The sequence below is a fragment of the Mercenaria mercenaria genome, chromosome 2 (assembly GCF_021730395.1).
Source record: "Mercenaria mercenaria strain notata chromosome 2, MADL_Memer_1, whole genome shotgun sequence".
Classification (NCBI taxonomy): Eukaryota; Metazoa; Mollusca; class Bivalvia; order Venerida; family Veneridae; genus Mercenaria; species Mercenaria mercenaria.
In genome coordinates, this window is record NC_069362.1 from 112,678,370 (window position 1) to 112,750,458 (window position 72,089).

The following is a 72,089-nucleotide window of genomic DNA, read 5'->3' on the forward strand; positions in this document are numbered from 1 at the left end:
TCCAAAAGACGGCAAAACGTACGTAATGAGGACAATTCTTTACGACGTCTGTTTAAATAGTCCCATTTCTTAAAGGTAAATCATTGATCAAAGGCAATTCTTCATACGTATTTTAGCATCATTCTGTGATAGAAATGCATTTACATCTGTTTACCGCAACGTAATGAAAATTCCATGTTGAAACAGGTAGATTACTAGCCCGCTGTTCCTGGCTTAAGTTTGACATTCCGTTCAGCAGTATGCAGAGAATATTTAGAATTTTTGTTATGGTTTATTTTCTAGGAAGATTCCTAACTTTAATTTTTGAAAGTTCGCCCAGTCATAATTGTTGTCCTATTTGCCATTCTATCACAAAAATATGGGAAGAAAACAACACGCAGCAACGTAAGTAAAATTATCCCAATCAAAACAACTGTCGTCCAGTACTGAGTTCAAATTGAAGTTACCAAAGTTTTTTTTTTAGACGTTAAAACAGTAAATGACCAAAAGATTAAAATCAATACCGGAATCATTCATATCGAGATGCAATGAATCAAGGTACCAAGATAGAAGTAGATGCGGTTTTAGATATAACAAGCAAATTCGATGAATTGGTATCCCCCGCCGAAAGGGTTTGTGGTGAGGAATGGCAAAAAGATATATCCGGCAAAAAGTTAAGGATGTTAATAAGAAGCAAATAATTTCATTAGTCAAAATCAATTTAACAGAAAACAAATGTTTAATTAAAGAGTACATAATAAATGTATAATACTTTGATCCTGATTAAAGAATTTATTTTGAATGGGGTATGCTTAGCTTTTAAAATTAAATGCAGTTAATTGAAATATGAGCTTGAAGTTTAACTGGAACGAAATATTGTCTTTGAGTGGTTAATGGCACCAGGTGTTGCTGTTTAACATGTACATTTGAACTTAAAAGAACAGATGTCCTTAAGAGAACACAATCAAGTAAGATATCTTGAACATGGCTGAGGGCAAGGTTTGTGCAGTCACAACTTAACATGTTGAAGGTTTGAACATTTAAAAAAAAAAGAAAAAAGGAATTGAAATATATACATGTATATATATTTATTTTTTTAGGGTGTGGGGGTGTAGGGGAACGGGGGAGGAAACAAAATTTCACATGTTGATTATAAATATTGATGGAAAATTAAAAATGAAAAATAAAGGGTAAAATGGTGAAGTTTAGTGTGGGGGAGGGGGTGGGGTGGGGTGGGGGAGGGCAGAGGATGCATGATCAGTAGTGGGCATGACTGGGTGGAGGAGTGAGGTGGGGGAATGGTACAACTTGTATGTTGATAAATAATCATGGAAGGTTTGAAAAAAATATAAAATAAGAAATGAAAAAAAAAAATATTTATTTTTTTTTGGGGGGGGGGGGAGAGGGTGTGACCAAGGCAAGTGGGCGACCAGGTGTGGGTGCGCAACTTCACATGTTTATAATAAATGTTCACAGAAAAGAATGAAAGAAATTTAAGGAAATTCTGCCAAATGGTAAGTTTGTTATGTACAAATATGTGGATTTTTAGACAATTAAAGGGCAATAACTCTGAAGTTACAAAAGAAATCCACACGAAATTGTATGTGCACAACAACATAATAGTGGTCTAAATTCTGTTAAATTTTCATAGTGGAAGGTCAAATATATCAAAAGTTATGATGCAGAAATTGCCATATCTACAGTACACTATATAGATTACACTAGAAACGTCTAAGGGCCATAACTCTGGTGTTACTTGGGCAATCTGTCTGAAACTTGATGGGCCCCATAACCACATAGTGGTGAACATGAATATGAAGTTTGTTTGAAAAAAATCTAAAATAAGGAATGATTTATTTTTTATTTTTATTTTTTTGAGGGGTAGGGGGTCGGGCGATCGGGACCGTACCATAGCTCTTCGCATACTTTGATTTTTCAAACTAAAGTGATTTTTACAAGTGCACCGGTTACGATAAAAATGTAAACAACGGACTCTGTCTATGAAACTTTGAAATGAATGAATGACAGTCGATATTAGTCATAATACTGATTGACAGTGAATGCTAATGACTCCATGTGTTGCAGAAAGGTATTTAGTTTGTAACTGTAATTTCCTATCAATTGAAATCCTCTCAAAACTGGTAAAATAATTACTTATATTTGGACAAAACTCACCGACTTTGAGGTTCGACGGCTGCAATAAGGGCAAATATAAAAGATTCAGTGTAAGTAATATTTCACTGGTACTACCAGTTAGTAAGTTCATACTCTGAACAACACGTCAGAGAAATTTGGGCAGATTTGACAATTTATGACGTTGGCAGCATTAGATTATATTTTTTCTTTACACACAAATTGCCGTTAGGTAACAAAGCGAATACGCCGATAATCCGGAGTTCACCGATTATTGTTCCAGTTCACGCAATGTAATCCAGCAATTAAACTGCATAGCTATTAGCTACTGCTGTTATAGGGAAGTGGTAGAGTGTCTGCCTTAGGTGTGAGAGGTCCTGGGTTCGAGTCCCAGTTATAGCTTAACTATTTAGATTCTACTAAAGCATAGTTTTGCTGTTAATAGACTGTTCCAGATGTTCTAAATTTTTAGCACACAGTATCATGGATCAGTATTTAGCAATCCAGATAAAAGTTGAATGTTGAAAACTTATTTCTGTTTTTGAGAAATATGTGGACATTTGGCTTTTTAACTTCAAATCTATGATTTGAAAAACTTAGGTACTATCTCTACATATTGAATCAATTACTAATTTATCTTCAATCGTGTAACTATCGCTCTTACTCATCACAGATAAATTCAACTAATTTACATTTGCTCGTAAAAACGAAAGATTTAATCCTATAAAACATCCGGTAACGTCTTATGACCATCATTTGTTAATACCTCGGTTGTTTGCACAAGTGGGCCAAAAACCAATGTTGCAGTATTCATATTTATACAACAAATCGTTAAACGTCTAAAAAAGGATTCTGAAAGTAAAGCCATACAATGAGATAAACTGCACATAGTTCTTTTATGTTGCATATACTTATTTTAGCGCACTCTTGCAGTTGAAACGAGGCTTTGCTAAATACATATTTTCACATCTGTCAATCAAAATATTTGCTGTCGTCTTAACCAGGTGCTTTCAAGGGTAGTTTGTGCCAGACAATTATATAAACTGGACGAAAACATTAATACGTGTACTTTCTCTGCAATTAGTGAGTCTGGAAGTGACTTGTCCACGAATCAAAATAACTAATCAATTCTTCAATGTGCATAGCATCCATTTGCCGAGCTCCGCATTTAAAGTAAGCTATTGATCTGGGCTAGTGTTTGTCTCTTCACAACATGTCTCTATACTCTACACAGGAATACGGTAAAACAGTTACACAGTATCAATTTGTATGTATTTTCTGGTTTGGTGCTAGTGGGTAGCAAGACCTGACTGAGTGCTGAAGAGTTTTATACGGAAAAATGGCACTAGTTGATAAAAAGCTTTAGATAGTAACAAAAAGTTAGTGCGATACAGAATGGGGCAAGATGTTCAAATAGAATATTTGTGCGTGTTAAACGGACTAACGGTACTTAATCCTACAATGTATCAAACGGTACCATATATTTCAGTCATTTACGTTTTTTTTAACGGACACAAAATGTCGAGGGTTGGAATAAAATGTCTCTTTTGGGGATAAGGACTTGTGTATTTCAACATAAAATTATTGGGATTTTTCTACTTGTTCGTAGGGATTTAATTTCAAGCATTGACTCAACCTTAGTAACTAAACACATCAAAAAAGTATGCGACGAACATAGTAACATCCTCTAACTTGAAGATAAAAATAGCATATTTAAAAAATACAGCTGTACTTTTCTCTAAATCTCGGTTAATATATTAACAATTTTCCAAATAATTTTCAATAGAGAAGTCCCGCTACGGAGAAAATGCGTGATATAAGATTAACAGCAGGATGGCATAAAACATCAACTTTCAGAGAATTGTTAACACAGGCAATTAGGAATCTGGCTTCAACCCTAATACTGCTGGTTTGGCCATCACTAAGCTCAGTACGGTTTCTTTAGTAAAGAGACTTCAAGGGTGATTCAGATTAATTCTAAGTCACGTTTTTCGAGCTTTAAAAACTGTAAAATATCTACTTTTTATAGCCGGTATTGATAATATCTATATAATTATTTGTATTACTTTTCATTCGTCATTACAAAACACAGTAACTTGGGATTCACACGATTTAACTCCAACAGACCAAACAAGTGAATGTGATCCTCCATTAGTTCACTTGGTCATATAACATCGTGGTCAAACTCCATTATCACGTATACATTAATGCCATCAAAAACTACCATAACTTTGTTCACTACATGATTATTAATCCCCCGCCGTGGCAGTTCAAGGTCAAGGTCACAGCTATTCTCTTACGTGGCTAAAAGAACAATAGAGAGATCAAAAGAGTAGCCACATAAGTATCCATATGTAGGAACGTCCGTCTGTCCGTCCGTCCGAAGTTCGTGACGCGCCTAGCTCGAAAAGTATTTGATACAAATTGATGAAACCTTGCATGAGTGTTTATCATGATATGAACTTGCGCACCTCCTATTTTTCGTCTGGCTATGCCCCCTATTTTTAGAGTTATGGCCCCTGAAATAGTTAAAAATGCACATTTTCACCTTGTCACACGCCTAGCTAAAAAGTGTTTGATATAGATTCATGAAACCTTGCATGAGTCTTAATCGTGATATGAACTTGCGCACCTCCTAATTTTTATTTGGGACGGCCCTCTATATTCAGAGTTATGGCCCCTGAAATAGTCAAAAATGCACATTTTCACCTTGTGACACGCCTGGCCCAAAAACTATTCGGTATAAATTGATGAAACCTTGCATGAGCCTTAATCATGATATAAACTTGCGCACCTCTTAAATTTCATCTGGCTCCGCCCCCTATTTTTAGAGTTATGGCCCCTGAAATAGTCAAAAATGCACATTTTTACCTTGTGACATGCCTAGCTCAAAAAGTGTTTGATATAGATACATTAAACCTTGCATGAGTCTTTATTATGATATGAACTTGCGCACCTTCTATTTTTCATCTGGCTGTGCCCCCTATTTTTAGAGTTATGGCCCCTGAAATAGTCAAAAATGCACATTTTCACCTTGTGACACGCCTAGCTCAAAAAGTGTTTGATATAGATATATGAAACCTTGCATGAGTCTTTATAATGGTATGAACTTGCGCACCTCCTATTTTTCATATGGCTGTGTCCCCTATTTTTAGAGTTATGGCCCCTGAAATAGTTAAAAAATGCACATTTTCACCTTGTGACACGCCTAGCTCAGAAGAGTTTGATATAGATTCATGAAACCTTGCATGAGTCTTAATCATGATATGAACTTGCGCACCTCCTATTTTACTTTTGGGTCGGCGCCTATTTTCAGTGTTATGGCCCCTGAAATAGTCAAAAATGCACATTTTCACCTTGTGACATGCCTAGCTCAAAACGTATTTGATGTATTTTCATGAAAAACTTGCATGAGTCTTAATTATTGTATGAACTTGCGCACCTCCTATTTTTCATTTGGGTCCGCCCCCTATTTTTAGAGTTATGGCCCCTGAAATAGTCAAAAATACACATGTTCACCTTAGGATGCACCTAGCTCAAAAAGTATTTAATATGAATGGTTGAAAACTTGCATAAGTCTTTATCATGATATAAACTTGCACACCTCTAATTTTTTGGCTGGCTCCACCCCCTGTTTTTAAAGTTATGGCCCCTGAAATAGTAAAAAAAATGCACTTTTTCACCTAATAATGTGCCTAGCTCATTAAGTATCAGATGTAAATTCAGGAAACCTTGCTGGAGTCTTTATCGTGATGTGAACTTGCACACTTGGCATTCCTCTTGAGAATCTTAGCTCTTGTTACAGAGTTATAGCCCGTGAAATAACCAGAATAGTGGATATTTTGTTTGTGATGCTCATAGCTCAAAAAGTAAAGGGCCTAGAATAATGAATCCTTTTCATAAAATGATTGTTGAGGCTATACCACATTAAGACTGCAAACATTTGAATTATTGGCCCTCATTTATGACAAATGTACCAGTGGGGGCACACCCTGTGTCCTACAGACACATTCTAGTTGAAATCTGAATCCTATTGTTAAAGTTTCTATGTTTAAAACGAATGTATATTAATTGGCGGTTAACCAAACTGGCCTCAAAGGGCTGCTCGAGTTTAGCCTATGGTAAAACGTGTAACTGCAAGAAGTTGCAATTATCATGACAATCAATTAACAAAACTGCAATACATTCTTGAAGTTATATTCATTAAAACATCGTTTTATCTTTTCATAATCATTATGTAAACACACCATTCTGAATTTGGAGGGATTCATATTAGGTGAAATGAACTCAAAGCACGTACGTAACTATAACAACAAATTCAGCATACCATAACATGAACAAAGGTGATCATGTAATACTTTGTATTGTATTTAGCCACACACACACGCGCGCGCGCACGCATGCAAACACACACCACACTCACAAGTTAGGTCATACGGCGACTTTTCCGGGTTTTAGTTGTGCAGGAAGACTCCAGGTGCCCCTTCCGGACGGGCATTATTTCATCATGGGCGGGTACCTCGATGAAACAACCGACCTTCCGTAAGCAAGCTGGATTGCTTTAAGTGTTTTACACCCTAGGTGAGGTTTCGAACCCACAATAATGAGGGTCAGGTGCTTCGAAGTCAGCGACTTTAATCACTCAACCAGGGAGGCCCCCAGTCAAATTAATATTTCAGTTTTACAGCTTTGTCTTTTATATGTGTACATTGTACGTATTGTTATCATTTTTCATTGAACAATATGATAACAAACCTACAGAATTGAACATTGATTTGTTAGTTAAACTTTCATTTTCAGATCTTCGATATACCACAGTGAGTGACACTTGATTCGCAGTGTACGACCTTAACCACACAGGCGCCGATGCCACTGATTATGTAATAATTCTTTAGTTGAAGCGTTGTTATGCTACAACACACGTTTAACAAGAAATATCTTTAAAAAAGATAAACGGCGCATTTACATTATTAAATACATTAGTTTGGTATATTAAAAAACACAGTCACTGTGGTACTTATACATGCTTTTCTTGTCCGCCCTGTGCAGACATGCTTAAAACTGTGATATTTACTGTTATCATCTAACCCAGGGTATTTGAGGCCCACTTCTTCAGTTGTATCTTTACAATAAAGCCTTGGTTTTCTATGCAGTTGAATAGTCACAACACAATACTCTGGTGCGCTTTAATGTTATTTTAGCAGACGGGCCTCAAATTGTTAACGTCTCTAATAAAGCCTAATTCGCTACGCTCAAACGTAAATAAATCATTTATCCTATAATCAAAGTAAATCAAGGGAAGAAAGGAAAACAAATACATAAATTCACATTTAGGATTTGTTATCTGCATTGTCATGTACCGACATTGTTAACACGTTTTCTAGCTTTAACACCAACACATCGTGCATGTACTTTAATACATTTCAAAGTAAACGAAAACTGCACATATTTATACTGTAAAGCAAAAAACTGCAAACCATCTTTATAATTATACCCTGTTCAACTCAACTTCAGTCATATAAACTATCGATTTTCTTTAATTCTTACAAGGAAAACATACATATATGAATATACTTTCCCAGTCAGTGTGCTGCGAGGTGGCTACTCAACCCTAACTCCGTCGTGGGAGGGGGGAGTAGAAAGATACCAAGTCTTAAGACCAGCTACCATCTCCTGGTGGCCTGACATCCTCTTCCCCCCAAATTTATTGCCGAAAACGTATTATCCACAGTGAAGATAATATAATCCATAGATATTCATTTGCTAGCCAAAACATGTACATTCATCAAATCTATGTCTTCCAAACATATCATTTTATTAAGCTTACGAATTCATAAAAAAAGTCATTTGAATTTTCACAATGCATTTATATCTTAATGAGACTATGATAAGAACCAGTTTGCACTTATGTTAAAATACTGTCTTCTATCTTAATAGAAAAGGTAACTTTCTATCTCTAAAAGAAATTTAAACGAGGCAAAAACATCGTCCTTGGTACTTCAATTCATTATAGAACAGTTCCCCATATGCATTGATCTAAAAAAGCATATCTATTCCGTAGAAATCTTAGCGACAATGTGTCAAGAAGAACTTTTCAATTGTTGGAGTAATCTGTAAAATATAAACTAACTTGTATTATTATAAACATTGTCTTAAAAACTGTCAACAAGTTAAGTACTAATTATACTTAAATCAGCTCTTGCCAATTAAGCTTAGCAAACATTTGTCCATAAAGTAATTCATAAATTCATATTATCTTCATTTGATAGACAAAATGATATCGATAGAAAAGAATAAAATATACTCTTTTTGTCATAATACAATATTCAAATATTGTGCACCATTACTGCTTGTATAAAGAAACTATTTATCCCGACAGAAACAGTTATCATTTTCATATACGATGTTTACAAACATATTACAAAGAAATCTTTGACTGATGACATCCAGTTATAGGTTTTAATCCTACCATATAATGCATGGAGGAACTTCCCATGTCGTGCTCTAATCAGACGCTAAGTAATTTTGATATTTAGAATAACTCATAATACATTTCGACACTTTTATAAACATAAAACATTTAAAATCTATTGTCAGTTCCGATTTTCTTTCTTTGATAATTGTTTTATTCAATATTTGTACATTTGTCAGAGGTTTTATCATTGATTAATGTACAAATTCAGTTGAAAGTATTATTGAATTTATTAGTTTGATTACTTCCCTTTATGATTATTGTATAATCTTATTTGAAATATTGAAATAAGTGCCACTCCAACCATGTACCAAATGCACAACATGTATATCGACAGCTTTTTCATTTGTTTTAACTTTAAATCCTTTGGGACTTTAAAATCTTACTGAAATTTAAAAATATTGCAATGTTTAGATTTTCAATGGGTGGGCGGGGTGGGATCCAATTTGTATACATGTAAATAGTGTACGTGTTGTGTTAAGTAATGCAGACAACCTTGAATGACTTGATTGACTATTCAACTGAGCTATATACCATTGAAAATAGCACGAAATAATCGTGCTTCCTACACTTCAATAACTTTTCAATACAGTAAAATCTTGATTTCTTTAAACCTAGGATAAATACATTTATTGCTGTGTCATGTTATGACAGGTCACGAGGTTTTCGTGTTACCTAGGCCAAGTAATTTTGTGTTTTTGCTTCTCTGCCCCGCTCTATCGATTCGACAATGTATGTATTTAGATATAGTTTAAACATTATTTTCGCGGATCAGTTAAGGCAGAATTCTAAAAATAAATGAGCAACAACCACCTTTAATCTCCTGTATCAGTTGTAAATGTAAATGTAAATTCAGAACATTAAAAAAAAGAAAAAATAGCTTGCATGTAAACCAAACAATATTTTACATATGAAAATATGAACCTGAAATCCCGGGGAATCCAACGTTTCGACTAATCGGAACAGACATAGCATGTGATTTTTTACTGACTTTCCCGCGCGTTTTTTCCATAGACGATAAGGCGAGTTTGAATTGGTCCAGGGAGACATGCTTAATTTGCATATTCGGTGAACTCAAACGGCGGCGCCGAAAAACATTCAGTTATTTCGGAATGGATAGGCGTCCTTGGGCGCGTCGTTCTTCTTGTTCTTCTGAGTCCGACCCGAGATAGAACCGCCCTAATGACACAAACAAGGCACAAGAACATTGTTCTCGGGTCAAAATTTCACACCACCTCCTAATCGGGAGGACCTCGAACAATGCGAGAACAATATGGCGGAATGAGAAGGTACAACTTCAATGTCAAAGAAACATTGTAGCGAAATAAACATATGATAAATTTTTGACCAAATAAAATATTATTTGAATGAAGAAATTACACTACTTTTGTAGAAATGTTGGTTTAACCCCGTCGATAATGTAAACAAGCGCCGTAAACAAGGCTGTAAAACTCCACTTCCCGATGTTAGAGTGTTTTACTCGGTCTACGTGATCAGACCCGACTCAATTCCATCCGGGGAATAAACGCCCAAGGACGCCCGAGGAGTCGCTGAAAGAGTACCTGGCAGACTGCAATATATGACGTCAACTTCACATACGAAAGCGTCTTGCAATGTAAAAGCAATGTTTAACTTTAGTATAATTGACTATCTTGATCATAGTATGAATCATTTAACGGTGTCACAATTTTTTTTGTATACCAGGTATTCAGAATTTCTTATCAAAAACCGAATTTCTGTATATTCGGGTAAAATTCATCTGAATACAAGTTACACGGGTGGTAGTGACTGAGCAAAGGTCATGCATCAAGAATCGCAAAAAAGAACTATAAATGAATATTGAAATTTTAATTTTCTTGAGTACAGAATATAGTTTTAGCAGCTATAGATAGATAAGTATGAAAACACCTGACATTTGTATGTTTAAAAAATATCGGATGTTCTCATATTCACAGACTTTGTCTGATTTACTCAACTTTCTTTGAACGTGTGAGACTCTGATCTGGTTTCAGAAATATCGAAGTAATGAAATTAAACATTTCATTATGTATAGCTGTAATGCCTACTTCACATTTGGCCTGCACTGCGTTTGCGGAGTTCGTAGACTGCCCGTATTCTCCTTGTCGTGCGGCAGGAGGCGGTAGTGCGATTTTAGTACGGATTCTCGGGCTGCGCAGCCTCTACGATTTTGTTTAGCGAAAAGTTATACAAATTTGAAAAAATCGTAAGCCCGTAGCCCGAAGACATGTCGCAGGTGCATTGCACAATCCCTGCACGGCAACTGAAATAAAATTGCACGATTTCCGTATAATCTCCGCGCAGCGTCCGTATGGATTTCTCCCGGCCTTCCCCCGAGAACCTGTACAAAAAATTGCACGATGCTCGTATATAATGTGGACACACGCCGTAGACCGTAGCCACCCACCTACAATGCCCCAAAAACCGCAAAGAAAATCGTAGACTAATTTATCGCACGGCGCCCGGGTCAAATGTGAATTAGGCATAGGCGGTGGAGAGATTTTCGGTCAAGATACATTCATAATATACCGTAATTTTAGCCAAATTAAAGTAAATGTCAAAATCAACAGGATGTCAACCGATCCATATACTTTCGTTTTTACAATCTGAACCAATCACTGTTTATGTAACAAACAAAGTTAGGCTTCTTATTGCTTCTTAGTTTTAATGTATTGCTTCTTGGTTTTAACGTATTACAAACTCCGTCTTGATTTGTTCATGTTATGGAAACTTGAACGATCTCTGAAACGGAAGGAACGGCTCATGCCAAAGAAAAATAAAAAAGAAATGAAAATACATATTTTTGACAGGAGATAAAACATAGCAGCTGTGTCTTATTAAACCGTTTAGATTGTTTGAATACCAGTGACAGATTTTTCTGTCGGAATCCGACAACTTGTGTCGAAATGCCAAAACAAAAGACAGGAGACACAGCTTTGACAAAGGTCGAATCTGAATCACATTGCAGTGAACTCTTGCAGGCGCCTCAAGATTATACCATCAAATCAATCAAATATCAAACTTAACAACAAAATGAAATAAATACCATAACATAGCATTTAGATTTATGATTCAGGTGATAATTACATCTTTTTTTAAAAATGCGTCATAGTAGTGATTACTGAAAAGAAATTGAACAACTGTTCAGAAAATTACAGATTAAAATTGTAGTCTAAAAATATAACTTTATGATTCCGTATATATCTATTAATTATATCACGCAATCTCTCACTGAATTGACAAATGACACTGTGTTTGGCTGAGCATTACATTATAGGGAATTCCGAGTTATTAATAAAATATGTTCAGCTTAGCAGGTGGTCGATCACATTGCAGAAGAAACAGAATGACCCATCAAATAGAGTACGATCCCTGCTAAAAAAATATGTGCTACTGTTAATTATAAAAAATTGGAATTATTCCCCAACCCCTTTAATATAGAAATAGTCCTTTAATTTTACAATTTGATTTGATAGATTCTGGGCTGTTTTAACCGTCTGAACCAAAAGGCAAGTATTAAAACTGCAGTGTAGCTGCAGAATTGATTTACTTATGGTCTGTCTTGGTTGCGTAAAGGCAACGAGAGGTAATTATAATTTTACAAGCATGTATTGTTATTGAGTTTCGGCTGTATTTGTAACTTAATGTCAACAAACATTTTTGACAAATACAAATACAGTTGTTATTATATTCTCATTCATTCTTATCAAAATTTTTTTAAACACATTTACACTTAATCTGCTAAGTAATAAATAATAATAAAAAGTGATAAAAAGAGGATAGCAAAATCACATTACAAAATACCTACAATGGAATTAAATAAGCATCATGTGCTCGATGAACATAACAAAATATTACGTTTCAAACAATGGCAAAATACTGATTTAATCATCTGTGCGTAGGGGAGACCTTTGTTATCTTTTTATAGAACAGAGACGTATTCAAAGTTGGATCTTATCTGCCCAAAATACTACTCTTTAAACATGTTTAAAGTAAATCATTTAGAACGTTGAAAACTATTTAGGATATTGACTAAGAAGTCGGACATCAGTGATCATTTAAAGTTACAACTTTTTTTCTCCAACATTTGGAGTCACGTGTGTGCATGTGCGTGCCGCGTGCATGCATGTACGGCGAGGAGAGCATATAATTTTACTTAGGTCTGTTCGTCAAAAATTCGTCCAACAATTTTTGTCGGGCATATATTATATAAAAGTATTATGAAAATTTGTCGCACCTGGGTTTTAGGTGGCGCAATAAATTGAATGTAGAGTAATGGTTCTTGAATTTGGTTTTGGTTTTACGCCGTTTTCCAACAGTTGTAATCAGACTTACATTGACAGAAAAAAATATTAAGTGTACTTTACAATCATTTTAAAAGTTTAAAACTTCGCTGTTTACAAATATATCACACTTTTATTTAAGTGTGTCCATTCTTATCAATGGCCGCCATGTATGACGTGAAAATTCTCATACCGGCATATTCTTTAACGTGCCTGGTGTATATATCACCGATACACGCGAAGCTGTCTTTCCAGTGCTGGCCTCTTAGTTAGGTGGGAAACATAACATCAAAGAACATCTCTTACACCCCCTCCCCCCCCCCCCCTTCCCCCCAGCACACATTACCTGCCCATATTAATTTAGTTTTGTTAAAACAGTATTTTAATATAATTTCGCAGACAGTTTATCTACCAAAACTGTTTGTGCAAGCAGCGTAACTTGGGTGAGCGATATAGGGCTATCATGGCCCTTTTGTTTAATGTTAAGGAAAGTTAATAAATGGTTTACTGTTATGTCAAGTTAAAATGTGATAACTGATCACGGAAAAAAATCCTGGCTAATTCACTTTTGTTCATAAAGACATGTCCAGGCATGAGCCGATAAAGATCTTAGAGTAGCTATGTATTAAAGCACACCTTGCATTCGGGATAAAACCAGAACAGTCCAACTGATATTGCAAGACCATGTATGGCTACGTTCTCAAGCCGAGAATTTTGCAAAAATATGTGCATGTATAGACACACTCAAATGATTAATTATAAAATATAAGTAATTAGAACTATGAAGATGATACTAAAACCTAAAGATAATTATCAAATAAATTAAGGTTAACACTTGTTGTCGGTTGTAATTTAAACCGGATGATTGACAAACTTGATCTAAACCATTATCGGGGAATGATTCATATATGCCTGTAAAGGTTCAAACATGCACAAATGCAGTTTTAAGTGACGGCATCATAAAAAGTGGTGTTGAAAATCATAGATACATCATCCACTGACGTTACTAAGTCATGCCAACGTGAAGCACCTCCAGTACCTACTTAACATTTGTCATTTATTACAACAACTCAAAATCTTTAAGAGCGTTCATGACAATTAATGTGCATACAAATTCTCTTGTCAATTTATTTGAAAGAAATTGCAAAAAAAAAACAACAACACTTTTATCCAACGACAGAATGCAGTCAGTAAGAATTAAATAACAAAAGCATGTAAATGATTTACATTTAATGGTTTGTAAACCCATTCTGTGGCCAAGATCTGAAATGAATGTCCTCGTTTTTACCCGTTTAACAAACTTTCTTTCTTTATTCTTGACATTCCCAGCAATAAATGTCTCAATCGCCTGACAAGTGTCGCAGAAAGATTGTTACATTTTGTCCTCTGTTGTACGTTCACTAAAAAGATAGAATATGTTCCGTTTAATGTTTTGCACATGTCATTGTAACTAGTAACTAATTAAAACTGTTCAAAGATGCACGATCCTATAAATTACAAGCTATTCACACACAAACCGAGACGTTCGTTGTAATAGTGCCGATTCACTGTATTGTACTGAAGTTTTGATAGCGTAGACCTTTTTGCACCAGCGTTAAAGTATTGCGAATATAATGCCGATTTTTGTGGAGGATGATTAAAGTTTGTCCAATACTGATTCAAGGAAAGAGCTTCCCTTATCATGCTGGACACGACTGATTCTGCCATTGCAGTCTGATCAGGACCTGCACTGCTATTGCAGTCTGATCAAGATATGCAATGTTCGCCATTCAGTCAGTATCTTCTTGGTACGCACCCCTTTTAACAGTTAAGGACACTGTCCAAGTTAAAAGATGGACAAGTTCATTATAGAAATTTAGCAGGGTAGGGGATAGCTAAAAAAGAAAACATGTATGACTGTATCATTTGTATTATAGTACAATTAAGAAATGAATAAGTAATTATGATATCTCACCACTTATAAATATAATATACACAATTAGGCTGACCTTTATCATAGTTTAATCAAATAGATTAACGATAGTCAAAAGAAGACTGATGTATGTCTGTAAATATAGTGTTATATATGAGAAAAATAGAATAAAACACAAGACATTATTACATTGTATAAATTTTGAAATAAATATACAATCTAATCGAGAATATTATGACCTTTTGAATACCATTTAAAAGCTTAAAAGAACTGTGCAAAACCTGAAACAATGTTGAGAATATTAGAGTTAAACAATTTCTGACCAATTGTGGTACTGATCACCTTTATACCTATGCACAAACTTACCTTAATCACTATGTATCAGATAAGCCTAAATTGTTTAAACCAATTTTGTACCTTATGTTGCTGTAAACGATGTATTTAAACAAATCTTTTGTTTAGTTGACAATTTTAAGTATAATGTATCTCTGACTATCCCTTTCTGTTAACAGAATTGTTTAGTGTCAGCCGATACTTTTCAGATCTTTGTTACATTTTGTTATATATTTGTTATTCGTACTTGACCAATGCTTTTCTTGTATATGTGTTATTATTACTGCATTTGTATATTGTGTAAATATGTTAAAACCCTTATATACCTGAGGGAAATAAAGATTATATGTAGCTATATTGAGTAAGGCAACATATTTTTTATATAGATTATCCTTTTCATCGTGATGCAAGGATGCTTAACCTTTAGCCTGCTGGCAGCAAGTGATTCTGCTCTTGCGACCAGTACAGACCAAGATCAGCCGAAGGTCTGTGCAGGTTGATCGTTGTCTGCACTGTTATTCAGTCAGCGAATTTTCAGTGAACACCCATTCGAATAATACATGGCACTATCTAAATTAAATGATAGACCAGTTCATTTTAGAAATTTAGCAGGGTAAAGGTTACACTGAAAGTAGATGAAAAGGCATGTAAAAAACTTTCTAAATTATGGACATGTTATGTTTGTGTAACACAAACACATTGCTGAAGATCAATCTAAAACAAATTGGGGCATTCATAGGCAGAGAGACATGATGACAGAAACGGGTATTTCACTATTTTATCAAACGATATCAAGTAAATGACAATGACTCTTACTCGGTAGTTTAGTTAATATGATCTGCAATAGACATTGTGTGGATTTCGTTATGTAATTTACAGAAAGGCATTAAGCATAGATGCATGTTCAATAAACATCTTTTTTCAGATTTTTAATTCAGCATTTTATTTTGATTTTCAATGTCAAGAATCAGAATAGATTGAACATGAACACTCGTAGAAAAATGTAACCCAATAAAAATGTGAATGAAAGTGTTTTAAATTCGGACAAACAATGCCTAAAGAGAACGTTTTTAAAGTTTCCATGCTGTATGGCTGCCAAGTTCTTAAATGATTTTAATGCTACCCAATGATCATGTATGTATAATTGGTTTAACATCTAGCCAACAGTTCCTGACAAGATTATTAAAGTTTCCACTGGAAATATGACCATGCTCCATGTTGACCATTTTGGCAAATCAGAATTTTTGTTTTGAACATTCTTGGTAGAAAGTGTCTGTGGATAAAGAGCTGTCCTTTGAAGATTTCTACTCTAGTTAGCTCTTGTGGATATGTTTTAACGAATCTGAAGAATCTGAACAATTTTGAAAGACGGTCACCAAAGGAATATTTGTGTGAAATCATTATGAAATCCAAACAGCAGTGTGACATGAAGTTTCCAATGCATTTATATTGTTAAAAGTGATAATGCCCCCTAGCGGCCCAGTTATTTGTTGGGTTTAACGTCACAACGACACCATTTAGATCATATTGGCGACTTTATAGCTTTTAATGGTTGAACAAAATCCTAGTTGTCTTTCAAGGCATAATTTCATCACGTGGCTTCGTCACCTGATAGAACCACCGACCTTCCGCAAACGAGCTTGGTGGCCGCTTCCTTACATGTAGAATTCTACCCCCAAGCGGGACTTGAACCCACATCGGTGCAGGCGATTTGAAATCAGCGACCTTAACTACTCGGTCACAGTGGTCCCTTGCCAAGTTATTTGAAAAATCAATTTAAGTTAACAGCATTAGTAGAAAGTAGCTAATATATGTTTTTGTAGGAGTATTTCTAACTGAAGCCTCCTGGTTCTGACAAGAAATTGTGCTAATATTCCGTTATATACACATACATGTATAAGGGAGAAACTACCACGTTCACTGGCAAAAATGATTTTAAGAATCGAAATAATTTGAAAAATATTAGGAATAGGACGTTCAAGAAGTAATTTATATTTCTATGAAATCATTCTAAAATCTGGTCAATGATTTCTGGCAAGAAGAGTTTTAAACGTTTTTCCTTCCTTTGCCATAGCAATCAGAGAACTTTTTAGAACTCAATTCTTTTGGTCGGCTCTGAAAAATATTCACACAAAAAATATTCAGATTGACTCATCAACTTTCAAATGACGGTGTCTGAGGTGATTTCGTTCAAAGAAAATGTCAACGAAAACGGATTGATGGCCGACGGACGGTGGGTGATCATAACCATATCAATATAGTAAGTGTTGAATATCTAATATATATTTTGATCATTTGTAAGTCATACCGTGATAAATATTTTTCAGTAGATAGGAGACAAAGCAAGCAGAAGAAGGAATAGACAAAATGACGATAGCCTTGATATAAACAATCTATAGACATCCAAAAATATATTTCAAGCATCAGTTCTATATAATTCATCTTTTTAAATAGCACCATTTTTGACACAATAACTTGTTTTCATATTTTGCCAAACTAATTATGTAATATAAAATTTTCTCATTCTGATAGGCAAAATGTTTTTCAGAACTGATTCTGAAATCATATACAACATTCTTGCAGCAAGTAACCACAGAGCTGTTAACACCTGTAGAATCAGCACCAATGTTAATTAATTATAGCATTAATGTTATTTTCTGCATATTTCCATTGAGATTTTCTAGACAATTGTAATAAAATTTGGATGAGATATTTATTTTACAAATTACTGAATTTACCTCAATAAACACGTCATTAAAATCAATAGCAATATATTTGAAATTTTGTCAAATCCGTTCCAAATCAGCAACTTGATTATATGTTCGAAGCAAGCCTGCATTGTTTCCGAGACAGACTCTTATCTATTTGTCGTAATTCCTTGGAATGTATGCTTCCTAAATTAAATATAGCGGGAACGTTTTACCCGTAATTTGATTACTATTTGGTCTACAAACGATTCAGCTATATCTAGCACAGGTTAATTATAATCAGATCTCATTGTTGATGTATTTTAACTTCTTCTTGATGCTGGGGGTAACTGAAGCAAGCGTAGTCAGAGGGAATCGTGTGAAAAATGATTTTGTTTCAGTTCTAGGATGTACTAAGGTAAAATGTACAGTTTTTAATCAGTACAATCTTATTTCTGTAATACCATAATAATAATAATTCTGACACGGCCTGATGTATTTCCTTATTAGACAAAGAAGACTGAAACTGTGTGTGCATTGTTTATACGTCATGATTAATACGCCATAGCAGAGCTCAGAAAAGGAAAACAACTAAAAAAAAAAGGCAAATATGTTTTGTTTTGCTTGTTTTGGGCTTAACGCCGTTTTTCAACAGTATTTTAGTTTTGTAACGACGGACAGTTAACCCAACCAGTGTTCCTGGATTCTGTACCAGTACAAACCTGTTCTTCGTAAGTAACTGTAAACTTTCCTACATGAATCAGAGAAGGGGGGCGAATGATTTCAGACACAATGTTTCTTATCAAATCGTCACGGAGAACAACGACCCGCCCGAAGATCGAATGCACGAGCCCGCGATCCGTAGATCGGCGCTATCCCTATTGAGCTAGGCGGGGGAAAATATGTAGTGAATATCTTCAAAGATGTAAATAATAATCCTTGATCACGTGTTAGAATCGAAATAATTCATCTCAAACAGTGATTTACACTTGAATAAAATCATTGTTTGTCTTTCCGATGCGTATCAATATAATTTCTTCGCATCCGTACCTTTAAAAATGCTGATTTTAACGGCGAATCACTGTTTGGGATATATTATTTCTTAAATGATATTTTCGTGAAACTTACCAGCATTTGGAAAAATACAGTTTCCTTCTATTAAATATGAAAAGTGCTTTTTCCCTCTTCAAATGAGCAACTACTCCATTGGCCCTATTGCGTGTGGCAATTAATGTTCCATATTTTGAAACCCTTATTTTTCTGGATAACCTGGGGGAAAAACCTGCATATGGAAAAATTTCAACATGGGAGTAAACGGAGAAAACTGACTGTTACTTTCTGTCTAAAGATGAAAAACATTCATCAACGACACTTCAGAAGTTCGTTAATCGCTTGCAAAATCTTTAGTTTTCCAAACGCGCGCGATTGCCTAAATTATTGATATGATTTCACCGTCGGTTATGTCACCGAACCCATGTTTTTGCTGATCTCGGCACTTTTAACTGTAACAAGAGATTCACAATTATGTTACTTTGATTTCAAATAAGTCATTTGTGTCAAATTTACTACGGAACCCGGTAAGTGTAACCCTGAATGTTTTGTATCACGCTCGAAGCGCAACGCACAACACTCCAGGAGACTCACGACATGATATACGACAATACAACGTGCTAGTCGATACGACAGTCGGTATTGTGACGAGACGCATTGCAATTTGATGCGACAAACGACAATTGAACACAGCAAGGTCACGTTGTGTAACTGTTGTTATCCCCCGACGAAAGTCGGAGGGATATAGTTTTGGCGTTGTCCGTCCGTCCGTCCTTCCGTCTTTCCGTCCGTCCGTCCGTCCGGAGCCATATCTAGGAAATGGTTGGGAATATTTATTTAAAACTTCATATACATGTTTACCACAATGAGTTCTTGCGGCCCGTCAAGTTTCAGTCAGATTGCCCAAGTAACATTAGAGTTATGGCCCTTAGAAGTTTCTAGTGTTAACTATATAGGGTTCTATAAATATGGCAATTTCTGCATCATAACTTTTGCTATATTTGACCTAGAACTATGAAACTTAAACAGAATTTAGATCACCATAATGTGGTTGTGTACACACAATTTCATTTGGATTTATTTATAAATTAAGAGTTATTGCCCTTTAATTGTATAAAAATCCACATATTTGTACATAACAAACTTACCATTTGGTAGAATTTCATTAAATTTCTTTCATTCTTTTCCATGAACATTTATTGTAAACATGTGAAGTTGTGTACCCACACCTGGTCACCCCCTTAGCTTGATCATCCCATCCCCCGACCCCCCCCCCCCCCCTTATCCCCCTTCATTCCTTATTTCAGATTTTTTCCAAACAAACTTCATATACATGTTCACCACTATGAGGTTATGGGGCCCATCAAGTTTCAGACAGATTGCCCTAGTAACACCAGAGTTATTGCCCTTAGAAGTTTGTAGTGTTAACTATATAGGGTACTATAGATCTATAGATATGCCAATTTCTGCATCATAACTTTTGATACATTTGACCTAGAACTATGAAACTTTAACAGAATTTAGAGCTCTATAATGTGGTTGTGCACAGACAATTTTGCACGGATTTCTTTTTGTAACTTCAGAGTTATTGCTCTTTAATTGTATAAAAATCCACATGTTTGTACATAACAAACTTACCATTTGGCAGAATTTCATTAAATTTCTTTCATTCTTTTCTTACATTTATTATAAACATGTGAAGTTGCGCACCCACACCTGGTCACCCACTTGCCTTGGTCACACCCCTCCCCCTCCCTAACCCCCTCCCAAAAAAAATTTTTTTTTTCATTTCTTATTTTAGATTTTTTTCAAACCTTCCAAGTTGTACCATTCCCCCACCTCACTTCTCCACCCAGTCATGCCCACCACTGATCATGCATCCTCTGCCTCAACCCCCCCCCCCCCCCCGCTCCCTGCTCCAACTTCACACTTTTACCTTTTTTTTTTTTTTTTCATTTTTAATTTTCAATCAATATTTATAATCAACATGTGAAATTTTGTTTCCTCTCCCGTTCCCCTGCACCCCCACCCCCTAAAAAAATAAATATATACATATATCTATATATAGATATATATATTTCCATTCCTTTTTTTTTTTTTTTTAAATGTTTAAACCTTCAACATGTTAAGTTGTGACTGCACAAACCTTGCCCTCAGCCATGTTCAAGATACCTTACCTGTGTTCTCTTAAGGACATCTGATCTTTTAAGTTCAAATGTACATGTAAAACAGCAACACCTGGTGCCAAACCACTCAAAGACAATATTTCATTCCAGTTAAACTTCAAGCTCATATTTCAATTAACTGCATTTAATTTTAAAAGCCAAGCTTATTACAGTAAGCATATCCCAATCAAAATAAATTCTTTAGTCAGGATCAAAGTATCATACATTTATTATGTACTCTTTAATTAAACGTTTGTTTTCTGTTAAATTGATTTTGACTAATGAAATTATTTGCTTCTTATTAACATCCTTAACTTTTTGCCGGATATATCTTTTTGCCGTTCCTCACCACAAACCCTTTCGGTGGGGGATACCAATTCATCGAATTTGCTTGTTGTATCAGGTTTGTACCTCGAAAAGTCGTGGTGACCATATTGTCTCCTTGCAGTGTCGTGTGTCCGGTCACACTGTCGTGTGCCTTATAGTGTTTCGCGTCGCGTGGTCGTGTTTTATGTTGAGCTTCTCGTTGAAGTCGTTCGTCGCGTTCTAAGAGAGACACACGACACTCAGAACGGCATTCGATACGTCAACGCGACGTAAATTACGTCAGCGCGAGGTGATACATAACGTTTGCCCAAATATTGCGGAATTGTCGTGTATCTTGTTTTAAATAGTTCAGTTATATAACATAGTAAGCACAAGACACTACGTCGCTTTAATTTGTGGAGTTGGCGTGTGTTTGTCGGTTTCTGATTTAATTGATTTCAAACTGAGGTACTGTTTACTGCACCGTCTAAATACGAGCGATTGTGGATTGTACTCTTGTTAACCATTAACTCACAGTGTAATCGAATTCGAAATTATTCTAAATTTCATATTTAACTCCATCGCAGTTTGATTTTACAGTAAGTGGTGCATTTCTTACTGGCCATAGACAATGCTCCATTATTTTGTCGGGTGTAATAAAAACGATTGTTGCAAACGGCTATTTTCTGGATAAACAAGGTACCTGGTTTTTCAATTCAAACATCATAATTATATAATTATTCAGGATATTGTAACAGGGAGTAAAATATTAAACATCATACAAAATCTGCAAGTAGACACAAATTTATTTATCAGAGTTTATCAGAATAAAAGACACGTAAGAAAACAAACAAAATAAATATTCCCAGAGTCAAGATAGTAGAGCCCTATACCGTATGTTATTAAGACAATAAATAATAACACTTAAAGGCACATCTGACAGTTTCTTTCTGGTCTGAAATTTTGTTCATTTGCTGACTTTGATGAATGAATTTCAAATTACTAATAAAAATTAAAGGCTTTGATGTTCGTTTTGAATTTATTGCATGCTCCTTTTTTACAAACGCAAAACTATCAAAATATACAAACAAATCTCTATTTTTCAATCAGTTTTTCGATGTATTCTGAACTTTCTATAAGTTGTCGACAGAACTGATTGCAATCCAAGAATAGGAAGAATTAAGAGGTCAAAATGATTTGCTGAAAATAATGTAGTTCTATTTTGAGTAAAAAAGTGCCCAAGTTTACACGAAAAGATCATGTTTTACAAGCAAAAGGACCATGATTTCCTTAGAACGATCACCTAAATTTCAATATCTTAATATTGTTTCTTAGTATAATGTCATCTTCCCCGATTACATAAACATTTCCACCCAAAAACGATTGGCACAGTTACATTTTTTTTCTAGATTTTGAATGGACAAACATTCTGATCAAGTCGCATGAAGACAAGGTAGAAATTTCGGCCTTTTCAGTGTTAACAGAGCTATAAATTTTTATTTTACGTAGTAACAAAAATTTTGATCTAGACAACTAAGTTCCAAACTTGACCGATTTAACAAAGACACACATTCTGGTGCATATTTATGCTGTTAAAGTACAAAATGTGGACTCGAGTAGTAACATGTTTTTATGATTTGATCTAGAGACTTAGTTTCAGAACTAAGGTTATCCAATTTTTAACTTTGCCAAATTTTCATACAAACAAATGGTTTTTTCTTATGATTTGACCTAGTGACCTAGTTTGTTAATGTCCAAAGTTAACTCACTTTATACTTGGCCAGGATTTCATGGAAACAAATATTCTTACAAAGATGTATGATGATCAAGTAGAAAATGTGGCTTGTAAAGTGTCAACATGGTTTTACTATGATCTGACCTAGTGACTAAGTTAAACCGAAGGCTACCCAATTTTGAACTTGGCTAAGACTTTTGTGACAAAGATGATGATCAAGTAGAAAATGTGGCATCTATAAAGGTAACAAAGTTTTTCTATTATCTGACCTTGTGACCTACATGTAGTTTACAGCCTCGTGTAATCTTAAAGTACGCTTGATGAAGATGAAACGGAAAGTGTTAACAAGGTGTTTCAATGATTTTACCTAGGGATGTAGTTTTTGGTATTACATACTACCCAATTAAAAATTGATCTAGATTTCAAAGACCGTCCCAAGATTCATTAACACTTGGCCAAAAATTGTGTCATCTAGAGTGTTAACAGTAAACTTTGTTGACAACGCACAACGACTGACGACGAACACAGACCGATCGCTAAAGATCGCCTTGAGCACTTTGTGCTTAGGTGAACTAAAATATTTAGATAGATGTTAGTAATTTACACATGCGTTCTTTTAATTCGTAAAAAGACAATTATAGCTTTGAAGGAAAATGACTTCTGATTAGAACTTTGGATAAAATTGTCAGAATTATGGAATATACGGGGTTTTCTACCTTCAAAATTTGACAATAACGGCTTTTTAGTATGCCTTCATGATGTAAATTTTATGATAGTATTCCATCTGAAAACAAATGACATTTTCAAAAAAAAAATGCCGGAAAATAATTGTCAAATGCGCCTTTAATACTGGCCAACAAAGTTATTTTACTGATTAATGACTCAAAATATTAGCGGTTCACAGAACTATTGCATTTCTATGCGATTACATGCAAAAAGTCTATCTGAACTTTTAAAAGCATATGTATTTTATAAAATTTGTAATAGAGAATATCGCAATCAAATATAATTATAGATCAATCGGAGCAAAATTGTAATGTAACAATAAATAAATACATGAAGGATACGTATTTGAGATTCGTAAAAAAAAACTTAAAAAATAAAAACCCGTTTTTAATACTATAAAAAACATTATAAAGAATGCTATGAAGCAATACTCAGTACGTGTTATATCAATATTTTCAGGTTCACAGACAGTGGTTTATACTGAAATATGTAAAAAAAATTCATGTATTATTTGCTCTATAATGGAAAATTAACCAAAGGACAGATTTTGTCCTATGTACAAAAATTACAAGAGAGGTTTTGGCCAGGATGAAAAATAATCTAAAGGAAGATTTTTTTCAGGGAGGGTTTTCTCCCATTGTTAAAAGGTGGTCATTTACGTTGTTAGATTACTATTGGACATTTGGTATTTAGCATACATTCTGTATATGGACAATTATTAGTACATAGAGATTTCCTATCAGGAAAGGTATGTGCAGATTTTTATTTAGTGTTGTAATAACATCTCTGTAAGGAGTTAAGAAAATGAAAGATTTGTGTTATATCGGTTTTAATACAATTACCCGTTGTTCTGTTCCATGCGGCCGCTGTTTGGCCGTTTGGTGATATCAAACTGCAGATGGGGGCGTCTGGCTTCTGATTTAGTTTAAAAAATTCGTTTAATTTCTACTTCTATCAGCTATATTTCCTATTCTGTCTCATAAGAATCACATTTACCCTGACATTTATATACATTATCTTGATTGTTCAGATATATTACGAATGAATGTGTGTATGGTGTGCATGAGAATTCTTTTACATTACTCGTACAAACTCGAAATACAACTGACTTGCCTGTAAATAGATGTTTTTACTATTATCATGTTGTAGTTGACAACATTTAGAGTTGTAGTAATAATACTTAAGTAAAATAACCCTTTATCTAATATTGTTTATGTATTTATTTTTTATACAATAGGATTATTAAGAAATTATTCGAATGCTATTAAAGCAAATGTTTTATATATAAAGATGACTGAATATATACTTGCTAATGTTATACGGAATGTCAGGACATGAAAAATACTCGCTTTTCATTACATTTTTTTGACGATAATTAAATGACCGTTTACTCTTTCCAGTCCAGTTTTGCTTTTAGTAGATTGTTTTCTCTCCCTCAATACACATATGTTCTATATCTTACACACGCGTTCTTTATCAATAGTCATAACAGTCATTTTTATGTAAAGTTTAATAACACATTGATTTTACCAAAAACAGTTCTTACATTATATGTTATGATTTTGCACATGTTTTAATTCTTTATTCTTTGAACATACAAATTGGCAGTCAAAAACGTTTTCATTATCCTATGGCACATAAGCCTCAATTGATTTTATTTCATTAAGATAGTTATGTGCGTTATAGTTTACTCTTTCCGTATGATATAAAATACACATGCCACTGTACTGATACAGATTTATCTGGTGAGCATGCGCACTCGTCATTACTACCGAGAACGGATTCAGCCAATCAATGGTTGCCATTGTTCGCAACGCCGAATTGAAAATTTAAACAATATTTTAGAAAATACTAACTCACAATGAATTAAGACGATACTACATGACTGCCATTACTAAAGATTAATTCCTGTAATCGGATGTTTAGAATTTTACCTCAATAAATAAGAATATTCCTGGTAATTTGTCGTCGGTATTTAAAATGACGCAGTCACGCTTTTCACGGCCGATTTTAATTAGATGTGTCTCAGGCTATTCGTACGGCAACCCCGTACGAAGAGTGAAATAGTCAGAAGGCGGCTATTCGTACGGCAATTTTATATTACATTGTACCGCTTAATTGGTTCGCGAACGTCGCTGATTGGCTGAAACGTTTTACCTATAATATTACCAAACTAAAAATATTGGCGAAATGTGCCATAGGTTCGACTTGGGAACCATGAATATGATAGGGAGTATCAAGATTCTGTTAAATTCTTATTAAACCTGGTATGGTTTATCGTAATATTTCGTAACGAAAATTTGTTACGTAATCGGTACTTAAAACGTAATACTAATTATAAATTATTAGATATCACTTCATTTATCCAGTCTAAATATTTTCTGACTTTAGTGTAAATGCCGAATTTCTTCTTTTCCCCACAACCTTCTCCGTAGCTGGTTACCCCATAGACCATCCATCTCTTCACTCCATCCTTTCCGGTCTTTGGACAGAGTAAAGGCCCTCCACTATCACCAGCGCAAGAATCAACACCTCCATTTTTACTTCCGGCACACACTTGTGTATCGTGAATTGGATAGTTAAATGCTCGTTGGCAAGTCTTTCTGTTTACCAACGGTACCCGTGCCTCCCGTAGGACTGTAGAACCAAATACGTCCGTATTTTTCTCTTTTCCCCAGCCAATAATATAACACATGTGTTTTTCCGGAAGTTTATCCGTCTCTTCCGGTAAACAAGCAAACCCCACGGTTTTAGAAGCTGCTACAGGTTTTTCTAATTTTAAAAGAGCTATATCATTTGTTATAGTATCATAGTCATACTTAGGATGTGGAATATCCTTAAGTAATTTTATAAACATTTCGCCATCGTCCGTTGCGTAAATGTCATGTTCTCCTACTTTAACTTTTATTCTCCGACGTCTTTTCTTTTTGCGAATACAGTGAGCAGCAGTAAGCACCCATTGTGGTGCTATTAATGTTCCCCCACAAAACTGCTCTTTTGCTTTTAATATTGCCACCTGAAAAAGATCAAGTTTAAAATTAGTTTTGCAAAACTTGCAGTTTTATAATTGTTTTGTTCAAGTTTAAAATATTCAATGTTTCGTAAGTGACTTTTAAATATAAAAATGAAAATCTCGGCACGAGTATTTCTATATAGATATAGAAATAGAAAGTTCTGGTTTTCATTGTCCACGTAGAATGAAGTAATTACAGTTCTTTCTGTCAAATATTAAGCAGTATAACTCACATCTTCATTCAGTATACTTAAAGCTTATCCTTTCAACATGTTGAGGAATTCTTATCCCATACGGTTTGATTTCCTGTACTTTATGCGTCGTTTTATAACTTCTGCGATATTAAAATAACAAATTGCCAACAACAGCGACATACAGTGTGTGGTTCCTGCCATTATATCTTAACGAACCATAAAGGTGAGAAATTAACTCAAAATAACCACAAACAATAACAGACTGTACAATATCCTGTTTTACAGACTTTCACAGACTTTTTCTAACGTGAGGTTGTCTAGTACGAAAAGGAGACAAAATTAATTGGCAATACATGTGTAGTTGCATCTCTCTTCAGAATAATGCTTGCAAGAAATTAGCAGTATCTCTCAGTTAAATGACCTGTTATCAACTGTTACCTTGTTCACTTAATTTGAGCCAACTTATTTTATTAGACGTAAAGTTACGTCCATTTTTAAAACAATATATGCGATTCATTTATGAACACGCATCTATAAAATGCATTTAGACTCACAAGTTATTTCATTGTTTTCTTTCATCCGATAAATAATATGCTACATTTGTAATACTACTTAATTAAATGTCAGTCTGGTAAAAACTCCCAATAATTGATTTCACGAACTGTTTCTGAAATTTTTAAAAGAATTAAACGTTCAAATGGAAAACTTATCAAAACTGTAGCAAATAAATATTGAAAATCTAGATAAATCGTATCTTAGTATAGAAGAAAACGACATTTATAAAGAAAATACTTGAGCCAAACTTTTTAGTTAAAAGTTAACAAAAAATGTGAAAGTATAATGTTTAAAAGATATGTTAACTTTCATAAAAAAAAAGAAATAAAAAAGTAAAAAAGCTTTTGACTGCGTTGATATTTGATGGGATGCTAAGCAAATATTGCATTCCGGAGAAAACTATGTGTGCCAAAATGATCACCCCAAAACAAAAGACGTACAGGCTGTCAAGGCTGCCATGACAGTTTGTTACAATGAATGTTCTACTTTAATGTCTCCTATCCGGAACAGCTAGAACAACAGCATGTCATGCATTTACATGACAGACGTAATAACTGATAAAACTAGCAACATTACTATCTTTCTCAATTTTATCTTATAAAAAATGGAAGAGTGTCACATGAAAAACAAAAAAAAAATCTCTGTTCACCATTAGTATTTTTATAATTAGTACCTTTGTAATTATAAATAGTAAAAACGTAAAGGTTGAAAACATCGTGATCAATGTTCCCTGCTTTACTTCTGAAAATGTGTATTAGAGGTACAATGTAAAAACAATACATGTACATTTCTGCATTATAAAGATAATTCCTAAAAATAGCGAACGCGCTGCAACATATAGAATATCCGTTCTGTGAATTTATTTCCTTCTTTCGGAAACAAGTATAAAAGATCACATTAGCAGCTGAATGAGCTGCAACTTTAACTGTAAGTGCTATTTCTTTGTCTCATTTTTGTGTGTACGTGACTGTTCATGGCTAAAAAAAATCTTCTTTTTTTCAAATTAAATGAAGTGTTTGTCAAGCATGTGATATTCTCTCTTTTTCATTATAATTATATATATAATCATTTTTATCTACTTTTATGCTGAACTGTTGCATTTTTTTCTCTTTTTTTCAGAAGGTCACATTGAAACTTAGATCTGTAGTACGTTCTGAAACTGTTACATGTCTTTATAGGTTACCTTCTTTAAACAATGTTAATATTATAATTATTATTTATTATAGCAGTTCTAAAAAAGTCACCGGTAGTCAAAAGTCAAAAAGGAGATTTTAATACCTGCCATGGCCATTCATGTTTGCTAGTTACTTCCCCGCCCACAACGCGATAAGTACCCGTTAAAGCACTATCCGGCTGTTCACCGCAGGACATCGTCAAATTTTTTAATATCGGCGAGTTGGATTTCATTTTCCCGTCACTATCTGAAAAAAGAGAGTTTCTGACTTAATGTTAAATATCATAACCAGTTTAACCAGTTCAACAAGTTTATTTTCATGCATCCATTAGGTCGAAGACCCATGTGGCAATTTTAGTACAAATAATATGACGGACATGTACACATAGCTGTGTGTATTTTCATCAGAATCTGATAAATAAATTCTTTCTATTTTCTGCCCCTCAATTAGATCACATATCCTGATGGAATAAACTGTACGCTTTATACATCAGATTCATTCTATTAAATAAAATGTTACCTTGAAGGGACGGACGGACGTATGGTGTTTAAACTAAAATTGCGGGTATTTCAATTACACAAATTGTCTTTTTGTAATTAACGCGGATAATTTTAGACCGTGTACGCGCTTTCCTCTTACCTTAAGTGTTTATTAAAGTAAACACTCATTTTTCTGTTATATTTTCGGGATGGGTTGTCTATTCCACTTAAAATACTATTCCACCTATAATACTAACCCATCTATAGTACTTTTAGACATAACATATAAGAAGTTTAGTACTGTCCAAAGAAAGATATGTCATCAGTTTAAAATCAGTAAAATATAGAAATGTATACATTAATTTTGTCAGTCCAACATGAATAAGCAGCCAGGCTAATGAGTGCTTTATTGTACTTCAATACTGTTGATTCAAGGTTACCTATGTAAAACTTAGGACCCCCTGGGTGGGACCTCTTTTCAACTCAGAAACATAATCTGAATAATCTTAGTAGATGCAACATACCAATTATCAAAGACCTAGGGCTTGTGGTTTCAGACAAGAATATTTTTAAAGTTTTTTCCCATAGAAGTCTATGTAAAACTTGGGACCACCGGGCGGGGCCTATTTTCACCCTTGGGACACAGTTCTGAACAATCTTCATAGAGGATCGTTAGATAATGCCACAATCCAAATATCAAGGCTCTATACCTTGCAGTTTGGGACAAGAAGATTGTTTAAGTTTTTCCTTTCAGTTGCCATGGCAGCCAAAGTTCTGCATGGATTTCAATTCTTTGGGCAATTTTGAATGGAGGCTCATTTTCTGTGTAGTTTGGTGAAATTCTGCCCAGTGGTTTTTAAAAAGGAGAATTTTTAGAAATTGTTGACACACGACGGACGATGCACGATGGACGGCGGACATTGAGCGGTCACAAAGGCTCACCTTTAGCCTTTGGTTCAGGTGAGCTAAAAAAAAAAAATAAGCTTTAAAAAGTAAAATATAAAATATGATATTTATGGTAATTTTCGTCTGTTTTTCATTGATTACAAAATAATTAAAAGTGCTTTAATTTTTCATGCACTATTCCTTTTACTCGAAACACTTCCAGCATCATCAAACAAATTATAAGCATTAGGAACGCTCCAAGTATCTTGGGTTTTCTCCAAACTTCGGCAAAAACGTATGGAATGAGGACAACTATTTATTTATGAATCTAATCTGATTATATGATAGAGCTATTTTATCAATGAGAAACGCAAATCACTAAGTAAAACAATTCTTTACGAGGGCCTCATTTTTTAAAGGTAACCCTTTCATCGAAAGCAATTTTCTTTACATATTTTAGAATCGTTTACTGATAAAACTACCTTTACATCTGTTTACCGCAGTGTAATGAAAATTCCAGGTTAAAACAGGCTGTTCCTGGCTCGAGTTTTGCATTTTGTTCAGTATTTTGCAAGAGAATATTAGCATTTTTTGGTTATGCCTTACATTCGTTATTGACAGTTCGCCCAGTCATCGCTTCGGGCATTGTAATAGTCGCCTCTCCATTTATTTCTTTAAAAGTCAAAGAAATGCAAATAAACAATTTTAGAAATGTTTCCTATAGGACTAGTTTTGGTGAAACAATTAAACCTTTTCGCTAAACGGATGTTTGGTAAGATCGTTATGGGATAGTTTCATACCGTCAAGAGACAAAAGGTGCGTACGAAAAGTGGAATCCGCAAAAAGTAGCAAATACATCAGCAACTAACCGGCTTAAACATATTTTAGATTGTTTCAAAAATACTTCTCATTTCAACAAAAACGATCATCTGTGCCCTTCTGAATATTGGGTAACATTTATGTAAATGATATAAAATTAAAACTATTTTAATACGTATACGTTACTGTATTTCCATGTAATTATTTCGTCAAATCATTTAATTTATATGAATTAAAAAAAAACAAATATGAACATAATCAGCTTTAAAACTTAATGCAATCATTTGGATGTCAGTCTGCCAGTACTGTATATGAGTGTATACATTTGCGTTTCCTGACAGATCGCTTCAGCAAGCATTCAAAAACAAACAAACTCGTTTGTATGACGTTGATTATGCAAAAAAAAACAACAGTCGTTATAAAGCTTAATTCACCGAATTCCATATACCATACTTCTACCCAGGTGTCACATTCCGTAAACAGTGGATGTCATAATGTATTTGACAAGATCTGGCGGTACATTTGTATGCAAATATATTAACATAACAATGTTTTGCATGAATACGTTAACATCTGACGCGCGTATCTCGTAAAAATAATGTAAAGCTATCAAATATTCGCAAGTACGCAAAGTTTATTCTGTTCTCACCCACTTTTAGCTACTGTAATACGCATTCAGTTTATCGATACTTATCCATAAACCACTGTACATTTTGTTAAATTTAGAGGCTCTGACAAGGTTCCAGAAAACCCGCAGTAATTAATTTCATATGTATAATTGTAGCGGAGACAATTTTTAGGGTCTAGATATAATCGAAAACTGATAAACCGCCACATCCATATTTTCGCTTAAAAACTTTGTTAACATGAGATTTGGAGACATAATTCAAATTTATATCCCATAGTAACAAAACTTTGAAGGGCATGAGTCGTCACCTGAGCTTTTGACTGAGGCCTCGATTCTATCGATAACAGTACAGAGTTATTGCACTTGACTGTTGGGGCCAGTGGAGGTGCTACAGTAACGTTTAACCTTAAACGTGATCCTAGACATTCTACTCTACTTATTAATTTTATTAACTTTCACAAAAGCAGTCTTAAAGTGCCATGTGGCGGCCGTAATATGTCTCCCCGTACTTGAATTCAGTGTATATTTTCTGGTCCTTTGGAGTCATGGAGCCCATTCAATATCTGTGTAGATATAATGGAATTCTGCTTCAGCTGGTGATAGGGGGTGAGTTGATTTAATCAGTCGGAGTAGAGTAGGTAAAACATGGTCTGGTGGAAAACATGAATTTATGGCGGTCATTTTTCGAAAAGTAAATCTGTATGAGTTTATGAGTTATGAACTTTATATGAATATGTGTCAGTATATGTAGCTATGCACCTAGGATTTTGAACGCGAGTTCAATAAATAAGAGTAACGATCCTCTGCTTTGTAAAAAAAGACATGTCTTTTAAAAACTTCAAAATTTGTGACGTGTCATAAAAGAATATCACCTACATTAAGGAACCGTCCAAAATCTAGAAGTTCTCGCATAATATTCAGTGTTGAATTTCGCATACATTGCTTTCTGTTGCACAGATGACCTTTACTAGGCTGAATGACGAGCCTCTTAATGTTTTTCTCATTTATTTAGAAGACAGAACACATCTAAAATCTAATCACAACAATTTGTTGTTTCTCTTTAGATTTCCTGAGAATATTGTTAGGAAAAGAAAACCTGGACGCTGCCTGTCTTCGCTAGGTGTCTGGAATTAAATCTCGTCAAAGGATATTTGAGTCAATAACTGTCGACGGAGATTATTAGAACAGTTCTTTTTCTATCACACGCACAAATGATATTGTTTCCTTTTCTACAGTAGTATAAATAAAATATAAAAAATACTGAACACTTTTAAGATTTACGACGAATTCAAAAATCTAACGGTGGTTATTGTTATTGCCGTGTATTTAATTTACAAATACGGTCAAGATCATTAAACGCGTGAAACAAAGACTAAGCAGTTCAAAAGACAACAAGTTTCATTTCCGATTGCATTATTAAGCTAGCTGGTCGTTTTGAAATTGTTGTGCCGTCACGGTACAAATGTGGCGGTTCGAACATAAACATAGGCGATTTTAAGCATCAGCGTCAAAAAGATTGACACTGCCAAATCTACAAAATTCTTTCATAGACACATCATCAGCTAACATTGCTATTTCATACGAACGTGAAGCAAAACCCTTACCAACTCAAATCTTGTCATTCATCATGGCCGCTTCGCAGCCAATAAAAACGAACATTCATGACAATTAATATTTATAAAAATTGTCCTGTCAGTTTATTTGAAAGAAATTGCAACAAACCCTATGTTTTACCCTACGACAGAATGTAACCACTAAGAGAAAATATCAAAAACACGTTAAGGTTTTGCATTTAATGGCTTGTAAACTTATTCTGTGGCCAAGATCTGAAATGAACAACGTTCTCGTTTTTACCAGTTTAACAAACCTTCATTCATTAACCCGACATTCCAAGCAATAACTGTCGCTATCCTCTGACAAGTAACAAGAAAAGAATGCAACAGCTTGTCCTCTTCTGTTCTGCCATTTAAAATATCGGACATGCCCTCCTTAAAAATTTGTATTCTACAACAAACATCCATCGTGTTCAAAGCTAGATATAAGAGCAGCGTGCTCCTATAATTTATAAGTAATTAATAAATATATATACCTTAAGATGTCCGTACTTATAATGAAGCTATAGATTTCTTTGCCCGTTTATTTTGGGTTCAATATAATTTTTGAAACAGTTCTGTTCAACCAAACGTGTTTATTGAATTTATAGAAGTATATGATATATCATTAGACTTTTTTAAACAATATATATCGAATATATTGTTGAATCTTATAAGAAGAGGGCTTCATTATCGTAATTTTAGATCACTTCCATATTCAAAAATAGAATATAATTGTAACTGATCAAATTTAATTTTTCTTTTTATATTGAACTTACGGCCAGACGGTTAGCACTATTTTCAAATGGAAACCCGTCATATGACTGTGTCCGAAACAATTCTTATTTTTTGCCTGGATACTGGAGACTAATAGTTTGCAAAAGTAATTAAACTGACAACACAACTTATGTGGAAAAGAGAATGACTGAATGTTGTTACATAAAGGAAATACTGTTGAAAAAAAAATTGAGTATAAACACATTAGATAAAAAGATGTAAGACGTCATTGTATCAAGCTTTTACATCATTTAGATTTGTCTATATCTTCAAGTTCAGATAGACGTTAAAGGGAGGTTTGCTAACACATGTCATATTAAAATTACGTTTAATTTTGATATGCTTTTATCTTTTCTTTCTGTCTTCAATTTAGTAATCAGAAGTGAAAAAAGTTTTATAACTGAATTGAACAAAATAATTCAAGACGTAATACAAATGAGAAACCTAGATGTATGCTATAAAGCATTCGTCTTAATTCTTTTTATTTTGTAATATATGTTAAACTGCACCCAATTTGCACAACGCACTTCTCCGCCATCAAAAACAATAAGGCAGAGAGGGTTGAGATCGACAGAAATGAAAATGTATATAAAACACAAAGCAGATAGACTTATTTTCACCCCATCCCACCCCGCCTCGCCTCCTCTCGATATCTTCTTTAACAAAACACGTCTATATAAATGTGTCAATTGTGCAATGAACGCTACGTCTAAACCTACATGCTAAATGTTACTTGTCAGTACAAATATTAATTAACAATAAACTTTATATTACAATTCTTAGATATGATTGGTATTAATCCATCTAAAAACTTACCTTTTGGTCCAAATTTATCACTGGTCGAATTTGAGATGAATGTTTTAGTTATGTTCTGAATTTTCCTCACTTCATCCATGTCATCTGTATCGTCATCCACAGGTACAAACGTTCTTAAAATATACTGCTTTCTACAGACTAAACTTGACCTCTTGCATTGTCTTTCTTCTTGGATGAAACTTGCGCCACACATGGCCGGCTGAATACACTTGCGGTATCGTTGCTTTTTACAGCTACGAGAACAAACTGTCCATGGCGTCCATGCACTATATAAAATTTTATATAAAATTTGTTTTACTAATTTATCACTTTTTCTAAGACCTAATAATTTCACATACTTTCTTTTCGACCGTTTTGAACACTTTCCTTTTGACTTGCATTTTCTTTTTTCTTTTATATAACTTTTTCCACACTGTGAATCCTTTTTGCAGCGTCGTTTCCTCGATTGTTGACACCCCTTTGAGCAGGTACCCCACGATGACCATTCTGTATAAATTTTAGATAAAATACTTGGTGGTTTTTGATCTACCCGCACACTATTTTTAGAGACATCACCTGAGGTAGTATTTGAAATGCTTGAAATATCAACGGCCTTTGAATCCTAAAATAGAGAAAAGAAACAAGATTTTCTTTCATGCCGCATTTTTAATTCTGACATTTTGACAGTCAAAAACTTTAATTTTCTTTTATACCACATTTCTTTAAGCCAAAAAGGCGTCGTCAAGTAATACACGATAGGTCCTGTTTTATTATAAACGATGTAAACTTTCAGTTTATGGTTTATGTATTGAAATGAACCTGCGAAATTTAAGCTATACTCTGAATGCCATTGTTTCCTGTACCCCATATTTCGTTGCCATATAATAAAGGTACTAAATCGGTAGATTTTGGTGATTTGCGTTTGCAATATAGGATTAATATTTTAAAGTGGAACTAGTTTTGCTAAATTTGATACCTAAATACTAGTACTATATCTCCCTATTCAGACAGAATTAAATAAACAAAAGAAGCCTTCGACTGGTTTATTCACTCAAATGTGTAAAAGATGTACAACCTGTATTTCAGTGAAGTACAGAAATACTGTTGAAATATATATTGATATTTCCGAAGTGAAAAAAATCAATTGTGTGTTTCACTAGTAAGAAACTATAAAACTACCGAAAACACTAGATGCTAATAATGCCTTTGTTTAAAATATGGCTGCCATATTTTCCGTTATGAACATAAAATATTCATGTAATACTATACATTTTTGTTAAATCCTGTTTTCTCTAAACATGACAAAGGTTGGAATACTGATGAAAATAGTAGGAAGGTTTATTGAACCTATGTTTTTGATTGCCTCCCTTTATGGCTCTAACTTAAAAGGTCATGCGCAGTTACTGAAAGCCATGAATTATGCATAAATTACGAAAAACATCTATTTGAACAGCTGTTTCGTCCGTTTTAACATAAACTCTTAAGCCATACAAAGAAAATTCGTTTGTGTTATATTCAAGATCAAACATCTTTCATTCTTGAACACTATATTTTAAGTTTTAACCCTTTGCTACACCATTCGTAAAAATATTGCATCTGGTGTTCACTCGGCGAAAGGTATTTCGATCTTACTCTGAAACAAGACGGATATCATTCAATATCATGTTGTTACGAAAGAAACATCTGAAGGTCATATTAACTGTAGCAAGATTGCCAGACATTTTCCTGTATGTTTCCAGATAGTGTAATGGCGCCTGTTGTTTCGTTCTTATGCTTGGAATTTTTTCTTCTTCTTTTTTTTTTTGAAAACAGATGAACACTAACGAAATAGCCTTGAAAAGGACGTTTTGCTTTTATTGATACAAAACATGCTTATTGTGCATTTGATTTTCTGACGTGTATTTCTCTAGCTGTTGATCGAATGTTAATTTATATCAATTTGATAAGGGTTTTGGCCCATGTTAATGATAATACATTTGAAAGAATAGTATGAATATTTTGTTCATTGTTCTGATGTAATAAACGAATGAAGAAATGTTTTTATGGCCCTGGAAAACATTTTTTCAACTTTTTAACAAAAACTTGCAAAACTGTCCTTTTTATTCTTTAAACTAGGTCAGTGATGTTAGAAATTAACTTACTGAAGCCCTAAAGGCATAACCCCCTGTTTGGTATTCAGTTTTTGACAGAAAAATAAATTCCGAAAAGTCTCACTTAATATATTTTTTTTTAGCATGTTACCGGAAACAAAGAATTACTTTAGGTCTATGCAGTGTTGTATTGCCTATGTACAGTGATATTGCAAATGCTGCAATTAAGTGGAAACAGTATGTTTAACTAAAACTGTCTTGGATCATTTCCATACTATCAGTACAAATGTTATGGCTAATAAACCGTCATAAAATAAATTAACCGGTACTGTTGAAGAATGTTTCCCTAATAAATAAATTGTTATAAATAACATTATTTTTATTGCCTCAGATACTGTTTTAAAATGAGGTAAATGATTTCCCCTAAAAAAAACAAATTGCAATTAATTAAATTATTTTTTATTGTCTCAGATACTGTTTTAAAATGAGGTAAATGAATTCCCCTAAAACAAATTGCAATTAATTAAATTCTTTTTATTTTCTCAGATACCGAAATAAAATGCTACCTGACAGTGTTTGAGAACTTTTGCGTACTAATAAATCACATTTAGCCGCGACATGAGAAAACGATCATAGTGGCTTTGCGACCAGCATGGATCCAGACCAACCTACGCATCCGCGCAGTCTGGTCAGGATTCATGCTGTTCGCTGACGGTTTCTCTAATTTCAATAGGCTTTGAAAGCGAACAGCATGGATCCTGACCTGACTGCGCGGATGCGCAGGTTGGTCTGGATCCATGCTGGTCGCAAAGCCCCTATGTTGATTGTCTTATGGCGTTGCTCATTTGTGTATGTTAATTTTCATTGTCTAAGACGCCGTAATAAGATTAGTCAACAGACGTTGACTTAAGCTAGCATGTATTAACCAGATGTTTATGGTTATAGAAAATAGACTTTTCAAATCGGTAAAAAGCACTAGAAAACATGCAAATGCTTGCAATGAATCTCAGAACGTCTGCAAGAATTGTTCAAACTTTTGCCAGAAATATTTAGAATCTTTAGTTTTGGAATATGGGTGACCCGCAAGCTTTAAACAAACCGTCAGGTGCTGATAGCTAATTGATTTGGCACCATGGTAGGGGGTATTGATTTGAAGTCAACCACAAATTGCATTCCCTTTGATCATGAATTTTAATTTTGATAATTATTGAAAAATAACAGGTTGTTGTAATTATTTTTACTGCTTGAAGCTCAAACAAAATAAACAGATGTGGTAAAATGTTTGTTTCAATAAAAGCAAAATCATTTGATTTTTTTTTACCAAAATAATACTGAAGAAGCAATTCTCCTGAAACATACAGCTCTTATTCAATATTTTAACTCCTGTTTAAACACTATCAAAGGCGATAAAATGATTCTCTAGTTAAATTCATCACAGTTGATTTAAATGAAGTTTAGTACAACCCTATTGCAGAAGCTCAAGGTTTGTCGGTTAGTAGGAAAGAATTTAAACTGATATAATAACTTTGCCGGCAATATCAATATCCTTTTTTACCAACAAGTCACGCAGAAAACAATGTACATGAAAAAGATTCAGTTAAGTTAAACTAATAGTTGAAGTGGGAACTTTACAGAGTAAAGCAAAACGAATGGACCTGCCAATTACAAGTTATTATTTACATATAGTTATTTCTCATTCGAACCTTGATGTATGGCAATCGGAGCTTTTCGTTCACTGCTCCCAAGCTGTAGAACACTCATCTCGTCAAGATTAGGGAAGCTGACATGCTGGATGCTTTCAAAAGCCTGCTAAAACCCATTTCTTTGTGCAACACTTTGCAAACAGACAGATACGTTTTTTTTTCTTTTCACGTCACCGCGTATAACAGTATTTTATCCTAGTGTCACTTACTTCTTAATATGTATATAATGTTTGTCTTGCTTTGTTTTATCTATATTTTTACATGCATATTTTTGTTAAAATAGAAAGGCAATTTTTGTTTGCGTTGAATTAGTAATTGTCCTTTTGCAATGTATTCTGTAAAACACTTTTGAACGTGTATACGAGCATGAAAATAGTGCTATATAAACGTTTGTTTGCTTGTTTGTTTGTTTGGGGTTTAACGCTGTTTTTCAACAGTATTTCAGTTATGTAACGGCGGGCATTTAACCTTACCAGTGTTCCCGGATTCTACCAGTACAAGCCTGTTCTTCGCAAGTTATTGCAAACTTCCCCACATGAATCAGAGGTGGAGGACGAATAATTTCAGACACAATGTATTCTATCAAATCGTCACGGTGAACATTCGTCTCGCCTGGGGATCGAACTCTTGACCCCGCGACCCGTAGATCCGCGCTCTCCCTACTGCGCTAAGCGGGCGGGCTTCGCTATATAAATGTGGTATAATGGTAATGATAATAATGATAATATAAAACAGTTTGAATTCTATGAAGTTAAATGTGCAACAGTGGGTATATACAAGAGATTATATTCTCTGATATTCGAGGCAGTAAATTAAGCTAAACAAACGAATCAGAACTTACTTTGAAACTAGTAAGGGTTTGATGAATGGAAAGTAGTCGTGATATCCGAATCCGTATAAAACCAATTTCAATTTAGGTCAATGAATCAATTGACTTTTTACAATGGTCTTTAATTTAATAGCAATAAAAACTGTGCTCAAAAGAGATTAAATTTCATTTAGTTTAAAGGTACACGTGGAGTGAAATACTTACAGTATCACATATTTTTCAGTGCAATATTTAACTATAAGTGTCAAGTACTTCCACAGTATTAATTTTATCTTTCACATTTAAGGTCATTCTGCACGTTCGGATCTTTTTATTTTGCTACATTAAGCCCTGATTTTTCAAGATTTCATAACACACTTTCATCATTAAGGGTATGTGCTTGATTTTTCGATAGACTGATTTGAAAAATTAGGGTCCTCACACAAGTTTTCCTAATGGGCGTCTATGGGAAAATCACTATTTTGATGGCATTTTTTCGAACATTTTTTTCTACAATGTAAATTTTCAAGATACTTCTCACAGTAATTAATGAACATACTATGGCCTATAATAATATACTGAAATGAAATGGATAGGTCAGTATGCTTGTTTTTGGGATATGTGTCATCCGTGCATAACACGCTGATTTTAAGACGTTATTTGAAATTATTTGAAGTGTCAAATTTCATCTTTAGAAAGATAGTAATTGTTTTAATTAATGTTCGAACGGGGTGCCATTTAAAAAATAGTAAAAACTATTTTTCATTTCCGTGTACCAGGCTTTATTCCATGTTATTCGAATAAAAGACTTTATGCCATTACTTCCGGTTTATCAAACATACAGAAATAACTTAAGCAACTGTGATATGGGTAAAATGACGTTAATAAATGATGTTATTTGCTTCCAATTCATCCTAAAACAGTTTGTACTTTTGCTTTCGTCCCTTAAAATAGAAACATTCTTTTAGGGGGCATTTTTACATCTATAACTTTTTCATTTTTACAACTGTAACTTTTTACAGATGTGTTAGTTGTACAAAAAATCGAACTGTTTTTTAAAGTCGTTTTATAACTACAACTGTAAAATCAATACCGTTAGACGTAAATTTGACTGTAATTTTGAACACAAATACAAGTCTCTCGCAGCTTACTGATGACAGACACGGTAAAGAGCACAGCGGGAGATCAGAATAGCTTAGGTGAGCTGAAAATTAAAATTCTGATATTGGCCTTGAGGCATGTATTTCTAAATACTTTTTCAAACACTGATTTGTAACACTTTACATTTTTATAAGCAATAAGACCACTTTCACAAAAAATCTTTTAAGAGTATTTCATTTTTGACACCCAATTCGTGACGTGTTCCTTTTGATGAAATGTTGTACAATGTAAAGCATTTGTAAGATATGCTGCTGAGAAGTTGTGATGGTTTTCGCAAACCGTTTCACGTAGCTTTATGAATCTTGCAGATGATAAACTCTTTGAGAATAAGCACACACAGCGAGTTAGCGACAACGGATGTAGGCATGACACATAAATCTAGATCAATTCAAGTGCACCGAAATAATTAACCTATTTCTGTCATGTCAACACGCACTACATAATTAACAAGGTGTAATGAAATGGGTTCATTATATGAGTGGACTGAAGAGACATTTAAAACTTTAGCATGCTTGAATAAATTCTTTTGTCATTTCATGACCGACAATTCAAGTAGTTAAAATAAGAACCTCTATAGAAGCCATAATACTGTACAACGGTCGCCTTTCAGCAAGTCTAAAACTTAGGTCAACGTAACGATTGTTTAGCAATATGATAAATTCGCGTAACGATTTCGTGTATTGGAACAGCATATATATCGCATGTAGAACGGTCTCGTGCACTGAACCAGCATATACCCCCTGTAGAACAGTCTCATGCACTACACCAGAATACCGCCTGTAGAACGGTCTCGTGCACTACACCAAAATACCGCCTGTAGAACGGTCTCCTGCACTAATTATAAACCAGCATACTACCTGTAGAACGGTCTTGTGCACTAAACCAGCATTCCGCCTGTAACGGTCTCGTGGACTAAACCAGCGTACCGCTTGTAGAACGGTCTCGTGCACTAAAAAGCATACCGCCTGTAGAACGGTCTCGTGCACTTATTATAAACCAGCATAACGCCTGTAGAACGGTCTTGTGCACCAAACCAGCATACCGCCTGTAGCACGGTCTCGTGGACTAAACCAGCATACCGCCTGTAGAACGGTCTCGTGCACTAATTATAAACCAGCATACCACCTGTAGAACGGTCTTGTGCACTAAACCAGCATACCGCCTGTAGAACGGTCCCGTGCACTAAACCAGCATACCGCCTATAGAATGGTCTCCTGCACTAATTATAAACCAGCATACCGCCTGTAGAACGGTCTCGTGCACTAATTATAAACCAGCATACCACCTGTAGAACGGTCTTGTGCACTAAACCAGCATTCCGCCTGTGACGGTCTCGTGGACTAAACCAGCGTACCGCTTGTAGAACGGTCACGTGCACTAAAAAAGCATACCGCCTGTAGAACGGTCTCGTGCACTAATTATAAACCAGCATAACGCCTGTAGAACGGTCTTGTGCACCAAACCAGCATACCGCCTGTAGAACGGTCTCGTGGACTAAACCAGCATACCGCATGTAGAACGGTCTCGTGCACCAAACCAGCATACCGCCAGTAGAACGGTCTTGTATACTTTTCTTTTATGTCCTCGAATGGTTTCGTATATTTCGAGTATCGTATTGAACCAACATACCGATTTTAGAACGGTTTGTATCGTAACAAGCATACCGCCGACTTTAGACTGGTGTCACTTGCACAATGTTATGACCCTTACGACGCAATTGAAAGTAAAACTCGTGAGAATTTAAGGTCACATTAAGGACGTTTTACATGTGTGAACGCCGATAATTGAACACTTCAATTCGGTATCAAATGACAGATTTTCTCATTTAAATTTTCATAGTCTGATATGTTACAGAATTTATTAACCTGAATACCACATTAACGTTTTAATTTTGGTTTTAATGTAATGGCGTTATACGATTCTCTTACATAAACGTAGATTAGAATTTGTGAGCTTTATAAATAAGAAGTTTATTAGTTCAAAAAGAGTTGTTATTTGTGGATTTCTGAGTTCAATAAACTTTGAAAAGGAAACATGTAACGTGCAACAAAAACAGTTTATATATAGATGTCTGGGTTAATTATTATAGTTTATAAGATATGCACTAGTTCTGCAGCGGAAATATTGTGCGATTTTAGGAGCGCAATATTCTTCCGCTAAAGAACGAGTGCACATTTCCTGATGCAAATATTACAACCTTTTCATTACATGAGTAATATATCTACACGTATAAATGTAATGTAAACATTATGAATTTGTTCAATAGCCTGAATAAGATTGACAATACTAAACTAAATAATGCGAAACTGTACATCCTTCTTAATCTAGTTTTACAAATCAGGTTTTTTTTTTCAATCATAATATAATGATTTATATCTACACGTATAAATGTAATGTAAACATTATGAATTTGTTCAATAGCCTGAATAAGATTGACAATACTAAACTAAATAATGCGAAACTGTACATCCTTCTTAATTATCACCTTCTCTAAACTTCACTAATTATCCTTCTGACTTTGTATATTACTTTCAAGGAAACAGCGTCTGATGGCCCTTCCACGCTTCCGTAGAATCACCACTTTATTATATGAATTTCATTTTGAAAATATTTCTGAAATGTGTGTGTGTGTGTGTGTGTGTGTGTGTGTGTGTGTGTGTGTGTGATCGGGTTTAACGTCTTTTTCAACAATTTTTCAGTCATATAAACGACGGTGTCTACTTGTAGCAGTAGGCACAATGCCCAACTTTATAGTGCTGCCTCACTGGAATATCATGACACGTGACATGATACCCCATCCAGTCACATTATACTGACACCCGGCTGACCAGTCCTAGCACTACCCTCTTAATGCTGAGCGCCAAGCGAGGAAGCTACTAGTACCATTTTTTACGTCTTTGGTATGACACGGCCGGGGATCGAACCCACGACCTCCCGCACTCGAAGAGCACGCTCTACCACTAGGCTATCGAGGCGGTTATGCCTAGGTCTGCAGCTCTCAAATACGGAAATTTCTTATATCTGAGGCATATATTGACACTTTCAGACAACATCAAAAGGACCTTTTGAGCGATTTAGTTTATACTAATATTTTTAGCTCTATTGTGATGAAAGCTTCAAGCTTATTGGAACCACTCTCGAGTCCGCTTCCTGGAGTTCTTTCAATTTGATTCACATGTATACACGCAAGTTTCTTTTTAAATTAAAAATACTTTTTATGAACAACACACTTTGTAGCTTGTCTCAAAAGAATGAAAAGGAAAACCTCCCCCGCCCTCCATCCCCGCTACGACTAGAAGAAAAAACGCCATACTCAAAAACGGTATCGTGAAGTGGTGCTATTAAGATATAAAAGGATATATATTTTAATGATTTTCTTCTATTCCAGTATCTATTGAATTAATGCAAGCGATTTGTATAGCCGAGACTTTCACGCGTTGATGAATGCCTTGATTATCATGTTTGTATTTGTACGCGTATTTCAACATTGCATCAGTGCCGAATCAGATAGCAGTAATATTCAAAACACGAGAATAAGTCGTTTATTCTTAACGAAACATATAAATGTGAGAAATTATTTTTATTCATACCATTCAATATGCGATTAGCATGGCTTCGAATCAAATTTTGACTTTTTTTTAATTTTCGGAGCGAAAAATGAAAAACAGGTGCTGAAATATGTTTACTATGGACAATGAGAATTAAGTTATTTTTCGGGTGTTCATGCATGTATCACCTTGTTACGCACATAATTAACATAAAGCCCCGAAAAATACACCAGTTTAACATAAAGCCTCTTCTGAACTACCGAAGCTCCGGGGTGACAAGTGCGTGGTTTTTGTTATCTCGTGGCTATGAGATGGTGTCTAGTTCCACGAGTTAGTTATCTCGTGACCATGAAAATGTCGTTTCCGCAGGTTCACGAGATAACCCGAGCGGCATGTATGCGTTTTTTTCTCGTGGCAATGAGATGCCTACTCGTGGGAAAGACATATTGCTCGTGGCCACGAGATAGTTACTCGTGAGAAGGAGACCCACGAGTTATTTTCTCATACTCATGAGATAGCAGTACGCATACTTGTAACCTCAGAGTGTCCATAATGAACACAATGAAATGATTTAATATTAAAACGATTTTTAAAACCAGCGAGGAACTGCAGAAGATTAACTGACGCTCTCGACATGTGACAATGAAGCGTTACGTAACAATTAATCATAGTATTATATATGTTATTTCTTTTTTAAACAGCGAAAATAATGGCAGGGTTTTAAATAAAAAAACATCGACCTGTCATATTCGCTGATTTATGAAATCTAAATAAAGAACATTAAAGACAATATTTAATGAGCTTTGCAGTTTTGAATAATAATAAACAACACTAAACTTAAGAACTTGGGCGGGAATCATAATGTAATTTTAGGACGACAAAAATTTGAAAGCAAGTCAAAATTATCATAATGAAAACTTGCTGTCATTCATAAATCAATGCACGTTTAAAGTGGAGCAAGTACATACCATAAACTGTAACAATATTGCGGAATCCTGTTCGTGCCAATTTGTATTTTCGTCCGTGGCGCTAAGATAGGTGGGGACTGACTACAATACTAAGTTACACGCGAAAATGCGACATGACAACACGACAAAATGCGATACGACACACGGCAAAGCGGAACTATGCGATATGAAGGACGCCGATGTGACGCATCGAATGTCACTTCACGTTGTTGTGCGTCGTATCAATGTGTCCCAATGTTGCTCGGCAATGTCGCGATGGAACTTTGTCCTCGCAGAGTTTGACAACAACACGCGGCAACGAGATACTTTGCTCAAAATCAAGAATCATTACTTAATTATGTGAAGTGACATTTTGTAAATGTCGTACCGCATGGTCGCTCGTCGTGTCTGCGTTTTAGCGCGACGAAAGACAATGAGATATGATACGCGACAAAGCGATGTGACACTCGGCAATGCAAAGCGACACTCGAAAATATGAAGTGACGTTTTCGCAATATGGTATCGCATTGTCATACGTCATCCTGAGACCTGTAAAAATGTTTTCACCTAGCCGTCTACTGGTGTGGTTACTTTACAATTTCTATTTCTGTATTTTCGCTATGTTCGCATAATTGTGACAATTATAATGCCGTCCGTCAGATTTGAAGGACGAGAAGTAACATCGCGACAATGCGATATGACAACCGTAATACGATACGACATTGTGAAAATCTCATTATGCATTTTAGATATTGTACTTCGTGCTACGAACGGAGACACGACGAACGATCAAATTCGATGTCAGTTAGCATTTGCGTTTTCTATCATCGTGTCACGTTGTCATCCGCCTGTAGGATTGCCATGCGTCAGGGTCAGCAAAAATGTAGAGCACTCTGCATGATAATGTGAAGTCTGTGACAATGCGATAATGCGAAGTGGCATCGGGGTAGTGCGATACAACGCATGACTGTGAAAAGTGGCATTGCGATATATCATGCTATTGACGCGCAACAAAACAATATGGCATCGCGACATTATCCAGATGCATTTTCGTCCGTCGTATCGCATTTATTGATATGTGCCGCGCTCTTCATTACATGTGGCGCGTCCAGGATTCCGTACACTTTATCGTGAAGATAAGTCCGCCATTGACTACGTTTCACCAAATAACATACGAGACATTACGTTATTAAATTATTCTAACGCAAAAAAGGAATATAAATAGGCAGAGTATAATATTTACACTCCTGCATAAATTATATTACTTGGCAAAAACGTAAAGAAATTAAGTACGTGACGAGAACGGATTTTTTTTTTCAATCATAATATAATGATTTATATTTATATTATGTTGGTAGACAGCTAATCTGTTTTAGAGATATATTTTATTTTTCAATTAAGCAAGGTTTCGAAATTTATAACATCACGACAAGATTTTCGGCATATTTCCAACTAAGTTTTGATTTTTGATAATTTATTGTGTCAATCAATAACCTATTAGTAATGACGTATGATGTCGATCATTCCAATGTTTTCTTTGTAGTCTTTAAACCATTTTGACGAGTGTTGAAATATAATAATTATACGATTTTGATTAATAAACAGCTACGTCACAATTATGTTAACAAGAGTGGTATTGTGCTTTATTATACCTCACTTTTGTCTACAATGGTAAAATCCCATTACCCGAAAAGGAGATATTTTGACTATCAGAAACATTTCAACCTTTTTGACACGTGATCAAGCGAAAGTGACTGTCAGGTCATGTGACCGCGCTGATATTTTGAATGTCGTATAAGGGCAAATAACTGCTTCAGTTTTTTTAGCCATATGATTGCCTCCCTTGTACACAATGTCATATTGTAATATGACGTCGCTATTCAATGTGTACACAACTGATTACCGCGCTAAAGATGAAACTGTTGAATTAAATGAATCAAAAACATTTTTATTTTTTTTATGTGTTTAGTTTTGTTCGGTATAATAAAATAAATACCATATGGCAGCGTGTGTGACATTGATGTTGTCAACCCTCGGAACAGAATGTCACCACTCGGCTTTCGCCTCGGGTGACATTCTGCCCTCGGGTTGACAATATCAATGTCACACACGCTGCCATATGGTATTTATATAATGTATACATGTGGTGCAGTTAAATTACAAAAAGATAAATTATACAAAGACATAATTCTTTTAACCAATAAGTTAATATCTCTAATTTGGAATACTTACGTAGGCTTGAAAAGTAATTTCATTCGATATATTTAAGGTAGGTATAGTATTAGATATTTGAGACTTTGTTCAAATTAAATATTCAATTGGCACACCCAGTTGTAATACTTATTATTGATAAATCATTTATATTTTCTTTCTCGTACTGTCAGTAAAGTCATTAAAACAGCTAAAATTATACCAAAGCGAAGTTCATATTTCATTACTTAAGAAATAATATATAGCAGAACCGTGTTTTGATATATTCAAAAGATCAAGAGGTGATACGTCTGTGGAATTATTTTACGAGGGTGTGGCTCAAGTGAAATATTCTACCTGGCGTATAATTTTTTTCTGCTTTACCGTATTTCGATTCCATCTTTTACATACACAAGTTGATAAAACAGGGAAGCATTTATTTCATGGCACAAGTATAGTACGTCGACGAAACCATGTTATATTAAAAATTCTAACGTCTCGATTTCACTGCCAGTTAATTAGACAAAGAAGAAAGTAAAGCTCTGTATATTCTCTGTAAAACTCTGTATAACGGTTGACGCGCGAACAGCTAAGAGAGCATTACGACGGCAATTATGACGTCAAATCGCTGCATGTGACGTCCAGTTCATTACTACTCGAATAAATAATCCCAGCATACGCCCTCGTGCTTCAATTTCTAGACATCTGATATCTGAACCGTGATAAATTAGACGACAAACCACTCGAAGGCCTTGATTATTTGTTAATTTTTATATGCTTGTCTCTGTTAAAACACGCTTATGCTAGAATGACGTCACGTTAACGTGCGGTGACGTCAAAGTTTTTGTTGCGACCAAGAAAGAGCGCTTCTATATTTTATCTACTGTTTTCGATTAAGGGCATATTAGAATCGAAATAATTTATAGCAAAAGAGTGTTTTAACACTATTTATACAATCGAGCAGTAATACGTAGTACAAATAATTTCACTCGGGCTGAGCCCTCGTGCAATTATTACGCCCGACGTATAACCGCCCATTGTGCATAAATAGTGTGAAAGCACTCTTTTGCTATAAATTATTTCTTAATTAAAACATTGTATTAAAACACTAAATGTACAATTTAGGTTTGAATAGGAGTCTAGCGACGGTTATTCTGCGTGCCTGATAATCTATATAGAATGTGTGATTGAAATGTAACACCGTTCTATTATATAATTTCGATTTCTGAAACGTCTTACGGTCTTAAGGTAAATTAGTAGATCAAATGCGGTAGCGCTCTTTCCCGGTGGTACCAAATGATATGTCAACATGACGTCAACGTTACCCTATTATAATGAAAACGTACATGATTTCATATTTCATATCGGAAAACATCTTAACGCTTCCTTTTGTTTGTAGGATAAAGGACTGTCCTGAAAATCGTTGAATCGTTGTCTACAGTTAATGAAACGACGTCCTGCAGTTTTCATTTAAACAGGAACTAAATTCGTACTGCTAGAACTTTCATTTATTCTTGTACTTAAAGCCGATGGAACTAACACGTGGCTTTTAATGCATGTAATTGTTTCATACACCTGCACACAAACCTTACAATATATCAAGATCTTGTTTAATGTGTGGCATACAAATAATCTATTTTAGCTGCCTGCAACAAAGAAATGTTGATTTCACTTGACAGAGTAAATATTTAGTCTATATTTCAGCTCGAACCAAATATCTTCCAGAATAGCGCGTCTGTTTTGTTTTGTTTTCTACAGAATAAAATGCACAGTTTCGATTTGAACTAGAAACATGTATGTGTATGTGGTTAGAACGCATATTTCGATGGAATTTTTATGGCAAAACGTATTATGAAATATAAATATTATTAAGAAATCAACCATCCCATACATAGAACTTAGTAAGTGTTCTTTTCATAATACGTTTCACAACGTGGTTACATAAGTGTGTTTAGAAGATTGGATCTTTAATATTAAGACTTAATTGATTTGTAAAAGTGACGTATAACGCTTATATCTCAGACAATAACCGTATTTCACTAGTCAGATGAGAGCAATGCTATAGACTCAACGGTAGTAGCCCAGATAGAATAAATGGTTAAATGTTACACAAATAAATATCACAAAAACAGCTCTGTTATTGAGGTACTTTTCATTCATTTTAGAATATGTCTGTCAGTTCATTGAAAACAAGAATGTAGAAGTGCTCAAAAGAAATAATGGATTCAAAAACACTGTGTGTTTATCTTCCTTATGCCCTTTTATTGCCAGACACTTTACCTTTAACTATTAAAAGTATTGCAAAATATTGCCGAACCTTAAAATATAGGTGTTTCAACCGCACACACGTCACATTTGCACCAGGAACCAAATACAAAGATTATTAAGAAATTAATCATCTCGTAATTTAACTTCCTTATATAGAACTTAGTAAGTGTTCGTTTCATAATATGTTTCACAACCAGATTACGGTGTGTTTAGAAGTTGGAATCTTATTAAGATGTAGTTGATTTGTAAAACAATAATATTTATCAAAGACGGAATGATTATGGTCATTAGTTTGAACGTGTCCAAATTTGGCATTGTGTTGCAGTGTTTTGATCACATGACTATATCTTTTTGCACAAAGCATGGACTTTTCGAGAATATGTAGTTTAAATGTTAGTATTTGTTTCCAAAATCATACATCACAGATCCCCATTTCAGTTGGAAGAAAATATATCAATACGACACGCGAGGGACATTCTCGTATTGGCCGAACTTATCAATGATAAACAAATAGTTCCAAAAACCTGCTCTCGTTGATTTTATAGCCAATTCTGGACAAATCAATTACAATCATTAAAACACAATCAGACCGCAAAAATGTGAAGTTAAATCATATGAAAACACCTCTGTGTGTCGAAATTTTCAACTTTATGGCTTTTATTTAGATTAGAATTCATTTACAATTATGTAACGGCCTTCGTTCTGCAAGTGATATAATACGACATGATTTGAGTTGGAATTGTTTTAACCTGCTGGCGGCAACTGATTTTGCCTTTGCGATCAGTGCAGACAAAGATAAGCCTGCACATCCGTGCAGTCTGATCATGGTCTGCACTGTTCGCTATTCAGTCAGTATATTTTCAGTAATTACTACTTTGAATAATAAGTGGTACTGCCGAAATTGAATAATGGACCAGTCCATTTCAGAAATTTAGTAGGCTAAGGAGACTGCATGTTTAAAGTAGACGAGGGGTGATCCTGTCATGGCACATTTAATGGAATACTATAAATTGGGTTTAGTGGACAGACCTAATTGCAATCTATTCGAATCCCTGAACTCATAAGGATAATAATCACTTTTACTTTTCTATTTTTGTTTAGGGGTTTCAAAACCTTTTTAAAAATGTTCAGGTTTATATATTTTCTAAATATTTTTTTTTAAATTACAGATCTTTGAAGATTTCAGCCAGTACAAATTCATAAAGCTTTATACGCAGTCTTGAGCTCAATGAAGAAAAAGATGCACAGAGAGAGACCATGTATTGATTCAGTTTGGTACAATGTAGTTATTCTTTCTCACGTTTTGGTTGTTCTTCATTGTCCCTTTTGTATATTACTTACTCTCTTTTTGGTAGTTGTATAGTCTCATTTCGGTTATTGCTTATTCCCTTTCGGTTATTGTATATTCCCCTTTTGGTTATTGTTACTCTCCTTTCGGTTGTTTTTCTTTCTATTTTTGGTTGTTGTTAATTCTATTATTCGTTGTTGTTCATTCTGTTTTTGGCTGTTGTTACAGTTTTTTTCGTCAGTCACACCTTGTCAGCAAACCAGTTATTTCTAGTGAGTCTTGCGTAACAGGAATACACGTTAATTTAAATGTAAACGTTATATCTGGCTCTTATCCAATATATTGTACGCATGTTGGCACATTGCAGTTTTGTGTAAAGTTGATAGTTGGTGAAAGATCTGACACTAATCATATACGTTTTCTGTGACCAAGTTTCCCAGTTTTCTAAGCTTTGTATTTCCCTTTGGCAAATGAAGTTCCATATCAGCTCAAAGGACCCGCCCCAGATTAATGGCAGCAAATCAATGTTTTTAAAAACTTTGACGACAAATATTTAATATTTTTAATACGCTGGTATGTGTATGAGTATGAGACACACTGCAGTTATATTACATCGCATTTTCCAGCGTTTATGAAGCTTTAGGGAGCTTTCCTACACATCTCCTGCATTGCTTAACCTTTAGGGGGCTTTAGAGACCTTTTCGACATGCGTCAGTTCAAGATTTAAAGAGCTTTCCTACATATTCTGCAGCGTAGTGCTTTTAACACACATCGCAATGTAGCTGAAGATTTAGGGAGCTGTTCTATATATCGTGCAGTGTAACTGATGCTTTAATGAGTTTTTTTCATTTTTAGCAGCGCCAATGAAGCGTATAAGAGCTGTTCCACATATTTTGCAGCGTAATTGAAGCTTTTAGAGTTTTTTCTTTATTCTTTTACAGCGCAGTCGAAGCTTTAAAGAGCTGTTCTACGTATGTTGCAGCGTAAGCAAAGCTTTAGAAAACGTTTCTACATACTTTGCAGCGCAGTTGAAACTTTAGACAGATTTTCTTCATATTTTGCAGCGCAGTTGAAGCTTTAGAGATCTGTTCTACATATGCTGCAGTGCCATTGAAGCTAGGGAGCTTTTCGACATATTTTCAAGCATTGCAAACGGTTTATGGGTCTTTTCTATGTTACTCACTAACCAAGTTTTTTATATACAAAACTGACTCAGCCTCGCTGACTGATTCTGTTTCTTTTTATATACAAATTTCTTAATTCAGAAAAAAATATTGCAAATTGCCGAGGATCCTTTGGAGCTTTTGGGGCGACTTGCAAATCTTAATTTTTTACGCCCCATGTAGCAGCACTTAACGAATGTTCAAAGCAGCCTTACACGTGACGTCGAGCCTCATCCGAAACACCGTCAATAATTTTAGTTAAAAAGTGGGTAATCGGGCTCACGACCCATGGTTTTGCAGTCCGGCTTCCTGTCACAGTAACACATTTTGGCTAACAACAATTTCAATCAGTTTTAACTACGTGCGATACAGCTAAACTATTACATGTATTTGGATTTTTGTTTGTTTGTTTGTTTATTTTTGTATCTTTTGAGGAAGAAAATGCATTTGTATTATCATATTTACAAAGGGAGGGTCAGTTACAAACGAGGAAGATATGTATTAAAAAGCTAACATTTAGGTGAGGCAGTTATTAGATGACAATATTAATTCACGTATTTGACCTAGTTTTTGGAGGAAGTATGGGGTACTTGAAATGCAATATCAGGAGTGTTAGAAGCAGTTGAACTTTGAAGCCGCAGAACAGGCAGTAGTGCTCTTTGGTTTTCTCTATGTGAATATGAGCCGTGCCATGAGAAAACCAACATAGTGGCTTTGCGACCAGCATGGATCCAGACCAGCCTGCGCATCCGCGCAGTCTGGTCAGGATCCATGCTGTTCGCTAACAGTTTCTCCAATTCCAATAGGCTTTGAAAGCGAACAGCATGGATCCTGACCAGAATGCGCAGATGCGCAGGCTGGTCTGGATCCATGCTGGTCGCAAAGCCACTATGTTGGTTTTCTCATGGCACGGCTCATATTTAGTCTTAATAACGATAATTAGTTTCGGCAAACAGGTACCCGTTCTGCTCGTCACAAGTTTAATTTGTTAGCGTTACAGTTTTTTCTCATTGATCAGTAATAAAAATGAACACTTTACACTCATTTTGGAGCGATGATTTTCGTTAAGCGTTGTGAACACCTGTGTAAACTTCTGTTTTTACCCGATAAATTTATTTATAACAGCTACAAATCATTTTATTCACTCCAAATGCAGCTTTCTGTAAGCTTATTAATGTCAGTGTGTCCCTGTGTTCTCATTAATTCCAAGCCGACACGTGACTGACAAGTGAGCAGGCGATTTAGAATCGCAATTGAATTAGTTGAGTTGATGATGAAAGAAGATTAGCTTACTAAAGATATTTACTGAGCAACAGTTAAAGATATAACATGATCGCCTGTCCATAGTTTGTACTAATGACCAATCTATAGTTTAACGCTAAATTTAGCTAATATATGCATAAGCCAAAACTGAAGTCATAAAATAAAACACTTTTGGAATGGCTTATACCGTATCGCCAAACGTTGTAGATTGATCCAATGAACTATGACCCTTTGCAAAAGGACATTTTCAAGACGTCGAGGCAATATGGTATTCGCAAAATAAAACTGACGTTACCTGTCGTCTGCTAAATAACCAGTCAGACAGTAAAAAAAATTGTCGTCTGTCACGAACAGGAACTTATACTTTTACAGAAAAAAAAAACGAAATCAAAACTACAGAGTTGTTGGCGAGAGATATGTCAAGGATTGTTCCAGTTTTTTGTATATACTATTCGATGCATTTTTTCCGTATTATATCATTGTTATCTATACTGTACACGTGTATATAAATAAATGCATTTTTAAAAAATCAGAACTGTCTACTCTGTTTTAATACGAGGTTTAGTAATTCAATTTATTTGTCATTAAAAATGTTTATATTGTGACATAGGTGCTTAAGGTATCATTCTAATGTTTTGACAAAATAAACTTGTGTCCGTAAGGATGTAGGTCTATACGCATCAAAATTACTTAATAACATCGTGCAGTCATCGCCAGTGCTCGAAAAAGAAACTAGACCACCTGGCAATTCTATTTGTATTTAAAACTGAGAAAAACATATCAATATTCAGCTGAAGAGTTATGCATTTTATCTGCCTTACTACTGACAAAATTAATAACATCACAATTTTGTTTTTGGTGGGCGGTGGAGTTTAGCGTCACACCATGACAATTAAAAGTCATATGACAACTTCCCAGCTTTTTATTGTGGAGGAAGACTCTCTGGCACCATTTTTTGTAAATTGAACGAAAAACTTAACATTATTCAAATTTTGTCTCAGCTGAACGCAAACCTTAACATTTTTAACTATTTTCTGTTACTTGAACGCAATCCTTTACACTTTTCAACATTTGTCGTGAGCTGAACGCAAACCTTAACATTTGCCACTATTTTCTGTCAGCTTCACGCAAAACCTTAACTAAATTCAACTTTTGACGTCAGCTTCATGCAAATCTTAACTTATTCCACTATTTTCTGTCAGCTGAACGCAAAACCTTTACAAAATTTAACTTTTGTCGTCAGCTTCACGCAAATCTTAACTTATTCCATTATTTTCTGTCAGCTGAACGCAAACATTTACCCTTAAAACTCCATTAATGTCGAACGGAAATATTAATCTACATAAATAATTAATAATAATTAATTAAACAGAAATAAAACGATCAAAGGAGGAATGCAAAGGTATTATCACCTGGTTCATCATGAATCTGATGTGTGTACTTAAATAAGAGATATATTTTTAACAATTTTGATAATAACGCAAAATTTACTAGAACACTTATGGTCAGTTACTTTCAGAAAGATAACGGGAATATTAGAGATGCTACGTGACACAATCCTGGTTCAGTATGACAGTTTGTTTGTTTTAGGTTTAACGTCGTTTTCAATAGTATTTCAGTTGTAACTTCGGGCAGTTAACCTAACCAGTGTTCCGGGTCTCTGTACCAGTACAAACCTGTTCTCCGCAAGTGACAGCCAACTTCCACACATGAATCAGAGGTGTAGGACGAGTGATTTCAGACACAATGTCTTTAAGATCGAACTCGCGACCCTGCGATCCGTAGATCTGCGCTCTTCCTATTGAACTAAGTGGGCGGGTTAGAATCAGACAGATCAGAATAAAATCGGTATAGGGATTACAATAAGGTTATTGCGTTAGAACAACATGCATACTATTTAGTAGATGGTCTATAAAATACAAACAATAATATGTGATGTGATGATATTTTAACTTATCATATAAGCCATCGATACAAATATGATTATTCTATGAAACCCAGTTTTCATGGCGTAAGTGTTTCAGGGGCTTTTTAAACGTGTCTCATTATTTCTTTGGAAAGTTACAACACATGTACGTCCCGTACTAAAAATTCCATAAATGAGCCTCCGCGCTGTCTGGTCAGGATCCATGCTGCTCGCTAATGGTTTCTCTCATTGCAATAGGCTTTGAAAGCGAACAGCATGGATCCTGGCCAGACTGCAAAGCCACTATGCTGGTTTTCTCGTGGCGCGGCTCAAATGTTGTTTGAAAAAGAGAGGTATTTTTCCAAGGAAAACACATCCTGTCTACAGTAGCAGACGAATGGAATGCATTAAAAGTGCAGAAGTGTTCAGTGAGCGTCCTGCACTTAACTTCAAATAGAAAATAGCCTAAAATTCAAGCACGCTGGTACCGCGGAATTATGCTTCGCTAAAACACTCATCTAACATTTCTAAGAACAATTCTATTATGTAGGCAAGGTATACAGAACAGGTAGGAGCTCAGTGTGACGAAGACACAGTTTATCAATTTTATTTGATTAAATATACTGAATTGTACCATTCTTCTAAACATCCTGTTTATGTTTATTAGTTCTTAATCGGTCACCTGTTAACAATATGTATTTACTTCATTTTTTATACTGTTGTTGTTGTTTTCATTTTTATGTCGGGCGTTACTGAAAAGTAGAAACGGCTACGTATTACCGTTCTCAAAAAATATTTATCAGCTGTATCACGAAAATGCCAGTACGTGAATACAGGTGTTCAAATGCTAAACATTTTGATGTTAATTAGAAAATCATTACCGAAGCACTTTCTGCTTTCAAGACAGAAAATAAATCAAATTATGAATACGCACTCAGCTGGCAAAATCTAACTTGCAAATAGCTGTCTAACTTGTAATGCAGTGATTGAAAACCAATTCTTATGCTGTGAACTGAAGAAGTGAATGATAGATAGACAGACTTGACAGGCGGAATTGGTTCTGCTTACAAAACTCAGTATCTTTTTGGTAAATTGTTTGTTCTTTTGTAAACCTTAAGCAAGCTGCTGTAAACATATCTTTTCTGTAATTTAGATGAAGTTATATATCTTGAAAAGGATGATGATGTTTAAAAGGTCAAGAATCTAAAAACGCCTGAACTGGGCAGTCATTTATTGATGACGGTTAATGATGATGATGAAAACGTATAACGTCAAGAATCTCAAAACGGCTGAAATGCGAAATCAGTAACTGTGAAAAAATGCACGCCTTATGATTATTTGATAAAAATATTTTAACATTAAATCTAAATATATAGTTGATTTCATATTTCATACATAAATTTCTAATTAAACATGGTATTACACTGACTGTCGACAAAATTTATCAACGCAGGTTAGAAATAATATATTATAACAGTAATTAGTGTGATTTGTCGTTGAATAAAATCATTGTTATACGTTCAAATGTGAAGAAATCATATGACGGGGGCGCAGCCCGTGTGATATAATTATACGCATCTGAACGACGAACAATGATTTCATTCAAAAGAAAACCACTGTTTGAGATACATTATTTCTTTTCTAACACGTTATCAAGAATTATTATATTCTTGACGCCATCCACCATTTTGTATGTGTTTCTTCTCCAGCGAGCCGTTACAACGTTTGACGTTATGACGTAATAATTGTGACGTACAGGTACAAACATTGAATTGATGCATATTGACACATATTTTCCTGTGTTTAATAGGAAAAGAAATCAGATCGTGTTAGAATAATATCTAAAATAAAATGATAAACAATGCATAAAATTAATGTATAAGCCCTACCTTGCGTCCCGCCTCTACTTCCACACACCCGAATAGTAACACACCTAGAAGGACGATTCGGGCGTATGAAATATCGAACTTAAACATAGGTACGGTATGGAAAACCTGCAACCTTAATTCCAGCTGTCCAATTTATCATTCACTTTTCTGTTTTGCTTACCAGTTTGTTTATTTTTAGCCCTGTTATTTTTAGCCCTGTGAACTCTTATCGATATATTAATCCGTTAACAAAATTCTATTTATCACATTTTAAATATACGAAAGGCTAAAAATAAGTAGACTTAAAAGTCTAAAGCATATATCTTTTCAACTTGCCTACTCGGCGTATTTAATGTAGCAATTCACGTCAAAATAAAGACAGATGAGTCCTAAAAATAGAGGGCCAGTTGTCCTTGGCCAATAATTTATAGAGTTCACGACTTTAAAATCCAGATAAAACGCGTTGATTTAATCCTGCAAACTAAAGTTTTTCAGTCATTATAAATGATGCAGTTCTTTCTGGCTTCTATACATGAACACGCGCAGGAAAAAAGTTCAAGATCGTAAATGAAAGAATACTGTAGAAAAATGTTTGTTTTCCCTCTCTCCTCTCGTTATCTTATTCACGTTCGTAGTAAAAACATAGTATATATATACAACCTGCCTACATTTATCTACTATGGTATGCGAACGACTCAAGTTGTTTAACGTTTACAACAGTCGAGATTTTATAGATTTACGCCGCTTTCGCACAATATCTTGTATATATACACACACACACTCCGCATGGCCAACGAATTACCCACTCCAATACTTTCAATACAAATCAATTTCCAATTTTCCGATATGTATTTGCGTGCCTATCATTTAAATCACACTTTCTTTTTATCAATATGAAAATGAAAATAGAATATCAGCTATAGATAATTTGGAAATACCTACATATCTTTTTTTTTTTTTTTTTTTTGAAAAGGGTTCAGTAATAAGGATGGTCACATGGCAATTGTCTTCCTTGTAAAGGTATAGCGATTGTAGGTATATGTAAATACAAGATATTTATATCGGTATTTGTTAATAAGCTCTTAAACTTTGAAAGAATGAATTGAAACACTTCCTTTTTCGGAGGTAAAAACGATCATCAATAATCGTTTTACTACGTTTTATAAAAGTAGGATTATCATAAAAGAAGAAGATTTCATTAAAAATGTCATATGAGCCGTGCCATGAGAAAACCAACATAGTGGGTTTGCGACCTGCATGGATCCAGACCAGCCTGCGCATCCGCGCAGTCTGGTCAGGATCCATGCTGTTCGCTAACAGTTTCTCCAATTCCAATAGGCTTTAAAAGCGAACAGCATGGATCCTGACCAGACTGCGCGGATGCGCAGGCTGGTCTGGATCCATGCTGGTCGCAAACCCACTATGTTGGTTTTCCCATGGCACGGCTCATATATCTTAAGTAAATGCCGAAAAAAGTTGCCAAACCATTACCAAACATGCGTTTGAGGGATAAATCGACCCTGATTGTCCTCAGGGCCATTTCTGCAGATTTGACAACTCGTATCAATTTAAGCATAACTTACAAAAAATACACCATCTACAAATTATAAGATTTATGCCTATCAATATCTGCAGTGTTATGATCTAAATAAATTACTTGAAGACTTTAAAGGAACACTAATTGCAATTGCAGACGATTTGAAAAAATACCATAACGACCAAGAGCTAAAGGAAAATAGGATCTTTTTAATTAACCAAACGGCCTACCCGTTCAAATTCTTTGTTTCCGTCATTTGAAAATTTTGAACCAGACTTTCTTGATGTGACATGATGTGTCTAATACTTATTTTAAGATGTAAATTCATATTTATCTTGAACAATTATAGTCGGTAAAACATATCCATTGATAAAAGCACCTTGGTTCCGAAATATTGAAATCGCTGCCCAATATAGTACATTTTGTTTGTACATTGAAAATATCCTACGTGATATTTCATATACATTTGTACTTTAATGCAGTTCATGCGGATTTAAGTGTGTTACTTAAAATAGATTGACATGTCAAGTCTTAGGAAGTAGTGCAATACCAATTAATACGGCATTACACCGCAAGTACTGATAACATTCTCTGTAGTATTCATTGTATACTTGTGCCAAACTTTGCCACTAAATGTCTGTATGTTCAAGAGAATACCACATATATTTAAAATACTAACCTATTTACTTTTCATTGTTCTCTTAAAGAACAGAGTTGAACATACGTTTTGCATTTCTGATGTTGGGGACGAATATCATGCCAATATCGTACATGAATTGATCCGAAAGTTTGCAGTGTGCGAACTTTTTAGACATTGAAAGATCCTGGAATAATAAACCTCTGCTGTCAGTCTGTGCTCAGACTTTAAGCTAATTTTATCCCGGGAGATATTTGCATTGAACGGGTTGCATGTCAGTGTGACACATTTTACTGAGTTATTTTAAAGATACACAATAGCCATTATTCAATAAAACATTTTATCGTAAGATATTTATTCAAGTGTATAAAATCCTCATTAAATGTATTTAACTTTACTTAATATATGAATTAATTTTGCCTATACAACTACATATATAACAAGTTAAAGCGTACCAAAAGTTCCTTCTAGGGCACATCTATATAAATATATAAAATGACCATCTTGTAAAATTTTGGTTGCAATGTCTGTTTTATACTGCCAAAAAATATCAGGTAAGTATTTACGCTAGTTATTTAACATAAATTGTTAAATCCAACAACAAATTAAATCTATTACCTCTTTCAGTGTAGAAAATACAGCAATAAGACATTGACTGTAGTATATTCATTCATGATTCTCCTTAATTAAGCTGTAACCTGATAAGCCCAAGTAGTCTCTCTCTCTCTGATAGCAGACGGCTAGATGATAGTTAGTTAACATTTATATTTAATATGAGCTTAGAGTATACGAATTGTATTTTTGTATATTAATATTGCCGGCTTCTTTCATCTGTTCCAAAGATATCCCATCTGGCCTGGAATTTGTTACAAATAATTAGAGGGTCGCAATGGGGTTTGTTTTCATATATTAACCATGCATTTGAAGGTAACAATAATATTTGGTTGTTTACATTTAAATTTGCTGATATATGTCTATCTGGTCAATGTACATATGTTATGTTCAGGAGCAAATAAAAGAATCAATTAATCATCCTCGGGTTTAGTATTGTGTAACCCATGGATTCCCCCCAATTGAGAAAGAATAGTTTAACGTCAGAGGTTATTTCTAAGGTCACGGAGTTTTATTGGCCGGCTTGTAATGACAACAGCTTTCGGTATCAGTAGCTCAGTCAAGTGTGACTTATTAAACTGGAATATTCCTTCTCAAGAGAAGGAATAATAAAATGTTATTCAGTAGCAGCTGACTGTTAAAAAGCAGCCAGGCTTTTTTAGTGGTAGTACACATTTATACTATATATTTATCTATACATATATACAGTGTGTACTTCTTCAAACTTAATGCCTGATACTGTTAAAACACATAAACGTGTTAATTTTTATGTTTACATAAACTATATGTAGAATTTGTTCATCTTGTATACCTTTAAGAGTACATACAAGTGTTACTTTCCGAATATCAGTGTTACAGTATTACCTAATACAAGTTTTAGCTATTGTATGCTCTAATGTTACGTTTTTTCCATGACGTAATGTTGATAATACATTTTTGATAATGTTCATTTCATGCAACATGAGGTGACATAGCATTTTTGAAACTCCAGCAAGAGTGGTGAAGAGTTCTTATCATGTATCTAAGTATGCATTAAGTAATGTTTTACAAATGAGCACAGAAGATGCTTAAATTACTGGATAAAAACATGACTGAATTTATTAACTTAGGGTGGTAGGCAGTTACATATAAAATGCCATTATATATAATTAATCAGATGAACGTGGAACGTCCCTAGCCAAGTGCTTAGCGTTGCCGACTTCTAACCAATTGCCATATCTTCGATGTGGTTTCTGAACCTCACTTAACCTCACTTAGGGTGTAGAATTCTTTGTGTGAGGAAGTCGTCGAGCTGGCATGCAGATGGTCGGTGATTCTAACCGCAGTTGCCAGTTAATGAAATTATGTCCGAAGGGGCACCTGGGGTCTTATTGAAGGCTTGAATAGTCGCAATTTTACATGAATTGTAAAAACGTGTAACGTTAAACCCAACAAAAACAAAAACAAGATGGAAGTGTTTATTTCATACACTTACCGAATGGTTTGTTGGTCATGAGTTCATGTATTGACTTATAAGTAGTTCATTTAGTTCGGACGTAGGCAAATAGCGTTGACTTATTGTTCAGTGAAAAGTTCGGATCTTAGGCAAATAGTTTATTACTATTGACCGGCAAGCCATTTAATAAGTGTTTATAACATGACATCAGATTTTCTTTTAGCCTTGAAAAATATACAAAAAGAACTTTAAAAACGCTTCATCCATATAATGACAATTATCTAATCTTGCAACTTGTGTTCAAGTATGTCGATATTCTTCTATTACTATTTATTAAATTTGATCGAAAACTGTGGCGATATATGAAGCGTGACCGTTGTCATATGAACACGTCGATTACAAATTCCTGAACAACCATGATTTTTTTTTAAAATTGCTCGACTTTTATAAAATAAAAAGTTAATTATTTCAAATCATTGCCGACTTCAATTCTTTGAAAATGTAGGCGTTTTTCATAAATCTATTTGAATTCATTGAAGCGCTATAACGGGACAGTAGAAAATTCCACCCAATTATTTCGGAATGTGAGAGTTATCGAAATTTTATATACTGAGCATGCTGTGACTCAAGGGTATGACGTTTAATACAAACCGCATGAACATTTTGAATTACGTCAACCTTGGCATTTTGCAACGTAAAAATCAGCTTGACTTTTTGTTAATGGAGAAACTAATCAATTTATTTATGTTATAACGGTGTTTACATTCTCACCAACAGAAGTTCGTCAAAATCCCGACGGTTCAATTACGGAACCATGCTAGAATGCGGTATCTACGACTTAAGGTATCAAATTTTGTTCTGCAATATAGATATCCATTAAACTCTGCATTTTTCAAAAACAAGAATTAGTCGTTTCCAGAAAATTGTATAACCTTGATTATAAATATCTATATTAAACGTGCATTGAACACTAGATCCTCTATAGCGTTATTGGTAACGACATTGGAAAACTTCTTTATTGTCGCGGCAGTCCGGGTTCGATTCCCGACGCGGTCACCGTTTTTTTTTTTTTTTTTTTTTGCTTGATTTGGCATTTTTAAAATAGTTTAGAAACAAAAGGTCATATTCTAATGTTCACCATATGACCAAACTCCACTTTGAAAGATAGATCTTTTTTCCCCAAAAAACTGGAGGTCAGTGCCCTTTGTTGCACCTCATAATGGTAGCAAAGCATTTTGGTAGTCACTTCCAAAATTTGGCCGAGTTTTGGTAGTCACTACCAAAATGCATTACACTCAACGCAATTTGGTAGTTTACAAAAATGTAGTACCAAAATGCGTTGGATATGTACTCATCCAACGCAAAACTATAATAATCAGGTTCTCATGATTTACAAAAAAAATATTTTGTGACGAATGGACAATATTATTTCAAAGAGTCATGATGGAACTCATCCGACCTTGACCTTTTGACCTTGAAAATATAACGGCCCTAGATTCAGTCAAGCAAGACCATATGAACACACGCGAGAGAAGTCAACACAACTCTAACTTTGACATACATCGAGAGATATTGAAGGACCTTGGCACAACTGGTCACCACAATTATTTGATGCGCCGTTCGCATGACCCCGGGACAGATTTCACAAACGTCCACAAGTAAGTATAGACTGTTTGAGATTAAAATTCAGGAGATGCATGAGAAAAGGTCACATAAGACGGGTTGTATAATACCTTTAAAAATATATGCAAGGTAGACATGCAACCTTTATCCACCAAAAATCTTTAGAATATTTCAATATTGTTTAATATATTGAAATACAATTAAATAATCCAACCTGGTAGTAAATTTAATTCCGAAGGTTACCGATTAATTTATTCACCGAGAGTTACCGAGATTGGTCGAGTAAATATAAGGCACTCGTATTTTTGTATAACGGACATTACTTTCTTGTATTTTCACCTGGTGCTGGAAAAACTTTTCTTACACCCCGAGGTGTAAGACTGCCGTAAGGCTGAATGCACAGTTGTACGCTAGTAGTTATATATATATGGGGTTTTTGGCTCACTTTTGACCCAACTTAATTTTAACCCTTGACCTAAACCGACCAATGCTGACCAATTTCAACAAATTTAAAACAAATTTAAAACAAATTTTAACAAATTATTGTTAAAACCTATAGTAAAATATGATTAAAGATAATTTTAAACACTTCCACCAAATATTTGCCAAAATCCTGCCAAGTGGCAGCAATGTGACAATGTCTGCCAACTTGACAAACTTTTGGCAGATTATTTTTATTGATAAAATGTAAGGTGGGTCTACGACCCCCGGAGGCAAAGCCTCTGGTCTTTGATCTTATTTTCAATTAATAACTACATTATTAGTCTTTAAATAATTTTAAATACATTTGATATAGATGAGTTTACAAAATAAAATATATTGTTTGAAAGAAGGAAGATTTACTGATAATATAAATCCTCATTATGTTACAAAAAAAAACGGGAGAAAAATGATAAGGGCTACTTGTTCATCTTGTGGAAAAATGAAATCAAAGTTTGTTAAAAGTACTATCACAGCAGGTAATTTAGATATCCACAAAGCAATGTTACCTTTATTACCTAAGAAAGGTTTAACACTTCCAGGATATAATTATTGTGGGCCAGGAAATCCCCTAGATAATGGACCCCCTGTCAATGAACTGGATGCAGTATGTATGGACCATGATTTATGCTATGACAGTGATGTAAAAAAGGGTACATGTGATAAGCAAATGCTTTCCAATTTAAATAAAACTAAATCAAAAACATTTGGAGAAAAGATTGCAAAACATTTAGTTGTGAAACCTATAATTAAAACAAAATACACACTTGGGTTGGGACAAAAATCAAAAAACGGGAAAAGGGGGTAGAGTATACCCCCGGAATCACTGCACCAAGCTACCGCCGGAGCGATGAATTAGCAGAAGAATTACACAAACCAATTAAAAGAAAATTTAGGAAACGAAGAGTGATAGTTAATGATATTGATGATACTTGGTCAGCTGATTTAGTTGACATGCAAGCTTTTTCAAAATATAATAAAGGAGTAAAGTACTTGTTAACCGTTATTGATATATTTAGTAAATATGCTTGGGTTATTCCATTAAGAATAAAACTGGAGAATCTGTTACTGAAGCATTTGAAAAAATAATTTTAGAAGGACGATTACCAGTAAATTTATGGGTAGATGAAGGAAAAGAATTTTATAATAAAAGTTTGAATCATTTTTGAATAAAAATAAAATTAATATGTACCATACATTTAATGAAGGAAAGGCTGTAGTTATTGAAAGATTTAATAGAAGTTTAAAAAGAATAATGTGGAAATATTTTACAGCAAATAATACTTATACTTATTTAAATAATTTGCAGGATATGGTTGATAAATATAACAAAACAAAACATTCTAGTATAAAAATGACACCAACCGAAGCTAGTAAAAACTTAAATAAAGGTACTGTTTACTTTAATTTATATGGTGATTTAAAGATACCAAAGAGCAAAGCAAAATTTAAAATTGGTGATCGAGTTCGCTTAAGCAAACTTAAAAGACATTTTGAAAAAGGATATACACCAAACTGGACAGAGGAAATATTTATAATTTATAAAATTAATAATACAAATCCCAGAACATACACTATTAAAGATTTAAATGATGAAATAATTCAAGGTTCATTTTATGAACAAGAACTTTTACCTACTACACAAGAAGTTTTTAGAATAGAAAAAATTATTAGACGAGACTATAAGAAAAAACAAGCTTTAGTAAAATGGAAGGGTTATAGCGAAAAATTTAATAGTTGGGTTCCGTTTAGCGATCTTGAACAAATTTAATTTAGAAATAAAAAGTTTAATTATATAAATGAGCAATAAAAATCTAATTTCTAATAATAATGGAATAGAAACAATAGATCAATTAATTATTCACTTAACTAAACTAGCTGCTGCTTACAGAAAAAGTTATAAATTTTGTGGGAGAGTAAATACTGGATTATATATTACAGCAGGTATTTTTGGTTGCTCAGCTGCATTAGTACTTGTTCCAGCTATTCCTATATTTGTAGCAGTTGCTGGCGCTGTTCCATCAGTAATTACCATATTTACTAACAGACTAAAACTTGACGACAAGAAATTTATTTTAAAATCACATCATCATAAAATAAAACAACTTATAACAAAAGCACGGATTGGAAAAGTAAATAAAGAAGATCCAAATAAAGTTATTCAGGATATTTTTACAATACTATTAGAAATGCAGAAAGAAAAAAATTATTCAACACCTCTTGAAATGCACATGAAGGAATTTAAACTTAACGGATATAAAAGTAAAAAAGAAGAAGAGTTGTATTAACTTTAATTAAAGATTTTTTCTATAAGTATTTTATATAAATGAGAAAAATTATATCAGTTGAAGGTAATATTGCATCAGGAAAAAGTACGTTTTTAGATATTATTAAAGAATATAATCCTAATTTTAATATAATTCCAGAACCAATTCACGAATGGCAAAATGTTATGGATCCAAGCGGAAATTCATATAATCTTTTTGAACTTGCTGCTCAAGAACCTTCCAAATATTTATTTCCTTTTCAGCTAACAACTTTAAATAGTCATATAAAAATGTTATCTTCTGCTAAACAGTTTGATGGTGTTTCTGTCCTTGAACGTTGTTATTTAACTAACAGTAACGTTTTTACAAAACAACATCACGACAATGGTGTTATAAATGACCCCGAGTGGGCAGTATACAATCTTTTCTTAACTGATCATATTATAAAACCATATGGAAAAAACCCAATTGATGGATTTGTTTATGTTAAAACCGACCCAGAAATATGTTTTAAAAGACTTCAAAAAAGAAACAGAACGGAAGAAAACAAAGTTGGTTTAGATTATTTAGAAAAACTACACAAATTACACGAAGAATGGTTAAACAGAATGTTTCAAGAAGGTATTAAAATTTTAACAGTTGATAACAATTTAGAAAAAATGACTTTAAAATCTTATTCAAAAGATATAGATAATATAAACAAATTTCTCAAATCAATATAATTTCATTAGATGTGTTTTTAGAGATTTTTTTCTATAAGTATATTATATAGATGGTTAATAGAAAGGTAGATAGAATGATTATACCAAAATTATCTAGCACTTTAGGAGAAATAATGAATCCAGACAAAAATTCATATAAAAAAGTTCTTAAAAGAAGAAATGTTATTAAATCAAAACTTAATCAAATAGTTAGCGATGAATATAAAAATCATGTCATTGATAAATTACAAAATGTTATAGATCCTTATCTTCGTAAAAGAACTTTATTTGAATGGGACTGTGGTTGTCTATTAACTGAAGAAGAAAATGCTGAAAGATTATGTGATTGTCCCAGACCAAATAATATTCGAAACAATCCTAAAAAAGTTATTGCAACCGATTGTGACACTAATGAAGAAAAAACATATAAAAGCACTTATGCAGCATCCAAAGACCTTAATATTAATTCAGGGTTAATAACAATGTGCTGCAAAGGAAAAAACCAAGTTAAAAGTGGAATATCAAAAACCAGCGGAAAAAGATATAAATTTAAATATTTTAATTCATCTTAAAGATAATTTAAAACTTTATTTATTTTATTATTTTTTTAATCCTTTTTTCCTTAGTGATTTTTTTTTCTAAATATAATATATAGATGGAAATCGAGAGATCTACAAAACAATATTATAAGAAATTTGAAATTAAAATTACATATAGACAAGATCCAAAAAATCAACTATATTTAACTATAAACGACTCTTATGAAATACTTAAATCTGAACTTAAAACTTTAAAAGGTATAAAAATAAACGTTGTTTTAAAAATAACTTTTGCAAAAAACTGATAAATATATAAATCAGCTTATTTTCAATCAAAGGCTTTAGAAATTATTAACACAAATGAAATAAAAAAAACTTTACATCAAGCTTTTGATGAAATAATAAATAGAATTGGTAATTGGATTTCTGAAGGAAGTGGCTGGAGAATAGAGTCAGTTGATGCTCATTATATAAATAGATATAAGTATAGTCCTTTGGCTGCTTCAAGTTATTTAGAATTACCAAAACCATTACAACATCCAATGAAAGGATTAATAAATATAAAGAATGATGATAACGAATGTTTTAGATGGTGTCATTTAGCTTATAAATTTCCTGTAACAAAAAATTCTGAAAGAGTTTCAAATTATAAAAAACATATAAACGATCTTGATTATACTGGAATTAAATTTCCTGTTACATTAAATCAAATACCTAAAATAGAAGTTTTAAATGAAATATCATTTAATATATTTGGTTATGAAGAACCTACGGGAATTTATCCATTGTACATATCAAAATATCAATACGAAGAACACTGTGACATGTTGCTAATTACTAATGATAAAATAAATGATAAAATAAATGATAAAATAAATGATAAAATAACTGACGATGACTGTAAGCCCTCAAGAACTGTAGTCCAACATTATGTTTGGATAAAAGACTTTAATAGATTAATGTTTCAAAAAACCAAACATAAAGAAAAAAAACATTTTTGTAAATCATGTTTACAGAATTTTTCACAAGAAAGAATATTAAATGAACACATACCAAATTGTTTAGCTATTAATGGTATCCAAGGCGTAAAAATGCCAAAAGAGGGAAGTAAAGTACAATTTAAAAATTATCATAAAGGTTTAGCAGTACCTTTTGTAATTTATGCTGATTTTGAATCAATAACTAAAAAAGTTTTAACTGCTTTACCATCAACTGAATCTTCATTTACTGAACCATATCAAAATCATATAGATTGTGGTTACGGCTATAAAGTTGTTTGTTGCTATGACGATAAATATACTAAACCAACCCAGATTTATAGAGGTCCTAATGCAGTTTATAAGTTTATTGAAAAAATGCTTGAGGAAAATGAATATTGTAAAGAAATATTTAAAGAACATTTCAACAAAGAACTAAGAATGTCTAAAAAAGACGAAATTGAATTTAAAAAACAAAAGTTTTGTCATATTTGTGAAAAAGAATATATAGAAGGTGAAGTGCCAGTACGTGATCACTGTCATATAACAGGAAAATTCAGAGGAAGTGCTCACTCAGAATGTAATATTAATTTTAAACTAACACATAAAATTCCTGTTATTTTTCATAATTTAAGAGGTTATGACGGTCATTTTATTATGCAACAAATAGGGAAATTCAAAAAAGAAATTAATGTTATTCCTAACAATATGGAAAGATATATGGCATTTATGATTTCTAACTTGGTCTTTATTGATTCATTCCAATTTATGTCTCAATCATTGGATAACTTAGTAAAAAATATTCCAGAATTTAAATATTTATCTCAAGAATTTGATTGTGAAAATATAGAATTATTAAAAACAAAAGGTGTTTATCCATATGATTACATGGATTCATTTAAAAAATTCAAAGAAACAAAATTACCTTCTAAAGAAGATTTTTATTCAATTTTAAATGAAACTAATATTTCTGATAATGAATACGAACATGCTAAAAATATTTGGAAAAAATTTAAAATAAAAACACTGGGAGAATATCATGATCTATATTTAAAAACTGACGTATTACTTTTAGCTGATGTATTCGAAAATTTTAGAAAACTATGTTTAGAGTACTACAAATTAGATCCTTGTCATTATTTTAGTAGTCCTGGTTTAGCTTGGGATGCAATGTTAAAAATGACTGGAATTAAGTTAGATTTAATAACTGATATTGATATGTATCTTTTTATTGAAAAGGGACTGAGAGGAGGAATAAGTTATATTTCAAACAGATACAGTAAAACAAACAATAAATATATGAAGGATTATAATTCAAAAGAAGAAAGCAAATACATTATGTACCTCGACGCCAATAACCTTTACGGTTGGGCTATGTGTCAACCTTTACCCTCTGGGAAACTTTAAATTTATATCCGAAAAAACAATTTAAGAAATTAATTGCAAAAGGTAAAAGTAACTTTATAATTGAATGTGATCTTGAATATCCAAAAGAATTACATAAAACCCACAATGATTATCCTTTAGCTCCTGAAAAAATTAAAATACCAGATCAATGGCTTTCTGATTATAGTAAAAATATTAAAACAGAATATGAAATAGGAAAAAGTAATGTAAAGAAGTCGGTTCCAACTTTAATGAAAAAACAAAATTATGTAGTTCATTATAAAAATCTTGAACTATATACACAATTAGGGTTAAAAGTAACAAAAATACATAAAGTATTAACTTTTGACGAAAGTCCTTGGTTAAAAAAGTATATTGATTTTAATACTCAAAAAAGATCTAAAGCAAAAAATTCATTTGAAAAGGACTTTTTTAAGTTAATGAACAATTCTGTATTCGGTAAGACGATGGAGAATTTACGCAAGAGGGTTAATATTAAATTAACTCATGATGAAAATATTTTATTAAAATACATAGCCAAACCTTCATTTGTTAGTTCAACGATGTTTAACTCTAACCTTTTTGGTATTCATAGAATAAAAGAAAGTTTGTTATTAAACAGACCTTGTTATGTTGGAATGTGCATTCTAGATTTATCAAAATATTTAATGTATGATTTTCATTATAATTATATTAAGGAAAAGTACGAGGGTAATTGTAAATTATTGTTTACTGACACTGATTCATTATGTTATGAAATAAAAACCAAAGATGCATATAAAGACTTTTATAAGGACAAAGATTTATTTGATAATAGTGATTACGATAACAACTCAAAATTTTATTTCGACAATAATAAAAAAGTAATTGGAAAATTTAAAGATGAAGCCGCAGGTATTCCAATCGTTGAATTTGTCGGATTAAGAAGTAAAATGTATTCATATTTATTAGAAAATGAAGTTAACATTAAAAAATGTAAAGGAATTAAAAAACTTGTTGTTAAGAAAACAATAGTTCATAAAAATTATAAAGATACTTTGTTTAATTCAACCCAAAGTAATCACACCTTTAAAGTTATTCGTTCTAATAAACACAATCTTTCCAGTTATGTTATAAATAAAACATCTTTATCATGTTATGATGATAAAAGATATATTCTTGATAATGGTATTGATACATTAGCTTATTCTTAAATTAATTAAAGTTTTTATTAAAGTTTTTATTAAAGTTTTTATTAAAGTTTTTATTAAATTATAGAACCATAAATTGTTAACTGAATATTTTTAACGTTTAAAGAATTAATAGAAATAACATCATTTACTTTAAATTTATTAGCATAATTAATAGAAATAGATTCATTTTTTCTGTTATTTTTTACATCGTAACTTTGAAGAATTACATTTTCTTTATTTTTTAATTGTAATTTAGCTTCTCCTTTATCTAATTTAATTGCATCAACAAGAATAATTAAAATGCAATTAAAATTAATTCTTACATTATTACCATTTTGAACTAAACCAGGACTAGCATTTACAGTTTTCCATTGAAATAATCCACCATCGGTATCTTGGGTATAACTTGTTAAAAACAATGGAGGTTTTCTTTTAATTTGTGTGAGCTTCCAGCTCTCAAGGACTGACGTCCATCTTTCTATTTTATTTACTTTTTCATTTATATTATTAAATATTCCCATTATATTAATTATTCCAGTTAAATAAAAACACAGTTTTAATAAGTTTAATTTACATGTCCTTTTTTATTAAAATAATTTATAATAGTTTGTTCATTTACTCTTTGATTATTAATTTTTAGTATTTTATACAATAAATCATACAACGGTACTTTATCTTGTAACATTTTAATGAAAAATAAACAATAATATCCACAAAGCATACTTGTTTTGTCTTGATATTGAACATTGTTGTATTTTACATTTGGTATATACTGAATTACTTCTTTTGGTGGAGGAAGTCCAAATGGGTCGAAATACATGTTATTTACATAACAAACCCAATGTGTTCCAGGACCAACAGAGTCGTCCAAATTTATAATTCCACATTCAACCTTTTCTTTTAATTTTAATAAATTATTTCTACTAAATACACCCCTAAAGTTTTTAATTTTTAATTGGTTTACCCATTGTTCAATTTCAAAGTTAGATATTGGTTTGTTTATAAATTTTATTTTTTTTTTACTATAGGAATTCGTCTGTAAGGTCTCCGTTGAGAATCAATCTGTAGTCCTTTCCCACTTAACAAAGATGTAATCAAAGGTATTCCTAGACTAGCAGCCAACATACCTAAAAACCCACCGTCTTGTTTTTGTTTTTGTGTTAATTTAATCACTCCAGATCCTACTAGTTGCTTTCTTTGATTAGGTGTAAGATATGGTGATATCATATTTCTCTTATCATTAGCTACTGAAATCATACCATTTCCAAGTATTTTACTAACACCAGTACTGGCCAGTCCAGAAAGGGCTCCAATGCCTAGAGGGGCTAATATTTTTGGAGCTATTTTTGCTGCCATTGGAAGATTGTTTTTCCTAACAAACGCACAAGCTCCTAAAAATCCACCATTTTGACCTTGACTGGACATTTGTTTTTTTGAAATTGTAATTTCTAATCCCTTCTTATTTGCAACAGCTTTTTTAATTTGATTAATTTGTGTTTTTGTTAAAAGTAAAGGGAAGTTTCCACGTAATTGTTCATGTTTTAATCTAAAAGTATGTGGAATTTTGTTGTTGTAGGCTCGGGCTAAATTTTTCTTTTGTCCATCTGTAAGGTTAATTTTATATTCAATATAATTTGATGACATTATATACTTTATATTTATTTTAATTTATATTTATTTTATTTAAACAATAACAAGTTCATTTCCAATAGTATTTATTTCAACTGTTTCCTCATATAATACAATTGCGTAAACACGGACATGTGCTGCCGGCCGAACATTTAATTTAGCTGTTAATGTAATGTGTTT

The 72,089-nt window shown here is 33.6% G+C and overlaps 1 protein-coding gene across 1 annotated transcript; it reads right to left on the reverse strand.

Moving 5' to 3' along the window:
• Positions 1-22,126: 22,126 nt before the first annotated feature.
• LOC123564954 (transmembrane protease serine 11D-like) lies at positions 22,127-57,762 on the reverse strand. Its single transcript, XM_045358884.2, has 4 exons — positions 56,936-57,762; positions 34,733-35,333; positions 28,840-28,982; positions 22,127-26,815 (listed from the first exon to the last, which is right to left on the reverse strand). The coding sequence occupies exons 1-4, from the start codon at positions 57,020-57,022 to the stop codon at positions 26,135-26,137; spliced, it is 1,512 nt and encodes a 503-aa protein (XP_045214819.1). The 5' UTR covers positions 57,023-57,762; the 3' UTR covers positions 22,127-26,134.
• Between the last annotated feature and the right edge of the window lie 14,327 nt (positions 57,763-72,089).

Excerpts from the sequence above, each read along its gene's own strand:
- LOC123564954 (XM_045358884.2), bottom strand. The coding sequence starts at position 57,022 with ATGTTTAAGTTCGATATTTCATACGCCCGAATCGTCCTTCTAGGTGTG. Across the intron at positions 28,983-34,732 it reads TGATAAATTTGGACCAAAAG|ATAGTGACGGGAAAATGAAA; the intron begins GTAAGTTTTTAG and ends CTCTTTTTTCAG. Across the intron at positions 26,816-28,839 it reads AACATGAATGGCCATGGCAG|GTGGCAATATTAAAAGCAAA; the intron begins GTATTAAAATCT and ends GATCTTTTTCAG.